Below are 72,089 nucleotides of genomic sequence, written 5' to 3' on the forward strand. Positions count from 1 at the left end.
GAGGTGTAAGTGATCTCAGGAGTGTCTTGACGATTTCATGCTTGGTGATCTCAGTAGTGTCGAGAGCTCGAAGCTCATTTGTGATGTCAGTGAGGCGGTCAAACGTGAGCTGGACATTCTCATTGTTGTTTCTCTTGAAGCGGTTGAAGAGGTTGCGAAGGACACTGATTCTTTGATCTCTCTGGGTTGAGACGCCTTCATTGACCTTGGAGAGCCAGTCCCAGACTTGCTTGGATGTTTCCAGAGCACTCACACGGCCATACTGTCCTTTGGTCAGATGACCACAGATGATGTTCTTGGCAGTGGAATCCAGTTGAACGAACTTCTTGACATCAGCAGCGGTGACACCTTCACCAGCCTTGGGAACGCCATTCTTGACGACATACCAGAGGTCGACATCAATGGCTTCAAGATGCATGCGCATCTTATTCTTCCAGTAGGGATATTCAGTTCCATCGAAGACGGGGCACGCAACGGAGACTTTAATTATCCTTGCAGTCGACATAGCTAAAACTCCAGGTGGTTAAACCGAATCACACAGAACAAGGGAGTACCTTGCTCTGATACCAATTGAAAGTGCTAGTGATCGACTAGGGGGGTGAATAGGCGATTTTTATGGAAGTCTTCAAAACATGGAAGTTTCGAAGACAAACGATAGAAATAAACCTATTACCATGCAGCGGAAGATAGACTACACTAAGCAAGCCATAGTCAAGTATTCAATGAAGTGAAAGCACAATGACTAATAGCAGCTAGGCAGTATAGATCAGGTAGGAAGATAGTGTGAAGCCAATCAAAACAATCAGTTACTCAGTGAAGACAAAAGATAATGCAATCATACAATGACTTCACTAGGGCCAACAGTAAGTAAAGGAATGGGAAGGACGAAACCAATGACTCGTTGAAGACAATGATTTGTTGGACCAGTTCCAGTTGCTGTGACAACTGTACGTCTGTTTAGGGAGGCTGAGATTCAACTCAGAAGACCGCGTCTTCACCTTATTCCCCTCGAGCTAAGGACACCCAGTCCTCGCCCAATCACTCTGGTAAGTCTTCAAGGTAGACTCCCAAACCTTCACAGACTTCGTTCACCGGCGATCCACAATGACTCTTGGATGCTCAGAACGCGACGCCTAACCGGCTGGAGGATTCACAGTCCTCAAGTGTAATAAGTCTTCAGATCACACAAATAGGAAGACTTCAGTGATGCCTGACACTCTTTGGCTCTGGGTGGTTAGGGCTTTATCCTCGCAAGGAATTCTCTCTCAAAGGTTTCGAGGTGGGTTGCTCTCAAACGACAAAAGTCGTACACTAACTCTGAGCAGCCAACCGTTTATGGTTGTAGGGGGTGGGCTATTTATAGCCACTAGGCAACCCGACCTGATTTGTCCGAAATGACCCTGGGTCAGTAAGGAACTGACACGTGTTCCAACGGTCAGATTTCAAACACACGCGGCAACTTTACTTGGGCTACAAGCAAAGTTGACTCATCCAGTTCTGGATAAGATTTGTTCTCATTGTCTTCGCTCGAAGACATAGGATTTTGGTTGAGCATCACTTCAGTCACTCTGACTTTGTTCACTTGGACCCCACTTAACAGTACGGTGGCTCCCATGACTCAACAAAGAATAAAAGGAAACAACGAAACAACTAAGTCTTCACGCCCCATAGTCTTCACACAATGTCTTCTCTTGTCATAGTCTTCAATGTGAATATCTTCACATACCACCATTGTCTTCAATGTCTTCATACATTTTTAGGGGTCATCTCCGGTAGATATACTGAATCAATGAGGGACTACTACCTGTTATCCTGTAATTCTCACAAACACATTAGTCCCTCAACCAGGTTTGTCGTCAATACTCCAAAACCAACTAGGGGTGGCACTAGATGCACTTACAACGAGGCTCGTTCCCATCCCCAATAAAGCAAGGTGACACCTAAGTGATGCATTAAATGCATCTTGTCCTGTAATACGAGCGATAAGCTCGTAGCACTGTACACCTTTCCACCTCCTGTATACCACTATGGCAGCCCCTTTCGACTATAAAAGGAGGCCCATGGCATACTAGAGAGGGATTCGGCTCTTTGGAACCACGCACCCACCATAGCTAGTTCGAGAGCTCAAGAACTCTGTGAAATACAGCCACCAAAGCAGGACTAGGGTCTTACGCATCCTCGCGGCCTGAACCTGGGTAAACGATCCTTGTGCTGATTACTAATCCTGCTCTTCTCGCAACCCTGCACCCCGGCAACCGTAGTAGGGATTCTTGTGATCCCATAGGTGTCGTTCCACACCGACATCTGAGACATTTTCTAGTTATACCAAGATTGCAGAGGTTGTTTCATGATGCTGAAACAAGAGAGGATGTACTGTGGCATTCTAGGAACCAGGAGTACAGAGATAAGAATGTAATGAGCCATCCATCTCATGGTAGTGACTGGAAAAGCTTCAATCAGAAACACAAAAAAGTTTTTTGCTGACCAGGGAAACATTAGACTTGGCTTAGCTTCAGATGGATTTAACCCATTTGGCCACCAGAGTGCCACATATAGCATGTGGCCAGTGCTTGTTATCTCTTACAACATGCCTCCAAATGTCTGCACCAAAGAATCAAACTACATGATGGCCTTGCTCATCCCAGGTCCAAAAATTCCTGGAAAGGATTTTGATTTATTCATGGAGCCTCTTGTGGAGGAACTTCAACAGCTATGGAGAGTGTTCTCAGTCGAGACCTATATAGCAGCCCACGAGCTGATTTCTTTCTGCATGATGTTATAATTTGGTGCATCTATGATTATCCGGCTTTGGGCACTATGTCAGGGCAAACGACTGAAAGTGCAACTAATCCCTGGGTGGTTTTGGTAATTCTTAACAACATATAGCTCATTTGAATAATATTCTTTCAAGATGATCATTTCAGAAAGTGAAATGATTGGCATGGCGTGGACTAGAGATGTGGACCCCTCAAAATGCTAAGGACACATATTGGCTCAAGCTCAAGACTCTACATTTTCATTTTAGTGATCCAAGATCATATTGAGTCCATAGGAAAAGCCAATACTATTAAAAGGGGATGAGGTGTTGCTTAATGGCTTGCTTGCTCAAAATGCTTAGTGATATGCTCCAAAAGCCCTCGACCACTTTCTCATATCCTCATATGTCCCAAACCTAAAGTCAAACTTGGCCCCACCGATTTGACCTATCCAGCGCCACCGAGTTCACTTGACATAGCCATAGCCAGAAACCCTAATCAGTTCGGTCTCACCGATAGGGATCTCGGTCTCTCCGAGATGGGATTGCAAACTCTCTGTTTCCCTTCGTAACGTTTCGGTCTAACCAGATGAGCGATCGGTCCCACCGAGTTCGCAATGCAAACTCTCCGTTTCCTTTTCGCAACGTTTCAGTCTCACCAAAATGAGCGAATCGGTCCCATCGAGTTTGCCTGACTAACTCTCTGTTTGCCTATTACAGATATCGGTCTCACCGAGTTCATGTGATCGGTCTCACCGAGATTACGTTATGCCCTAACCCTAATGAAATCGGTCCCACCGAGTTGACGCGTCGATCTCACCGAAAATCCTAACGTTTACATTTTGAACTAAATTGGTCTGACCGAGTTTCACTATTCGGTCCCATCAAGTTTGGTAAATTGTGTGTAACGGTTAGATTTTGTGTGGAGGCTATATATACCCCTCCAACCTTCCTCCATTCGAGGAGAGAGCCATCAGAATGTGCCTACACTTCCAGCATTCATTTTCTGAGAGAGAACCACCTACTCATGTGTTGAGACCAAGATATTCCAATCCAACCACAAGAATCTTGATCTCTAGCCTTCCCCAAGTTGCTTTCAACTCAAATCATCTTTCCACCAAATCCAAATCTGTGAGAGAGAGTTGAGTGTTGGGGAGACTGTCATTTGAAGCACAAGAGCAAGGAGTTCATCATCAACACACCATCTATTACCTTTTGGAGAGTGGTGTCTCCTAGATTGGTTAGGTGTCACTTGGGAGCCTCCGTCAAGGTTGTGGAGTTGAACCAAGGAGTTTGTAAGGGAAAGGAGATCGCCTACTTCGTGAAGATCTACCCTAGGGAGGCAAGTCCTTTGTGGGCGATGGCCATGGTGGGATAGACAAGGTTGCTTCTTCGTGGACCCTTCGTGGGTGGAGCCCTTTGTAGACTCGCGTAGCCGTTACCCTTCGTGGGTTGAACTCTCCATCAACATGGATGTACGATAGCACCACCTATCCACGCCAAAAATCTCCGTGTCTACATTGCATTTGCTCCCTCCAAACTCCTCCTCTTTACCTTCATATGCAATGATTTACATTCCGCTGCTATACTCTTAGATTTGCATGTGTAGGTTGATTGCTTGACTTGTGATAAGTTGCTAAAATCTTCCAAGACTTCAAATTGGGAAAAGGCTAGACTTTTATTTGGTCAAGTAGTCTAATCACCCCCCCTCTAGACACACTTTTGATCCTATAACGACACATGGTTACAATGCATGTGTTCGCTGTGATAGGAATCCGTTGCCATACGCAATACTTAGCAAGATCTGTTACATTGGACATTGTCATTTCCTTGCCAAGGACAAGCCGCGGCCTACAAAATACCGAAGACATGTGTCCAATGCAAAGCATGAAAACCGTGATGCACCAAAGAGGCTCACCACCGATGAGTTGCAAGTGGAATTAGAGAAGGTCAGGCATATTACACCAGGAAATCATCCTGGTGATGGTAGCAGGAAAAGGAAGCGTGGCAGGGCAGAAGAGAGATTATTGTTTACCCGCAGGTCCACTTTGTGGGACTTGGAGTATTGGAAAGATTTGGATCTGCGGCATAATCTTGATGTGATGCACATCGAGAAAAATATATGTGACAGCATTATCGACACACTTAATATTGAAGGCAAGACGAAAGATACCTTAAAATCTAGGATTGATTTGACACACCTGGGTATCAGAAAGGATTTGCATGTGGAAGATGAAGGTAAACCACGGGATATGGCACCAGCTGTGTACATCTTGGACAAGGTAAAAAGAAAAGAATTCTGCGAGGTCGTGTCACGTGTGAGATTCCCACATGGATTTGCTTCCAACCCTGAAAGGAGAGTTAGTGCAGATGGAAACAAGGTACAAGGGTTGAAAAATCATGACTGCCACGTGCTACTTCAAAGGGTTTTACCTGTTATCCTTAGAGGATTGGGCCGCCCTGACTTACACGGAGCAGTTGCAGAGTTGGGACAATTCTTCAGGGAACTCTGCAGTAGAAATATCAGCATAGATGCTTTGGAGCGTCTTAGAGACAAGATACCAACTATCCTATGCGACCTTGAGAAGATATATCCTCCGGCCTTCTTTGATGTGATGGTGCATTTGGCTTTTCATCTACCTGATGAGGCACTACTTAGAGGTCCAGTACAGTATGGCTGGATGTACCCTATTGAAAGGCGGCTAGGCACTTTCAAGGGCTATGTTAGGAATAGAGATAGACCTAAGGGTTCCATTGCATAGGCCTACATTGCTACAGAAGCATTGACATTCTGCTCAAAATACATTGAAACAGCTAATCAGCTTAGCAAAGAGGTGGGTGAAGACAATCCCGGGCTCAATGTTTTCGATTATTCTGTTTGAGTTACAGGGAATAGTCAACAAGAGGACAAACCTAAAGATTTGGACAAAATTGTTTGGTATGTGTTGAATAACTGTCCTGAGATACTACCTTATATCAAGTAAGTGCTAAGTACTGCAGCTTATACATCATAATCTACTAAACTTGCAGCACCTTCTTATATATTTAGATGTTTGACGCGATCACTATGTTGTGCAACATCTACAAAAAGGAGTTACTGCCGCCAAATCCAAGAAACATTGACAAATTGGTTATGGCAGGATTTGCGAGATGGTTCAAGAGCCATATAAGCTTTTGAATTGCATTGTCAGTTTTTTAAATATATTGAGTACATAAGATGATCAGCTTGTCTATTTTCTAACCATAGGTTAAGAAGATGCGGGAGGATGGGCAGGCAGTTGATGATGCCCTTTACGCACTAGCAATGGGTCATGATACTCGGGTAAGACATTATGAATCTTGCATTATTGGAGATGTGCGCTACAACGCCCTTGCACATGATAAAGGCAGGAAGACACAAAACAGTGCCATCATGAGCACGGATACGTACGACAGAGAGGCAACTGAAATGTATGCTAACATAACACACATTGTTCAGTTGCAGTATATCTCCAGTTTCGAGGATCATCGGTGTGTGGTTATGTTGTGTTGTAGTTGGTATAACCTGTTTTCCAGGATCGCAAAACCCAGAGCTGATGATTATTTCAAATCCATCAATGTCAAGGCGGCGTACTAGACCAATGAGCCTTTTATTTTGGCAAATCAAGCAACACAGATATTTTTCTTGGAAGTCACATTTGCACGTAGCGATGACTGGAGAGTATAGCAAAGGTTTGAACAAAGGAATTCGTTTAATGAAGGTGCACAACAATATTATGCTTACACTACCCCTGATGTACAAGATTCCATAGATATTCCTAATATCTTTGAGAACCATCACGTCAATGATGCAAGCAAAAAGATTGCCTGTCATGCTGTGGACATACAAGATTTGATCAAGAAAAAGCCAACATTCGAGGACATTGAGGATGAAGAAGAAGATGACACTATGGGGAATTACAATTCAGACTGATACACATGGCAAGATGTTGACACTGCTGCTGTGGATGATGATTAGATTGCTTTTGTCATATTTGCCTGTCACAAGACGTTTTTTATCTACTATGTGAAATTGTGTTTGCTATGACAACTGAAACCTGATGAACGTGTTGTTTAGTATTTTGCTGTGAGAACATCACTTGTTATGTATGTTGATTTGTGTTTGGTGATTGTATGAGGACTAAAACATGATGACATTATTGTTTAGTTGTACTCATATTTGGCTGTGAAACTTGAATTTGATGACATAGTTTGCTGTTGGATTGCAATTTGCTCGACGTCTTCGAATGGGAACAAAGCTGACTCGAGAGGGCCTCTGCTAATTTATTTATTTATTACCAAGAGGGCTTCTGCTATTTATTTATTTATGAGCAAAAGGGGATACCCCCGATTTCCGTTAATAGAAATCATTATATGTTCACAACACTACGCCCAACCTGCTACACAGGTTTCTTTCATTACTAGTTTCAGCAAAGTGCTCATGTCATAGCCAATGAATACATCACGAGTGCTACATACACTGCAAATAAAGATACAATCATCCTACAGAGCACATCAATTTTTCCCATTATCTTCACAAGCTCTTTCAACTCCTCATTGTTGTCAAGGTTGTTCAGCAGCTTTTGCTTGGCCATGATCAGAGGAACTGCATCTTTAACCTTCTGCTCTGCATCTTCCTCTTCTGTCGTTCCTTCAGTTACTTGTCCAACACCCCAACCTGCTGGTATTGGGATTCCTTGGCTAGCCAAATAATCAGCGTAGTTGCATTCCCCCACATAAGCAACTTCCCAGAAATACAAATCACACGAATCTTCCCTTTTCTGCACGAATCAAATTGGAAGATCGTCAACCAAACTATTAAAAAATCAGCAATTGAAAGCAGCAGAACAACACTTAAACATATTATTACCCCATGATTCGGGCATTTTTAGAAGACTCGGCCAGGGTTGAGGATTGTGGTTGAGACGCGACGGATGACTCTGCGTGATTTGCATCAGTGGCACCACACCAACGGCAGCGGGTTGCGATGAGCAACCGGCTGCGGTGCATGTGCCGGTGGGGGTATGATGAGACCCACAGGCGATGGTACGGGTGGTGACTTGGCGCATATCTAGTTGTTTCCTGCTAAAGAGCAGGTGGACGAGTAGCCAGCGGACATGGTTGCTGCGGCCAGAGCTTCAGATGCTTGGCAGAGTAAGTAGAGAAGAGGAGAAGCGAACGTTGGATATGTCAGTTTCATTACTTGCAGAGTAGCATAGCACCATATATAGTCATAGTCTAGGTTTGGATTCGAACCAGCTACAGGAGCACGTCTATCTTTTTTCTAAATCTCGGCAACGTCTCTTTACTGGTACACTAGCTTGTTCTGTACGCCTTCTCAAGTCTATGATTTTCTTTCTTTTTTTTGCGAGGAAGGAAGGAGGACAAAATTGAGAGTTCCTAGGACTTGAACCCAAGACCTCTCGGTTGAAAACCAAGGGTGCTACTCACTTATGTGGCAAACGTTCCCTGGGAGGAGGACGACAGACAAACGCATTTTCCTCGCAGTTTTAGTTGCGATGCAAGATCAAACGGTCGCAGTTTTGTGAATGTTATCAGGCGAAGGAGCCCAGTTTTTTTCTTCCTATATATAAAAAAGTATGCTACTTGGGCTTAGTCAACAAACGATTGTGCCAACCTTGACCATTCGATTGACATTCAACGTCTGTCGTGTTTCTTCGGTCTCTTCTGCCTCCAGCCGCCAAATCCAAACCAGCGGCGGCGGGACTGCTTGCTCTCGCCTCCCACGGCTGGCTGTGCTGCCGTGCATGCATCGTGGCCACATTGCACCCTAAAACTCTGCGCATCTTCCCCGGCTCCTGTTCATTTCCGTCTGAGGCCTCACCATCGTCCTCTGCCTTGGTTCCCTCGCCGCGGCGCCGCCCTCCGCTGTTGTCAACATGGTCAACAACCGAGAGGAATAAGGAGATGACTGTACATGGTGAGGATGAAGTAGGGACCTAGCAGCTCGCGCAGTAATTTTGTTTTTTCGGGACGGAGAAGGGTATCAACTGGGTTGTGCGGGATCTGTGGCCCGTCTAGCCCAGGCTTTTATTTCATATGTTTACCACATGACCAGCCCAGTTTGTTTTTTTCCTTTCTGAAAATGGCTAGCCTAGCTATTTTGTTTTTTGCAGAATAACCAACATAGGCCTACTTGCTTTTTTACACCCCGCTGGGCCAGAAATCTTTCGAGACAAGGAGGGATGCATTCGGGCTTGCCAAGAAAAGTTGCTATAAGTAATAAGAAATGGGTTATAAGTAATAATAAATGGGTTGTAAAATGAAAAAATACAACAAACAGGCAATTAGTTCTAAAATACTTTTTTCTTTCGGATTTTGATATTTTAAATTTCATTGTTTTTGTGCGGGTAAAATTTCATTGGATTTAAATTAAGGCATGTTTCATTTTTAAATTAATTTGAATCTGGCTAGAAAATTTGGGTTGTATGTTGTTTGGGACATATTTGGAGGCTGACTTGTGGGTCTACTAGGTTGACGTGTACGAATGGCTTTGTCAACTTAGTCCACAAACGATTCTAGCAGCAGTGACCATTGGATGTTAATCCAATGGCCGTGCTGCTTCTTCAATATCTGATCTTCTTGCTCCAGCCACCCAAACCAGCGCCGGTGGGACTTCCTGCTCCCGCCTCCCGTGGCTAGTTGTGCTGCCGCACAGGCCGCACCGCCCCACTCCACTCCATTGCTGGTCAGGCCATTCCTCTACTCACCCACACCTCCTGTTATTTTCCAGCAACAGCAGCCGAACCAGTAAACCCTCGTACTCCCCACCGCGTGGGCGACCACTACAGAGTCTTCCACGACTCCGTGTTGTTCCCTTCCTAGGCCTCACCATCGTCCACCTCCCTGGTGCTCTCGGCGCAGCATGGTCAACGTGCTCAACGAACGACATCCATCAGAAGTGGATTGTACGTGGAGAGGCTGACAGCTGGGTCCATGGCCGCACACAAGGAAATGCCTCCTTATTACACGCAAAATGATGATTCCTCCACCTGACAGCTGGGACCCATCGGAAGGGCCTCCGTATTTCGTGAAAAAAAAGTTCCCCCCACTGACAGCTCGGAACCACGAGGTATATCTTCGCACGCAAGGAGGTGCCTCCTTATTACGCACAAAAAATGAATACTCCCCCTGCTAGCTGGGACCCACCATAGTGGGAGGCTGACTTGTGGGCCTACTAAGTTGACGTGGATGGAGGCTTTGTCAACTTAGTCAATATGAACGATTCTAGCTCCAGTGAGCGTACGATGTCCATCCAACGGTCGTAGTGCTTCTTCAACCTCTGGTCTTCTTGCTCCAGCCGCCAAAACCAGCGCCGGTCGTGCCGCCTGCTCCTGCCTCCTGTGGCCGGCTGTGCTGCCGCGGAGGCCTCACCATCACCTGCTACTCCCACCATTGGCCAGGCCATCCCTCTACTCACCCACACCCCGTGTTATTCTGCGGCAACGGCAGCCCCACACCAAAGGCGAACCAGTGAACCCTCGTACTCCTCTCCACGTGGGCATCCACTATCGCGTCTTCCCCGGCTCTGTGTCGTCCCCTTCCTAGACATGTGGTTCACCGGAGTTTCTATCACTGAGACTGACACTGGACAAGATAAGTTGAACACAGTACTTGGACATGGATAATATGATTCAAGGATTTTTGACTCTGCAGAGTTTGTACTAAATATCCCACAGCCAACGGATTTCTGTAGTCACGAAGGACTAGTTCCGTTTACGGTATTTCGGAAGAAACACATCTAACCAGTACACACCCATCCCACCTCATGATGCCAGGAATCACCCTAGACCGCGTTCAAGAAAAACTTTGAGACGGGGAGATCACAATCTCGAATAGCATGGGATCAAATTTATATACGCGCGCTCTAAGGGGTGCCCCCTCTCGGTCCCAACCGGAAACACCCATGCTCCCTGACCGGATGACTGGATTTAATCCAGGGCCATGGAACCATCATCACAGCCTCTCGATTTGGTGTGTACCAGGAAAGCGGTTTGCAACTTACTAATCCATATCCCTTGCGGAAAACATGTGGTAGTACAGGAAGGGAAAACGGATGGGAACCGGACTGATTCATGTTGACACTGGAGTCAAATAGTCTAGCGTAAGACTGGCATGCTACAACACTGCCATCTTACCCATTCTCATGCCAACACATGGCCATGCAAACTCACATCCAACAACTTATGGATTTTCGAAACTCACTTGCCTCAACTTTGCATGCAATATGACATTCATCGAAATGCTCATAAACATGTCATGAAACTACTTAATGCAAACATGCCAATGACACTCATCAAATCAAAAGTTCAAACATGCTTGCCTGGTTCAGAGTAGTCGGAGCCTAGCTCGGTGAAGTTTGCGGTTCCGTCACCTCCTTTGGTATCTACGGTGTAAAGAAACATACGCGCTAACGTAAATACCGTGAGGTGCACAAAAAAATATTCCAAATATTTTTCAAATAAATCTGATAAAAAACTAGACAAAATTTTAAAGAGGACAGAGAAAGAATCAATCAAAAATCATTTTTTGTTTAAAAGTTATAAAGGTTTTAGTCCAGGGACTCATCTGTGATGAAACAGAAAGTTTCTAGGGGCCAACTTATAAAAACAGAAAACGCTTCGTTTGAGAATACGCCGGCCCAGAGGGGAGACGTACTTTGGCAGAAGGCGCCTTCAGAAAACGTTTCGTTTAAAAGAAAAGAGAGACTGGCGAGGGGGTCCCACCCGTCAGGTTTGAAATTTCAAACGGGGGGAGGAACAGAGCGCGTCGGCGCCCGAGAGCTGCGGTGGTCGCCGGCGGCGATCCACGCCGAGTTAGGAGGATCGGAGGGTACCTACGTGCTCAGTGTGTTCTTCCGCGTCGGTGGGTGGTGGTGGTGGTCGTCGGCGAGCACCGCGTCGACGGCGGTCCTTGCTCCGGCGGACGGCGGCTCGGGTGGAGTTGGATCTCGTCGGGGAGCGCTGCGGAGGTCAAATTGAAGCTTGGGTTAGATCACTTGGTGCTCGAGGAGGCTACTGACGAGGTTTGGGCGTCGGGGATGGCCTCACCGGAGTGGATCGAGTTGGTGGCCGGGGTGGAACGAGGCAGCCGGAGTTGGGGGAGGAGACCTCCTCGAGGTCCTCCTAGTGGCCTGGCGGGGTGTCTGTGGGGTGCAGTGGTGGTGCGTGTTCGAGGGCGAGGTCGGGGCCCCTTTTTATAGGCGATCCGAGGCGGTGGCCGTGAACGGGGATCTCCGGCGATGGTTACGGCGGCGCAGTGCTTGGTCTGGGGAGATTAGGGAGTTGGGCATCATCGTGGAGGTCTACTGGTCCCATTCAGACGCTAAACGGACTTGGATTAGGAGGTTGAGTGGGTTTCGACGGAACGGGGCGGTGCGGGCCCGTTGGCGGCAGAGAGCGTGCCCTGTGCTTGCCGGGCCACGGCGACGGTGCTGCGGAGTGCGCTGGCGTGCATGAGGCCACGCGGAGGGCAGGGGAGCGTTGGGCGGCGCCGAACGGCGTTGCGAGCTGGCGCTGTCTTCTGTTGGCCGCCACGGGTGGCGTTGCCACCGCAGAAGCTGCCAACTCCGGCGATGCTCGCCGCCACCGACGCCTGCACCCGTCCAAGAGGGCGTGCGGTGCTCTGGCCAGGGAGGAGAGGCCGAGCGCAACGCGCCAGGGCGCACAGTTTATCGATGACAAGGCTCTGACGAAGAAACGACACTGTAAAACTCTGAAACTCTGAATTTTACTGAAAGTGCACAGTAACAGTGCTGGCCAGGTGTTCGATGAAATGATTTTGGTATGTGGGAGGCTCTCCTTGAGCTGAATTTTGGTGGGGTGGCCTCTCAGTGCATCTGGGGGCTGCCTGAATTTTGGTGGAATTTTTGGAGAAGAGAAGATATGAATTTCATCAAATTTGACAAATCTGGTCCAAACTTGCAGAGGCTGAAATTTGAAAAATTCGAAAAGAAGAAGAGTGGATCTTGATGGTTCTAGGTGTGGGTGCTAAGGACTATCCAGAGGAGTTGGTTTGAGATCAAAACTCAAAGGCAATATGGTACTTGCTTTGAAAATCACCTAGGTTCAAAATAAATGACAGAATTGATTTGGGAGATAAAATAATTGAAATAAAATTCAAAAATGGTTTGGACTTGTTGGAACAGAAAGTTTTTGATTGCCCAAAATGGAGGGAGGGGTTTTGGGAAGGTTTTACCACCTGAGGCATGGTAAAACCATGTGTGGTCTCAAAATGAAAGAGGTCCCAAAACTCATAGGATTACTTTTTAAAGAAATAAATAAATTCCAATGATTTATTTGAGAAGGAAGTTTTCATAATTTAAACACCAGAGTTGAAGAAGATACGAAAAAAAGTAAAGTCCTTGCCAAGGAAAAAGTTTTTGAGAGAGAGGTTTTGGAAAGAAAATTTTTAAATGACCTTCTTCAAATCCAACAAAGTTTCTGCTGAAAACCAAATGAAAATTTTTGGAGTGTCACAACACCTACCCCCTTAGGAAAAATCTCGTCCCCGAGATTTCAGCTGATCCTCAAATAAGTCTAGATGTTCTATCCGAAGAAAATCCTCCCTTTCCCAAGTTGCTTCACTCTCGGTGTGATTGCTCCACTGAACTCTGAAAAACTTGATGGTTTTCTGTCGGGTCCTCCTTTCAGACTCCTCTAATATTTTTACTGGATGTTCCCGATAGGTGAGGTCTGGCTGTACATCAATGTTCTCGTGGGATACTTGCTTCTCTGGGTTGCTTACGCACTTCCTCAACTGCGAGACGTGGAACACGTCGTGGACATTGGATAATTCTTCGGGTAAGTCTAGCTGGTAGGCTACAGTGCCCCTTCGTGCCACTATACAGAATGGTCCGATGAATCTTGGTGCTAGCTTTCCCTTAATCTTGAATCGTTGCAGGCCCTCATAGGTGATACTCGTAGGTATACAAATTCACCGGGTTCGAATCTGACCTCACGGTGTTTCCGATCGTAATAACTCTTCTGTCGGCTTTGAGCGGTCTTGAGTCGGTCCCTGATTAGCTTGACCTTTTCCTCGGCTTCTTTGAGCATGTCTGGGCCGAATATACGGCTGTCTCCGGTTTCTGACCAATTTAGCGGGGTACGACATCTCCGTCCATATAGGGCTTCAAAAGGTGCCATTTGCAGGCTGGCCTGGTAACTGTTGTTGTATGCGAACTCGGCATATGGCAGGCTTTCTTCCCAACTGGTCCCATAGGTGAGGACACATGCTCTTAGCATGTCTTCTAGAATTTGGTTTACGTGTTCAGCCTGTCCATCAGTCTGGGGATGGTAGGCTGTACTGAAGGCCAGTTGAGTTCCCAGAGCCTGTTGTAAATGATCCCAGAATCTCGAGACGAACTGAGTGCCTCTGTCGGATATTATAGTCTTCGGGACTCCATGCAGACAAACTATACGGGAGAGATAAATCCTGGCAAGCCTCTGAGTAGTGTAGGTTGTCTTCACTGGAATGAAATGTGCCACCTTGGTTAATCTATCGGTGATGACCCATATGGCATCATTCCCGTGTCGTGACCGAGGTAGTCCGACAATGAAATCCATCCCTATTTCATCCCATTTCCACTCAGGTATTTTGTTTGGTTGCAGTAGTCCGGCTGGTCTTTGATGCTCAGCTTTTATGCGTTGACAAGAATCGCAACATGCAATGAAAGTGGCTATATCCCTCTTCATACCGTGCCACCAAAATCTTTCCTGGATATCCTTATACATTTTGGTTCCTTCAGGGTGGATCGAATATGGAGCGGTGTGGGCTTCATCTAGAATTTGCTACTTGAGGTCCTCTATATTTGGCACGCAGAGTCTGTCTCCGTACCATAATGTTCCCTCATCGTCTATGACGAATTCCGAGGCCTTGCCCATGCTCACCTTTCTTTTTATGCCTTTGATGCTGGGGTGCCCATGCTGAGTTTCTTTAATTCTTTCCACAAGGTTGGGTTGCACTTCCAAATTTGTTATGGTGCCTTCCGCGACCATCATTATGTTGAGTTTGGCAAATTCTTGTTGGAATTCAGGTCTCAAGCCTTGTAGACTGTTGTCGTCCGAGCTGGGGTTCCGACTAAGAGCATCTGCCACTACATTTGCTTTTCCTGGATGATAGTGGATACCCACATCATAATCTTTTACCAATTCCAACCACCGTCGTTGCCGTAAATTGAGTTCTGGCTGTGTGAAAATATACTTGAGACTTTTATGGTCCGTATATATTTCACAACGATTTCCAAGTAAGAAGTGCCTCCATTCCTTGAGTGCATGAATGACTGCTGCCAATTCTAAGTCATGAGTGGGATAATTTTCTTCATGCTTGTGAAGTTGCCTCGACGCGTATGCGACAACTTTGCCTTCCTGCATCAACACGCATCCGAGACCCCTTCGGGATGCATCACAATACACTTCAAAATTCTTGTGTATGTCTGGCACAATTAATACTGGTGCTGTCGTTAATTTCCCTTTTAGTTCTTGGAAACTTTTCTCGCAAGCTTCCATCCATTCAAACTTCTTGTCTTTCTTGAGTAACTGCGTCATTGGCTTAGCTATGGTGGAGAAACCTTCAATAAATCTTTGGTAGTATCCTGCCATTCCCAAGAAACTTCGTACATCTGTTACGTTGGCCGGTGGTTTCCAGCCAAGTACGGCCTTGACTTTTTTCGGCTCTACGGAAATACCTTCTTGGGTCAGTATGTGGCCCAGAAACCCTACTTGTCTTAGCCAAAATTCGCACTTGCTGAACTTGGCGTACAGTTGATGTTTCCTGAGTTCTCCCAGCACAATTCTGAGATGTTCCGCGTGCTCTTCTGGTGTCTTGGAGTATATCAGTATATCATTGATGAATACCACAACAAACTTGTCCATAAACTTCATAAATACTTTGTTCATGAGGTGAACAAAATATGCGGGGGCATTCGTTAGACCAAATGGCATTACTGTGAACTCATACAGTCCGTATCTGGAGGTGAAGGCTGTCTTGGGGATATCCTCTGTTCGTACTTTTAACTGATGGTATCCCGACCTTAAGTCAATCTTTGAGAATACCTTGGCCTGAGCGCGTTGACCAAATAAATCATTTATCCGGGGCATCGGGTATTTGTTCTTGATTGTGACCATGTTAAGTGCTCGATAGTCTATACACAATCTCAGTGTTCCATCCTTCTTTTTGGCAAATAAAATTGGTGAACCCCAAGGTGAGGAGCTAGCTCGAATATATCCTTTGTCCAGTAATTCTTTTATTTTCTTCTTCAATTCTACCAACTCGGATGGTGCCATTATGTATGGTTTCTTGTATATGGGGGTGGTTCCGGGTGCTAGCTCAATGTTGAATTCTATCTCTCGGTCTGGTGGCATGCCTGGTAGTTCTTCGGGAAATACGTCTGGAAATTCACACACTACTGGAACCTTTCTTAATTCAGAAACGTCCACCTTGTTCAATCTCGGTTGCCGGGATATTTTTCACTCTTTGGCTGAAACTCTTATTGTCTTCCTGTGGTGGTGGGTGAGAATTATGGTCCGGTTGAAACAGTCAATAAAACCTTTGTTGGTGGTTAACCAATCCATCCCTAGGATGACATCCAGTCCTTTATTTTCCAATACAATAAGATTGGCATGAAACTTCAATCCTTCAAACTCAATAACCACACCTTGGCAGTAACTCTGAGTAACTTGCTCAATCCCAGGGGACTTGATGATCATGGATTTTTCCAAGGGAAACGTCGAAAAATTATTTTGCAAAGCAAAACTTTTTGAAATGAATGAGTGAGAAGCTCCAGAATCAAACAAAACCATGGCAGGTATTGTGTTGACAGGAAACGTACAGAGTACGATATCCAGGGTGTTCTGTGCTTCTTCTTTGGTCACGTGGTTCAGATGACCCTTCCTGTGGTTGTTATTGGGGTTGAAATTGTTTCGCTTGGGTGCTGAATTATTGCCACCGTTGTTCGGCTTTGGGGTCGAGTTCTTGGCTTGGGGCACTGCTTGGCATAGTGCCCTTCTTCTCCACATGCGTAGCAAGTAACGTCTGGGCGATATGTGAACTCCTTGTCCCTTGCATGGAAATTCTTGATTGGCGGTGAGACGTTCGTCGTGGGTTTGTGTGTCCCACCTTTCTGAAAATCCGTCTTGCTTCGGTGGTTGCGAGCAAGAGTAGTCTGGTCTCTTTTTCGCTTGCGGAAATCCTCCAAGCTGTGTCTCTCATTTTCCAAGGTAATGGCCTTATCCACTAGCGTTTTAAAATCTGGGAAAGTGTGCACAACCAGCTGGCATTTAAGCGCGGGCGACAGACCGTCTAGGAATTTCCCCATCTTCTTGCTTTAAGTCATACACTCTTCATTGGCGTAGCGAGACAATAGAGTAAATTGACTGTTGTAGTCTGACACCGTCATGGTCCTTTGTTTGAGGTCATCAAACTCTCTCTTCTTGATTTTCATTATACTCTTAGGAATGTGTGCCCCACGAAAACCTTCTTTGAAGTCCTCCCAGGTTATATCATTTTCGTTGGGGTGCATGTGCAGGAAATTCTCCCACCATGATGCAGCTGCTCCTGTGAGATAGTGCGGAGCATATAGTACTTTCTCGAGGTCTGAACATTTTGCAATAATTAATTTTCTCTCCATGTCTCGGAGCCAATCCTCGGCCTCAAGAGGTTTGTCAGTATGAGAAAATGTTTGGGGACGCGTCTTCTGTAGCTCAGATAACTTGGATTGCTGCTGATACTGTCCATGGTGATTTCCCATATTGATGACTTGCTTCATCATTTCCTGGTGTTGTTGCTGACTTTGCTCATAAAGGTGGCACATTTGGGAAAATGCTGTTTCACTGTCCTGTTGACTCGACTGTCCTTGTGTGAAATTGTTGCCCGGTTGAGTGCCATAATTTTCCTCTGGCGGAGTTGGCATGGAGCGCGTCCAAGGACGAGACATTTTTCACTCTGGGGATATATTTTGTAAAACTCATAAGAAAGGGAAAAGAGTCACAAAAATCAATAAATGCACAAAGATGGGAAATAAATCAAATGCTCCAGGATTACTCAAGATAAAAGATCGATTGCGCACGGAGAAGGACTGCTCATTACATATCTTACACGCAGGCGGTAATTATACACTACATCACTTAGGATATGCGTACATATTCCTAACATGTTATTTAGGCTAGTGCACTTCTCCCAGTTCCTACATGATGCGCAAACAAGCTACTTCTCACAACTTATGTACACATAAACATATCGTACAAAGCGGTACATCGCATGGCGGCTAAGCGTACTTAGTCGGAGATGTTGACGATCTCCTTTGCCCTGCCGAGGGTGAGGCGCAGAGAGGCTGGGGACTCGACCTCCTCCTCACTAATAGGCTCCAAACGTGAAGTGCTGCGCCGAGTAGATGGAGCGGGCGCCAGAGGCGGAGCAACACGAACAGGAGTGGGTGCAAAGGGTGGTGCAGTGCGGGCTGGAATGGGCACAATGACTTGGTTGAATTTCTCGGTGGAAGGCAGGCGACGGGCAGTGGCGAGAGTGGTAGGTGCATAAGATGCTGAGGACGAGACGAAAGTCAGTGGCGGTGCGGTGTGCAGGAGCTCCCTCCTGTTGGTGGCACAGCCATGGACTGAGTCCATGCGGGCAGCCACGAAGTCGTCCACCAGGTTGTCGAAGGCTGCCTCCAGAGCCCGGAGGTACTCAATACGCATCTCAAAAGCCTCGTCTCGTTCTCCTCTGGGGCAAGAGAACGCGTAGTGACAGGTGTATGGCACATGGCATGGAAGGTAGCGGTAACGACGAGTCTTCATCGAGGGAAGGACATCCCTGAGACGGGCTATCGCCTCGCGGGCTGCCATTTGCATAGCATGGTTCTCCGTAGGCATGGCTCTTCCCAAGTACCGGAAGCGGCGTAACTCAACACGCCCTCCCTTGAATTGCACCACGGCCTGGTGCATGGTCAGACTGTCGTTGACCTTGTGCTGGTAGAGTGTGAAGACTGGGCGCATAGATGGCCCCATCGTAACCTGAATGATGAAGGAGAGGAGCTTGACGAACCCATCGGGCATGTTGGCGAACATCTGTGACTCGCAGCTGTTGTCCGCCATCTACAAAAGTAGGCAAAAATTCTGAATGGTCAGATCATAAATTTATGCTGACTGTCAGAAAATGACTACATTTGCAAAAATATGAATTAGCTCTTATGCTAATAACCGATTAGCGATCGCACCTAGTGGCTTCCTACAGTCAGCCTGGCTCTGATACCAAGCTTGTCACGACCGGTTTTCCAATAAAATGTTTATTGAGAAGCCGATCTTTTGAGTCCAGTATGAGGAAAAATCCTCCTTACTGGTAGACAAAATTCTTGATACAGTAAGCCAGTAGCATAAAATATATTACAAGGTCGAGCTAAGGCTGCTCAACAAATTATTACAAGCACGCCAATAATTATACATAATGGCGGATATGACACAATGGTGTGGTGGCATACTACTGACTCGAGATAAAAGTGGTGGTGGAATATCACAGTGGAGAGTGGATAATATGACTCCTAAACTGGCAGCTCATCGAGCATCGAGGTGAGGCTCGATGAATTTATTCGGGTAGCGGAAGCGGATATAATACAGTAACCAAATCCAGGATCACTCGAGACTGACTAGGACTCCTCTAGGCGTCGGACTCGCTATCGAACTCTTCATCCATGAGATCACCTTCGTCAACATCTGGCCAAATCAACAAGCCAGGTGAGTACTTTGAAAGTACCCGCAAGACAGTTCGGACATAAGATATAACAAATGCATGCATGAATGCGTCATTAGTAATTGGTGTTGCACATTCAAATTAATAATTATTGGAACAACATGGTAAGTAAAAAAAAGGAGTCAGGCGGTAGTCTTCCCGAAATCCCAACAAATTAATTGAAAAGCCGATCGGGTGTCTGGAGTGACGCCTCGAAGGGTGAACAAATAAATAATCATGCCGCAGTCGGGCGTCTAAGCGACACCACGAAAAGGGCTTATATTGAGAAGAAAAAGACATGCGTGCCACAGTCGGACGTCGGAGCGACATCGCAGAAAGGGCTTATATCGCAGGTAAATAACAAGCGTGCCACAGTCGGACGTCTGAGCGACATCACAGAAAGGGCTTATAATGAAAAGTAAATAACAGGCGTGCCACAGTCGGACGTCTGAGCGACATCACAGAAAGGGCTTATACTGAAAAGTAAATAACAAGCGTGCCACAGTCGGACGTCTGAGCGACATCACAGAAAGGGCTTATACTGAAAAGTAAATAACAAGCGTGCCACAGTCGGACGTCTGAGCGACATCACAGAAAGGGCTTATACTGAAAAGTAAATAACAAGCGTGCCACAGTCGGACGTCTGAGCGACATCACAAAAAGGGCTTATACTGAAAAGTAAATAACGAGCGTGCCACAGTCGGACGTCTGAGCAACATCATAGAAAGGGCTTATATCAAAAGTAAAGGACAATTGTGCCACAGTCGGACGTCTATGCGACATCGCAGAAAGGGCTTAAATTTCATTATTCATAACTGTTATGCTCACAACGATATAATACTCATAGGAAATATTCAACACATAATAATAAACGGGTTAGTCCATCCACAGGAATAAGCATTTAACCGGACTTAACACTCATGTGGTTCACCGGAGTTTCTATCACTGAGACTGACACTGGACAAGATAAGTTGAACACAGTACTTGGACATGGATAAGATGATTCAAGGATTTTTGACTCTGCAGAGTTTGTACTAAATTTTCCATAGCCAACGGATTTCCGTAGTCACGAAGGACTAGTTCCGTTTACGGTATTTCGGAAGAAACACATCTAACCAGTACACACCCATCCCACCTCACGATGCCAGGAATCACCCTAGACCGCGTTCAAGAAAAACTTTGAGACGGGGAGATCACAATCTCGAATAGCATGGGATCAAATTTATATACGCGCGCTCTAAGGGGTGCCCCCTCTCGGTCCCAACCGGAAACACCCATGCTCCCTGACCGGATGACTGGCTTTAATCCAGGGCCATGGAACCATCATCACGGTCTCTCGATTTGGTGTGTACCAGGAAAGCGGTTTGCAACTTACTAATCCATATCCCTTCCGGAAAACATGTGGTAGTACAGGAAGGGAAAATGGATGGGAACTGGACTGATTCATGTTGACACTGGAGTCAAATAGTCTGGCGTAAGACTGGCATGCTACAACACTGCCATCTTACCCATTCTCATGCCAACACATGGCCATGCAAACTCACATCCAACAACTTATGGATTTTTGAAACTCACTTGCCTCAACTTTGCATGCAATATGACATTCATCGAAATGCTCATAAACATGTCATGAAACTACTTAATGCAAACATGCCAATGACACTCATCAAATCAAAAGTTCAAACATGCTTGCCTGGTTCAGAGTAGTCGGAGCCTAGCTCGGTGAAGTTTGCGATTCCGTCACCTCCTTTGGTATCTACGGTGTAAAGAAACATACGCGCTAACGTAAATACCGTGAGGTGCACAAAAAAATATTCCAAATATTTTTCAAATAAATCTGATAAAAAACTAGACAAAATTTTAAAGAGGACAGAGAAAGAATCAATCAAAAATCATTTTTTGTTTAAAAGTTATAAAGGTTTTAGTCCAGGGACTCATCTGTGATGAAACAGAAAGTTTCCAGGGGCCAACTTATAAAAATAGAAAGCGCTTCGTTTGAGAATACGCCGGCCCAGAGGGGTGACGTACTTTGGCAGAAGGGGCCTTCAGAAAACGTTTCGTTTAAAAGAAAAGAGAGACTGACGAGGGGGTCCCACCCGTCAGGTTTGAAATTTCAAACGGGGGGAGGAACAGAGCGCGTCGGCGCCCGAGAGCTGCGGTGGTCGCCGGCGGCGATCCACAGCGAGTTAGGAGGATCGGAGGGTACCTACGTGCTCAGTGGGTTCTTCCGCGTCGGTGGGTGGTGGTGGTGGTCGTCGACGACGGTCCTTGCTTCGGCGGACGGCGGCTCGGGTGGAGTTGGATCTCGTCGGGGAGGGCTGCGGAGGTCAAATTGAAGCTTGGGTTAGATCACTGGGTGCTCGAGGAGGCTACTGACGAGGTTTGGGCATCGGGGATGGCCTCACCAGAGTGGATCGAGTTGGTGGCCGGGGCGGAACGAGGCGGCCGGAGTTGGGGGAGGAGACCTCCTCGAGGTCCTCCTAGTGGCCTGGCGGGGTGTCTGTGGGGTGCAGTGGTGGTGCGTGTTCGAGGGCGAGCTCGAGGCCCCTTTTTATTGGCGATCCGAGGCGGTGGCCGTGAACGGGGATCTCCGGCGATGGTTACGGTGGCGCAGTGCTTGGTCGGGGGAGATTAGGGAGTTGGGCATCATCGTGGAGGTCTACTGGTCCCATTCAGACGCTAAACGGACTTGGATAAGGAGCTTGAGTGGGTTTCGACGGAACGGGGCGGCGCTGGCCCGTCGGCGGTAGAGAGCATGCCCTGTGCTTGCCGGGCCACGGCGACGGTGCTGCGGGGTGCGCTGGCGTGCATGAGGCCACGCGGAGGGCAGGGGAGCATCGGGCGGCGCCGAACGGCGTTGTGAGCTGGCGCTGTCTTCTGTTGGCCGCCACGGGTGGCGTTGCCACCGCAGAAGCTGCCAACTCCGGCGATGCTCGCCGCCACCGACGCCTGCACCCGTCCAAGAGGGCGTGCGGTGCTTTGGCCAGGGAGGAGAGGCCGAGCGCAACGCGCCAGGGCGGACAGTTGATCGATGACAAGTCTTTGACGAAGAAACGACACTGTAAAACTCTGAAACTCTGAATTTTACTGAAAGTGCACAGTAACAGTGCTGGCCAGGTGTTCGATGAAATGATTTTGGTATGTGGGAGGCTCTCCTTGAGCTGAATTTTGGTGGGGTGGCCTCTCAGTGCATCTGGGGGCTGCCTGAATTTTGGTGGAATTTTTGGAGAAGAGAAGATATGAATTTCGTCAAATTTGACAAATCTGGTCCAAACTTGCGGAGGCTGAAATTTGAAAAATTCAAAAAGAAGAAGAGTGGATCTTGATGGTTCTAGGTTGTGGGTGCTAAGGACTATCCAGACGAGTTGGTTTGAGATCAAAACTCAAAGGCAATATGGTACTTGCTTTGAAAATCACTTAGGTTCAAAATAAATGACAGAATTGATTTGGGAGATATAATAATTGAAATAAAATTCAAAAATGGTTTGGACTTGTTGGAATAGAAAGTTTTTGATTGCCCAAAATGGAGGGAGGGGTTTTGGGAAGGTTTTACCACCTGAGGCATGGTAAAACCATGTGTGGTCTCAAAATGAAAGAGGTCCCAAAACTCATAGGATTACTTTTTAAAGAAATAAATAAATTCCAAGAATTTATTTGAGAAGGAAGTTTTCATAATTTAAACACCAGAGTTGAAGAAGATACAAAAAAAAGTAAAGTCCTTGCCAAGGAAAAAGTTTTTGAGAGAGAGGTTTTGGAAAGAAAAATTTTAAATGACCTTCTTCAAATCCAACAAAGTTTCTGCTGAAAACCAAATGAAAATTTTTGGAGTGTCACACCTGTTGATCGGGAGGGGTGTGGCGTACCACAAAATGGAGGAAACGGACTTGTGTTGGAGCGCTATGGTAGAATGGGGGTCCTGTTCATTGGGAGGGGTGTGGCGTATCGCAAAACGTGACTCCTTGGGATACTGTTCATCTCCACCGTCGACCTCCTCCAGCCTCCATGGGCTATTGTTCATCCACCGTCGACCTCCTCCAGCCTCCACCTGCGAATGTTCATCCACGGACTCATGTTCATCCAGCCTCCACCGCTCCTCCACCGGCTACTGTTCAACCAGCCCTCTCCACGGGGTCCTATTCAACCACCCCTCCACGGGCTACTATTCATCCAGCCCTCCACCGGCTACTGTTCAACCAGCCCTCCATGGGGTCCTGTTCATCCAACCCTCCACGGAGTCCTATTCATCCACCCCCAACCGGCTTGACCGGGGTCCTGTTCATCCAGCGGCAACGGCCTCTACTACCATAGGGTCCTGTTCAGCCACCCCCACCGGGAACTGTTCATCGAACCCCCCCCCCAACAACGCTCACTATTCATCAAGAGGCAGCATCCATCGGCTTCAGTTAGCAGCAGTAGTGAAGGAATCACTCAGGTTCAGTTAACAGCAAGGGATCGATCGGGGTTCAGTAGCGTAGCTAGTGCAATCACTCGGGTTCAGTTAGATCCCAACGCCTCGCTCGGGTTCAGTTAGAGCACAACGCCTCACACACACGCGCATACGTGTACGAGAGAAATGTGCAAACCTCTCTACATTGCTCGGCCCCGACCACCCACCGTAACCGGGAACACCCCGATATTTTCCTTGCCCTCGCTTCTACCACGATTTTTTCGTCATGGACGGCCTGAAGAATGTCATGCGGCTGTGTCTCCGGCCCGCCCAGGACGGAAAGTCCATTCTCTGTCATGATTTTTTTTCATAGAAGTAGGAGCCCACCACATCTATGATGATACCGGGTTTTGTCACAATTATCGTCATAGAAGTGTCATAAGCATGACAGGAAAAAAATTGTTTGGCCCAAAATGTCACGGATGTGTCTTTTTTGTAGTGTTTGGTGTGGTCGGCTCTTGTGTGGCCTCCTCCCGCTCACAATTGACATAAACAAACCATCTTTACAAATCAAGCATGCAAAAAATGATAAATTTTATTTTTTTCCATACAAATGAGATATCCCACTTAAACATACAAGTCATCAATCAAGCTTCACAAAAAAATTACACTCCATGAAACAAAGCATGAGCCAACTCATCACGGAAGTCATCACAATAGGGAGGGAGCCCGAAGCCCCTCACGCGCCCAGGGAGGAGTTCGTCATCGTCGCTCTGGAGGAAGGCTCTATAGAGCCCAAGCCCTGGGAACCCCTCCGATGTCGGTGCTTGTGAGTTGAGGTCGAGACCGGCATGGGTAGCAGGGCCGCTTGCTGACGACTGCGACCCGAATCTTTGGTCCTCTAGAAATAATGCAAGCCTGAAATTGAAATACCTAGAAAGGTGAACTGAATCTTTGGGCCTTTAGAAATAATGCAAGCCTAAAACTGAAATACCTAAAAACGTGAACTGAATCTATGGGCCTCTACAAATAATGCAAGCCTAAAACTGAAATACCTAGAAAGGTGAACTGAATATTTGGGCCTCTAGAAAGATTTATTACCTCCTCAAGCAGGATCAAACAATTCCATGCGTGAACCACAAATCTATACCAAGTTTAATCAGGATCTACTTTTCTAAATCAGAATTAGGCTAGAGTGAGCAAGATCAATGATATGTCTGTGAGACAGAGAAGGAACGAACATACTCACCCCTCTCGCGACCTCCCTGGTAGATGCGCCGCCGCCGCACGACAGAGGGAGAAAAACGGCCGGTCAAGGGGGAGCGGGGCGAGCTTCGGAGGGCATAGGGAGAGGGCGGACAGAGGAGTGTGTCGGAGGCTAGAGGGAGAGGGCGGCCGGAGGAGGGAAAGGGCAAGCGGCGGAGCGGCACTTGGGCGGGTGGCACAATGGGGAACAGAGATGAGTCGTGCGAGGGGGGGTCGGAGGGAGCGATATGGTGCGGGCAGGGGAGATTTTTTTAGTGCTCTTTTAGTGGGCTCGAGGAGAACTAACCCAATTAGAACCTCTCCACCGGGCTAGTTTTTTTAGCTGTGTTAGAGCAAACTAGCTCAAACTAACCCCTCCTATTTGGATACTTTGAGGCTATTTCAACCCAAACTAGCTCTAACTCAGGGATCCAAACAAAGAGGAGTAGTATTGTACATGCTATAGACCGGACTGTAGCACATTGTTTTTTATGGCCATATCTCCACATTGTTTTCTACTGCTGGTTCACTGGGCTGCCGTGGTTCGCACTGCTAGCTCACTCAGGGATCCAAACAAAGAGGAGTATGGCCTATCGCCTGCTGGTTCACTGCGCTGCCGTGGTTTGCACTCCTCCGACGTGAGTAGTAGTACTATACACTATATACACCGCATGATTCTTTGCTCCTTCTTACGTACTTCGCCGACATGTGGGAGAGCCAGCATCCGGGTCGACGTGTCATGCACCATATTAGAGTGGGAATGGAAGGGGGCATCACCCCGGTTGTAGCGCTAGTAATTCATGACTATATTGAGTAGTCATATCACAAGTCTTTCCAGCAGTAACGCGTCGTCAAATCGTACAGCCCGACCTTTCCAGCAGTAAGTAAGTTGAATCTGCTACTCCCTCACCCTCCTCGCCTCTCTGTCAAACCGCCTATGCGAAAACTGCCGCGTGTACTGCCCGGGAAAAGCCCAGCCCTCAACCTTTAACTACGCAAAAATAGTTCAAGCTTGTTCGTCCTATATAAATACTAGTAGTAATGTATGTTTATTCACCCGTGGGGTTGTTCAATGAATGGAGGGCCGGGCAGCACAAGTGAACAATACTACTACTAGTAAGTAGGAGTCGTACAGTTAGTCACGTTAAATAGAGAGTTTCTTTTCTTTAATGCCACGTACACAAATTGAAACGCTTGTTGTGGAGTGATACGTCTCCAACGTATCTATAATTTTTGATTGCTCCATGCTATATTATCTATTGTTTTGGACTATATTGGGCTTTATTTTCCAATTTTATATTATTTTTGGGACTAACCTATTAACCGGAGGCCCAGCCCAGAATTGTTGTTTTTTGCCTATTTTAGTGTTTCAAAGAAACGGAATATCAAACGGAGTCCAAACGGAATAATCCTTTCTGGAATGTGATTTTCTTCCCGAATATGACCCAGGAGACTTGGACCCTACGCCAAGGAAGCTTCGAGGTGGGCACGAGGTAGGGGGCGCGCCCTACACCCCCAGGCACGCTCCCCACCCTCGTGGGCCCACCGAAGCTCCACCGACATACTTCTTCCTCCTATATATACCCACGTACCCCCAAATGAACAGATATGGAGCCAAAAACCTAATTTCACCGCCACAAATTTCTGTATCCACGAGATCCCATCTTGGGGCCTATTCCGAAGCTCCGCCGGAGAGGGCCGTCATCACGGAGGGCTTCTACATCATCATAGCCTCTCCGATGAAGTGTGAGTAGTTTACCACATACCTTCGGGTCCATAGTTATTAGCTAGATGGCTTCTTCTCTCTTTTTGGATCTCAATACAATGTTCTCCCCCTCTCTTGTGGAGATCTATTCGATGTAATCTTCTTCTTTTAGCGGTGTGTTTGTTGAGACCGATGAATTGTGGGTTTATGATCAAGTCTATCTATGAATAATATTTGAATCTTTTCTAAATTCTTTTATGTATGATTGGTTATCTTTGCAAGTCTCTTCGAATTATCCGTTTGGTTTGGCCAACTAGATTGGTAGTTCTTGCCATGGGAGAAGTGCTTAGCTTTGGGTTCGATCTTACGGTGTCATTTCCCAGTGACAGAAGGGGCAGCAAGGCACGTATTGTATCGTTGCCATCGAGGATAACAATATGGGGTTTATTTCATATTGCATGAATTTATCTCTCTACATCATGTCATCTTGCTTAAAGCATTACTCTGTTTTTAACTTAATACTCTAGATGCATGCTGGATAGCGGTCGATGAGTGGAGTAGTAGTAGTAGATGCAGAATCGTTTCGATCTACTTGTCACGGACGTGATGCCTATATACATGATCATGCCTAGATATTCTCATAACTATGCTCAATTCTGTTAATTGCTCAACAGTAATTTGTTCACCCACCGTAGAATATTTATGCTCTTGAGAGAAGCTACTAGTGAAACCTATGGCCCCCGGGTCTATTCTCATCATATCAATCTCCATCACTTTAATCTTGCTTTGCTTTTTACTTTGCCTTTTACTTTTTACTTTGCATCTCTATACCAAAAATATTATCTCTATCAGATCTCACTCTCGTAAGTGACCGTGAAGGGATTGACAACTCCTAATCGCGTTGGTTGCAAGTAGCTATCGTTTTGTGCATGTACGAGGGACTTGAGCGTGGCCTCCTACTGGATTGATACCTTGGTTCTCAAAAACTGAGGGAAATAGTTACGCTACTCTGCTGCATCATCCTCTCCTCTTCGGGGAAAACCTACGCAAGCTCAAGAGGTAGCAAGAAGAATTTCTGGCGCCGTTGCCGGGGAGTGTACGCAAAAAGTCAACATACCAAGTACCCATCACAATCCCTATCTCTCACATTACATTAGTTGCCATTTGCCTCTCGTTTTCCTCTCCCCCACTTCACCCTTGCCGTTTTATTCGCCCTCTCCTTCTCCTTCTCCTTCTCCTTCTCCTTCTCCTTCTCCTTCTCCTTCTCCTTCTCCGTTTGCCTTTTTCTCGCTTGATTTTTTTTGCTCGTGTGTTGGATTGCTTGTTTGTCGCGATGGCTCAAGATACTACCAAATTGTGTGACTTCACCAATACCAACAATAATGATTTCCTTAGCACCCCGATTGCTCCTCTTGCCAATACTGAATCTTGTGAAATCAATACTGCTTTGTTGAATCTTGTTATGAAAGATCAATTCTCCGGCCTTCCTAGTGAAGATGCCACTACTCATCTGAATAGCTTCATTGATTTATGTGATATGCAAAAGAAAAAAAATGTCGATAATGATGTCATTAAATTGAAGCTATTTCCTTTTTCGCTTAGAGATCGTGCTAAAGCTTGGTTTTCGTCTTTGCCTAAAGATAGTATTGATTCTTGGAACAAGTGCAAAGATGCTTTTATCTCTAAGTATTTTCCTCTCGCTAAGATCATCTCTCTTAGAAACGATATTATGAATTTTAAGCAACTTGATCATGAACATGTTGCACAAGCTTGGGAGAGAATGAAATTAATGATACGTAATTGCCCTACTAATGGTTTGAATTTGTGGATGATTATACAAAAATTTTATGCCGGATTGAATTTTGCTTCTAGAAATCTTTTAGATTCGGCCGCGGGAGGCACTTTTATGGAAATCACTTTAGGAGATGCTACTAAACTCCTAGATAATATTATGGTTAATTATTCTCAGTGGCATACTGAAAGATCTTCTAATAAAAAAGTGCATGCGATAGAAGAAATCAATGTTTTGAGTGGAAAGATGGATGAACTTATGAAATTATTTGCTACTAAGAGTGTTTCTTATGATCCTAATGATATGCCTTTGTCTACTTTGATTGAGAAACAACAATGAATCTATGGATGTGAATTTTGTTGGTAGGAATAATTTTGGTAACAACGCGTATAGAGGGAATTTTAATCCTAGGCCATATCCTAGTAATCCTTCTAATAATTATGGAAATTCCTACAACAACTCTTATGGAAATTATAATAAGATGCCCTCTGAATTTGAGAATAGTGTTAAAGAGTTTATGAATTCACAAAAGAATTTTAATGCTTTGCTTGAAGAGAAGTTGCTTAAAGTTGATGATTTGGCTAGGAACGTTGATAGAATTTCTCTTGAAGTTGATTCTTTAAAGCTTAGATCTATTCCTCCTAAGCATGATATCAATGAGTCTCTCAAAGCTATGAGAATTTCCATTGATGAGTGCAAGGAAAGAACCGCTAGGATGCATGCTTCCAAAGATGCCTTTATTAAAGCGTGTTCTTCCAATTCCTATGAAAATCAAGATGAAGATCTAAAAGTTATTGATGTATCCCCTATCAAATCTTTGTTTTGCAATATGAATCTTGATGAAACTGAATATGACCTTCCTTTACCTAGAAGGCGTTCTAAAAATTCGGAGTATTTAGATCTTTATGATGAAATTGATGAAAGTGGGATTGAAAGAAATAAAAATCTAGATGTTGCTAAACCCACTATATTGGATTTCAAGGAATTTAATTATGAAAGTTGCTCTTTGATTGATTGTATTTCCTTGTTGCAATCCATGCTAAATTCTCCACATGCTTATAGTAAAAAGAAAGCCTTCACCGAACATATTGCTGATGCCTTGATGCAATCTTATGAAGAAAAACTTGAGTTGAAAGTTTCTATCCCTAGAAAACTCTATGATGAGTGGGAACCAACTATTAAAATTAAAATTAAAGATCATGAGTTTTATGCTTTGTGTGATTTGGGTGCTAGTGTCTCCACTATCCCCAAAACTTTGTGTGATTTGCTAGATTTCCGCGATCTTGATGATTGCTCTTTAAACTTACATCTCGCGGATTCTACTATTAAGAAACCTATGGGAAGGATTGATGATGTTATTATTGTTGCAAATAGGAATTATGTGCCCGTAGATTTCATTGTTCTTAATATAGATTGCAATCCTTCTTGCCCTATTATTCTTGGTAGACCTTTCCTTAGAACGGTTGGTGCGATTATTGATATGAAGGAAGGGAATATTAGATTCCAATTTCCATTAAAAAAGGGCATGGAACACTTTCCAAGAAAGAAAATAAAATTGCCATATGAAACTATCATGATAGCCACTTATGGATTGCCTTCCAAAGATGGCAATACCTAGATCTATCCTCGCTTTTATGCCGAGCTAGGGGCGTTAAACGATAGCGCTTGTTGGGAGGCAACCCAGTTTTATTTTTAGTTTTTTTTGTGTTTTTCTTCTGTTAGGGAATAAATAACCCATCTACCTTCTGTTTGGATGAGGTTTTGTGTTTTAATTAGTGTTTGTGCCAAGTTAGACCTATTGGATCTTCCTGGATGATAGTTATTTGATCTTGCTGTAATTTCCAGAAACTTTGCGTTCAGTGCCCGAATTATTAAAAATCACCAGAACGTGATAAAATACTGATTCAAATTGCTTATGATTAATAAATAAATTTTATAGGTCTTCCAATTTTTGTAGATTTGTTTGGGTTCCAGAAGTTTGCGTTAGTTACAGATTACTACAGACTGTTCTGTTTTTGACAGATTCTGTTTTCCGTGTGTTGTTTGCTTATTTGATGAATCTATGGTTAGTAAAATAGTTTATAATCCATAGAGAAGTTGGAATACAGTAGGTTTAACACCAATATAAATAAATAATGAGTTCATTACAGTACTTTTAAGTGGTCTTTTGTTTTCTTTCTCTAACGGAGCTCACGAGATTTCTATTGAGTTTTGTGTTGTGAAGTTTTCAAGTTTTGGGTGAATTCTTTTGATGGATTATGGAACAAGGAGTGGCAAGAGACTAAGCTTGGGGATGCCCATGGAACCCCCAATATAATCCAAGGACACCAAAAAGTCAAAGCTTAGGGATGCCCCAGAAGGCATCCCCTCTTTCGTCCACTTCCATCGGTAATTTACTTGGAGCTATATTTTTATTCACCAACATGATATGTGTTTTGCTTGGAGCGTCTTGTATTATTTGTGTATTTGTGTCTTAGTATGCCAAAATCATCCTTGCTGTACACACCTTTTGAGAGAGCCATACATGAATTAAAATTTGATAGAATACTCTATGTGATTCACTTATATCTTTTTGAGCTAAGTAGTTTTGCTCTATGTGCTTCACTTATATCTTTTGAGCTGGATAATTTTGCTCTATGTGCTTCACTTATATCTTTTGAGCGTTATAATTTTGCTCTATGTGCTTCACTTAGATCTTTTAGAGCACGATGGTGGATTTGTTTTAAACAAACTATTGATCTCTCATGCTTCACTTAAATTATTTTGAGTCTCTTAATAGCATGGTAATTTGCTTAATAATAATATGCTTGGTACTCAAGATTTGTGAAACTTTCTTTTGAGTGTGTTGAATACTAAGAAAATATTGAAGCATGATAATTTTTTTGAGATATGTAGGTGATAATATTAAAGTCATGCTAGTTGAGTAGTTGTGAATTTAAAGAATACTTGTGTTAAAGTTTGTGATTCCCGTAGCATGCACGTATGGTGAACCGTTATGTGATGAAGTTGGAGCATGATTTATTTATTGATTGTCTTCCTTATGAGTGGCGGTCGGGGACGAGCGATGGTCTTTTCCTATCAATCTATCCCCCTAGGAGCATGCGCGTAATACTTTTCTTTGATAACTTCTAGATTTTTGCAATAAGTATATGAGTTCTTTATGACTAATGTTGAGTCCATGGATTATATGCACTCTCACCCTTCCACCTTTGCTAGCCTCTCTAATACCGCGCACCTTTCGCTGATATCATACACCTACCATATGCATTCCTCAAAACAGCCACCATACCTACCTATTATGGCATTTCCATAGCCTACAATCATCCTTGCTGTACACACCTTTTGAGAGAGCCATACATGAATTGGAATTTGATAGAATACTCTATGTGCTTCACTTATATCTTTTGAGCTATGTAGTTTTGCTCTATGTGCTTCACTTATATCTTTTGAGCATTATAATTTTGCTCTATGTGCTTCACTTAGATCTTTTAGAGCACGGTGGTGGTTTGTTTTAAAGAAATTATTGATCTCTCATGCTTCACTTAAATTATTTTGGGAGTCTTAATAGCATGGTAATTTGCTTAATAATAATATGCTTGGTATTCAAGGTTTGTGAAACTTTCTTTTGAGTGCGTTGAATACTAAGAGAAGATAGAAGCATGATAATTGTTTTGAGATATGGAGGTGATAATATTAGAGTCATGCTAGTTTAGTAGTTGTGAATTTAAAGAATACTTGTGTTAAAGTTTGTGATTCCCGTAGCATGCACGTATGGTGAACCGTTATGAAGTCGGAGCATGATTTATTTACTGATTGTCTTCCTTATGAGTGGCGGTCGGGGACGAGCGATGGTATTTTCCTATCAATCTATCCCCCTAGGAGCATGCGTGTAATACTTTGCTTTGATAACTTCTACATTTTTGCAATAAGTATATGAGTTCTTTATGACTAATGTTGAGTCCATGGATTATACGCACTTTTTCCCATACTTCCACCATTGCTAGCCTCTCTAATACCGCGCACCTTTTGCCGGTATCGTACACCCACCATATACCTTCCTCAAAACAGCCACCATACCTACCTATCATGGCATTTCCATAGCCATTCCGAGATATATTGCCATGCAAATTTCCACCGTTCCGTTATCATGACACGCTCCATTATTGTCATATTGCTAGCATGATCATGTAGTTGACATCGTATTTGTGGCAAAGCCACCGTTCATAATTATTTCATACATGTCACTTTTGATTCATTGCATATCCCGGTACACCGCCGGAGGCATTCATATAGAGTCATATTTGTTCTAAGTATCGAGTTGTAAGAAAAATAAAAGTGTGATGATCATCATTTTTTAGAGCATTGTCCCAAGTGAGGAAAGAATGATGGAGACTATGATTCCCACATAAGTCGGGATGAGACTCCGGACGAAAAATAAAAAAAGAAAGAGGCCATGAAAAAAAAGGGAAAAGGCCCAAATAAAAACAAATGAGAGAAAAAGAGAGAAGGGACAATGTTACTATCCTTTTACCACACTTGTGCTTCAAAGTAGCACCATGATCTTCATGATAGAGAGTCTCTCGTTATGTCACTTTCATATACTAGTGGGAATTTTTCATTATAGAACTTGGCTTGTATATTCCAATGATGGGCTTCCTCAAAATTGCCCTAGGTCTTCATGAGCAAGCAAGTTGGATGCACACCCACTTAGTTTCTTTTGATGAGCTTTCATATACTTATAGCTCTAGTGCATCCGTTGCATGGCAATCCCTACTCACTCACATTGGTATCTATTGATGGGCATCTCCATAGCTCGTTGATACGCCTAGTTGATGTGAGACTATCTTCCCCTCTTTTTGGTCTTCTCCACAACCACCATTCTATTCCACCTATAGTGCTATATCCATGGCTCACGCTCATGTATTGCGTGAAGATTGAAAAAGTTTTGAAAAAGTTAGAGTATGAAACAATTGTTTGGCTTGTCATCGGGGTTGTGCATGATTTAAATACTTTGTGTGGTGAAGATAGAGCATAGCCAGACTAAATGATTTTGTAGGGATAACTTTCTTTGGCCATGTTATTTTGAGAAGACATAATTGCTTTATTAGTATGCTTGAAGTATTATTATTCTTTATGTCAATATGAACTTTTGTCTTGAATCTTTCTAATCAGAATATTCACACCACAATTAAGAAATTTTGCATTGAAATTATGCCAAGTAGCACTCCGCATCAAAAATTCTCTTTTTATCATTTACCTACTCGAGGACGAGCAGGAATTAAGCTTGGGGATGCCTGATACGTCTCCAACGTATCTATAATTTTTGATTGCTCCATGCTATATTATCTACTGTTTTGGACTATATTAGGCTTTATTTTCCACCTTTATATTATTTTTGGGACTAACCTATTAACCGGAGGCCCAGCCCAGAATTGCTGTTTTTTTGCCTATTTCAGTGTTTCGAAGAAACGGAATAACAAACGGAGTCCAAACGGAATAATCCTTTCTGGAACGTGATTTTCTTCCCGAATATGACCCAGGAGACTTGGACCCTACGCCAAGGAAGCTTCGAGGTGGGCACGAGGTAGGGGGCGCGCCCTACACCCCCAGGCGCGCCCCCCACCCTCGTGGGCCCACCGAAGCTCCACCGACGTACTTCTTCCTCCTATATATACCCACGTACCCCCCAAACGAACAGATACGGAGCCAAAAACCTAATTTCACCGCCGCAACTTTCTGTTTCCATGAGATCCCATCTTGGGGCCTGTTCCAGAGCTCCGCCGGAGAGGGCCGTCATCACGGAGGGCTTCTACATCATCATAGCCTCTCCGATGAAGTGTGAGTAGTTTACCTCAGACCTTCAGGTCCATACTTACTAGCTAGATGGCTTCTTCTCTCTTCTTGGGTCTCAATACAATGTTCTCCCCCTCTCTTGTGGAGATCTATTCGATGTAATCTTCTTATTTTTGCGGTGTGTTTGTTGAGATCGATGAATTGTGGGTTTATGATCAAGTCAATCTATGAATAACATTTGAATCTTTTCTGAATTCTTTTATGTATGATTGGTTATCTTTGCAAGTCTCTTCGAATTATCCATTTGGTTTGGCCAACTAGATTGGTAGTTCTTGCCATGGGAGAAGTGCTTAGCTTTGGGTTCGATCTTGCGGTGTCCTTTCCCAGTGACAGTAGGGGAAGCAAGGCACGTATTGTATCGTTGCCATCGAGGATAACAAGATGGGGTTTATTTCATATTGCATGAATTTATCTCTCTACATCATGTCATCTTGCTTAAAGCGTTACTCTATTTTTAACTTAATACTCTAGATGCATGCTGGATAGCGGTCGATGAGTGGAGTAATAGTAGTAGATGCAGAATTGTTTCAATCTACTTGTCACGGACGTAATGACTATATACATGATCATGCCTAGATATTCTCATAACTATGCTCAATTCTGTCAATTGCTCAACAGTAATTTGTTCACCCACCGTAGAATATTTATGCTCTTGAGAGAAGCCACTAGTGAAACCTATGGCCCCCGGGTCTATTCTCATCATATCAATCTCCATCACTTTAATATTGCTTTGCTTTTTTACTTTGACTTTTACTTTTACTTTGCATCTCTATACCAAAAATACCAAAAATATTATCTCTATCAGATCTCACTCTCGTAAGTGACCGTGAAGGGATTGACAACCCCTAATCGCGTTGGTTGCGAGTAGCTATCATTTTGTGCAGGTACGAGGGACTTGAGCGTGGCCTCCTACTGGATTGATACCTTGGTTCTCAAAAACTGAGGGAAATACTTACGCTACTCTGCTGCATCATCCTCTCCTCTTCGGGGAAAACCAACGCAAGCTCAAGAGGTAGCATGGAGAGAAAAAGATAGTCACTCCACTATATATGTAGGCAGGGGCCTGAGTGCTTACTTTACTAGGGTTGCTCTCCTCATTCTCTCATCCTCTCCAGATCTAAACAAGACAGCGGTAGCGACATTTTCTCTCTGCTCACCGCTGGTCATAGATCCGGTCGGATCCCTTCGGCTAGTGTGTGTAGAGGACTAGGTGCATCGTTCACGCGGTCATCGCCGGCGAGGCAGGAAACCCACAGCTGCTGGCAGGGCCCGTGCCGGTCTCTACGACACAGCGCCGGCTCGGGAGGTCCTCCGACCCTTCTTTCTCCCTGCAGTATTGTGCGCAGATCCGACCTGCCGCCACCGACTTCCCAACGACCCTCGAGTATAAGCTCTTTGAAAGCAGCCTTGCTCTACTGCCCCAGATCCCCACGTGTCTGCATGTGCATCCTTTTCTACTTCCATCAGCTCTTCCAAAGCCACCTAATTTTTTAGTATTATTAGAGGTAAATCTACTTCATGCATTCGAATCTAGGACTTGGTTCAAACAACAAAGAAAAGGGGGGAAAGTCGTAGCATGAATCTAGGACTTGATTCAAAGAGGAAATAACAAGGGGAAAGTAGTAGAGACCGGATACCCAACCGGTCTCTTGGTTGAAAAGGGAAATAATGGGAAAGCACAGTACAAACTGGATATGGAACAAATCTATTATTGGTTGAAAATGTCGGATTTCGGGTTCCGCAGACCCTTGAGAGGTTCGAACTCTGGGGTGCGTGCGAAGACTCGACCTCCCCACTCTGCCTACTCACCAATCTCACAGCCTAGCTCGTTGCTCTCAAGGGAAAGGGGAAACAGCAGTTTACCCAGGTTCGGGCCACCTTGCGGTGTAAAATCCTACTCCTGCTTTGTGGTGGATTAGCCTCGAGGGGCTAAGGATGAACTAGTATAGTGGGAGAACAACCTCAGGAGGAGAGGTGTTCTTGGGCTTAGGTGAGCTGGTGAGCTGGTCAGGGTGGAATCGATCCTCTCCCCTATGGTGGTGCTAGGTCCTATTTATAGTGGCCTTGGTCCTCTTCCCAAATGAAGGCGGGAAGGGATCCCACAATGGCCAAATTTGAAGGGAGACAACTAGTACATCTTATCCTGACAAAAGTGGTCTTCGCCTACAAAAGCCTCTGGTCATGACACCGCGGTGGGCTCGGTGATGACCTCCGTCCTGCCATCCTGGCGGTCTTGGTCTTGTTGCACGGTAATGGAAACCTTTGGCTGATTCCTCGGGACTCCACGCCTGCGCTTTCTTCTTTAGCACCGAAGAGGAAATTGGTACACTGCGCCCGTTGGCGCCCGCCTGGCCTTGGTCGTCATGGCTCGCGTCATCTGAGCCTCATGAGGTGAACCTCGCATAGAGATCTCCGCTCCTTGGGAGCCAGCCTGAGGAGGCTGCCCCTCGCGGAGGTCTTGGTGTCGTCCGCCTCGCGAGGCCTGGCCCCTCGCGAGGGTCTTGAGGTGCCGATGTTGAAACTAGGCCTTACCAGGACGTCGATGGGGCCACACCATGGGCCGCAGGCAGGCAAGCCTGGGTACACCCATTCCCAGGACGCCGACAACAGCCCCCGGGCCCAAGGCGTGCTCGGACTTGGCTTCGATGCGAAGCCAAAGGGCAAGTGCAGAGCACCGCGGACCCTAACCGCCTGCAGCTTTGGGCGACGCATGGCGATTGATTGGACGTGGGGGTCTCCGCTTCCCCACGCTGCCTCGACCACCGTTCGACTTCACGAGTCCCTACTGCATGTATAGAAAAACCATCATTGCGTGGGATCGTGGAGGCCGGCGGTTGGTCTTCCTCCGGCTATAAATGAGGGGAGGGGCAGAGCCCCGTTGCTCATCTCCATCTTCTCGCTGCCTGTTCCCTCTTCTTCTTTATCTCGTCGTCTTGCCATAGAGTCCATGGCACCGACGAGGAGGTTCTCCGCCGCCGAGAAGGGGAAGGCCCCCAACGAGGGGCCGGTTTCGCCGCCGCCCCAGAGAGGCCGCGGCCGTCCCCGCAAGCATGCTGCGACCCCAGCGACAGCTCCTCAGGGGCGCGGACGCTCCCCTCCGGGGGCCAGCGTCGCTTTGGGAAGCCGCGGTGGCGCTTCTTCTCGTGGTGGGAGCCGCCGAGGACGGGGCAGCCCCTGCGATGAGGGGAGGCGCACTGTGGTTGCTCGGCCTCCTCGCCCGCGCTTCCACTCAGCATATGCACTCCCGGAGTTCATCGTGTGGTCAGAGAGGCCCGCCGGCACCTGGCGCCAGCTTCCGTGCTTTTTCGCCGGCGAGCTGCCGGCTGCGGGGCTTGACGGCCTCTGGCTGCAGGCTGATGATTGCTGCAGCAGGGCTTCATGGGCCGGGATTGAGGTCACCACCACACGCAATGTGGCCTTGACCCGCGGTTGGCAGGCGTTTGCCCGCGCACGAGGCCTGAGCGGAAGGTGCACTCTCCACTTCAAGTACGACGGCCTCGCGACCCTCTACGTGAGGATGTTCAGGGTGGACGGCCGCTGCGCAGGCTGCTGCCTAGAAGACGGCGGTGGCGACGATGAGCTTGGCCTTGACGATGGCCGCGACGGCGATGCAGGTGAGCTTGCCCTTGGCGACGGCCATGCTTCCTCCAGCAGCAGCGGCTCCTGCTTAGGCGAGAGCACCAGTAGCAGCGGCTATGACCAAACACCCCGTCGCCGAGATCGTATTGGGGGAGGCGACGGGTCGTCTCGTCGCTGTGCTCCGGTGAAGCGGGAGGGCTTGCACTAAGCTCGTGCTGCGGGAACCTGGCTTCAGGGGCTGCCGCAGCCACGCAGGCTACTTTTGTTTAACCTTTCCTTTCTCTTGTATTTGAGAAAAGTAGATGGCCCCACTGGGGTGTGTAATGAACTATGGCACTTATGCCACCACGCTATGCTTATTATCTTGATGTTATGTCGTGATATCTGTGTTCCGAGTAGGAACGGTTAGGGTAACTTAGCTCGATATGCTTGCGACAGCTTCCCACCTTGCGAGGGCGTGACCTTCGGTATCTGACGGAGCCTCCCTCCTAGAAACTCAGAAGTCATCGGCCTTATGAGACGCTATAGAGCTGCAGAGTTGTTAGAAATCTTGACGAGGCACCTTGTTCTTCCTTACGCGAGCCCCGAGGCATGGGTCAGTTGTGGTTCAGTGCACCGTGTCGTGTTGTCCGGGGGGCGGACTTAAGAGGGTGCGCACGCCCACGAGCTCATTCGAGAGCGCCTCGTGAGGATTAAAGAAGCCGAGGCTTCGGCGAGGTGTGTTCGCGGTGCGGGCGAACCCAGACGCACACACCTGCCTAGCCCCCACGCACGAGGTGCGCGAGGAGGAGCGACGGGCAACTGCCGCTCTTCCTGGGTCAAGACTGAGAGGCGAGCGAAGTAAGAGGAGAAAAAAATCCAACTTGGCAAACGAAAAATGTTAAAGCTCCAAGTTCCAATAAGAATTTGCAAACCAGCTACAGAAAGCAAGCAAAAGAAAAGTCGCATCTGGCACCTAGACTAGTCTTCTCACCAGCGCGGAGCTAAGTGCTGCCACTAGGACGTGGGAGGGAGCCCCCGTGAGGCCCGTGGGAGACACTCAGGAGACTCCGAGGCATGTACAGCCCCACTCAATATTACGTGAGAGTGTCACGAGCGGAGACCTTCACAAGCACGGGGCCTTTCTTCATGGGTAGAACTTCCGTAGGTGCTGGATGTTCCAGGCGTTCTGGATGGGGATCCCGTCCTGCGTCTCTAGGCGTGCAGCGCCAGGCGTGGAGACATGGGCGATGCTGAACGGGCCCTCCCACATGGGTCAGAGCTTATGCAGCCCCTCCCTGGAGAGCACCCGCCTCAAGACGAGATCACCCACCTTGAGCGTCCTCGAGCGGACATTGCTGGTACCTCGCAGCTCGGAGCGAGGCTTGGCGGCGGCGTTCCTCCCCCAGCACGAGGTCCATCCCCCGCGAGGCGTCCTAGCGCTCCTCGTCAAACACAAAGACCCGCGCGGAGCGATGCCTGACCTTGTGAGGGAGAACCGCTTCAGCTCTGTAGACGAGGAAGAAAGGTGTCTCGCCAGTCGGCTTGGTCACGATAGAGCGGATGGACCACAGCACGGACTGGAGCTCGTCGAGCCAGCCCCTGCTGCATGCCTCGAGCTTCTTCTTGAATGTTCTTGCCTTGAGGCCCCTCAAGACCTCTGAGTTGGTGCGCTTGGCCTGGCCGTTGCTCCTGGGGTGTGCCACCGAAGCATAGCATATCTGCGTTCCAAGGTTAGCATAGTATGTTTTGAAAAGGTTGCTAGTGAATTGCGAGCCGTTATCGGTGATGATGTGATTGGGGACCCCAAACCGGATCACCAGGCCCTTGATGAACTTGACTGTCGAACTGGCTGGGATAGTGCGGGCGGCTTCCACCTCCGCCCACTTGGTGAACTTGTCGATGGCGACGTAGAGGTAGCGGTAGCCCCCGGGCGCTCGAGGGAACGGGCCCAGGATGTCCAGCCTCCAGACCGCGAACGGCCATGAGAGTGGGATGGTCTGGAGGCCCTGAGCGGTCTGGTGGATCTGCTTGGCGTGGAATTGGCAGGCTTCACGGAATTTCACCAGCTTGGTGGCATCGTTGAGCGTCATGGGCCAGTAGAACCCACTACAGAACACCTTGCCCACGAGGGTGCTGATGAAGAGTGATGCCCGCAGTCCTCGCCATGTATGTCAGCAAGCAGCTCGTGTCCCTGCTCCCTGGAGATGCACCGTAGAGATACGTCGTTTGGCTGCTTCTGATAAAGCTCACCGTCCTAGATGCAGTATGCAATGTCCTGGCGACCCACGCGCTCTGTGTCTTCCTCCTCCAGCAGGGTCCCCTGAAGCAAGTACGCCTTGAACTACTCAGTACAGCACCCCTCCTGAGGCTCGAGGGCGAGGAGCAGGCGAGCTCCCAAGGCCGGGCCGCAAGCTGGGGTGCCCGTTGTGGGGGCTCGGGGGAGGTCCTCCTGAGGTGGTGCTGATTCCGCGGCGGGACGGGCTATTAACGGATTGAAGAGCCATTCCTCGAAGACGCCTGGCTCCTGAGGCATTCGTCTTGACGCCCTCTTGGTGATGTCGTCCGCCTCCTTGTTGGTGCCTCGTGGCACATGCTGCAATTCGAAACCCATGAATCGTTTTTCCATTTTGCGTACCTCCTCCAGGTATGCTTCCATGTGCTCGTCCTTCGGTGTGTACTCTTTGTTAGAGAAGTTGATGAGGAGCTGGGAGTCGCCCTTGATGGTGACGCACTTCACTCCCAAGGCTGCCACAGCCTTGAGCCCGGCGATCAGTCCTTCATACTCTGCAATGTTGTTGGAGACCTTCTCGCCTTGCTGGAAGCAGAGCTGTACGACGTAGTAGAGCTTGTCCTGGGTGGGCGAGATGAGGACGGCTCCAACCCCCGCGCCCTGACATGCGAATCCGCCGTCGAAGTACATGACCCAGCTGTCTGGTGTCTCGTCTCCGGGTAGGAGAGAATGGTCCTTGCATAACTCACAGCCTGGGACGTCGGCCCATTCTGCCATGAAATCTGCGAGGGCCACTGCCTTGATGACCCTGGTGGTGCTGAACTCCAGCTGGAATGCCTACAGCTCGATGTTCCACTCTGCGACACTTCCTGCAGCGTTGGGGCTCCAGAGCACCCTCTCCAGCAGGTAAGCCGAGACAACCTTGATGGGGTGGCCTTGGAAGTAGTGATGCAGCTTCCGGGATGCCACGAGGAGCGAAAGCAAGAGCTTTTGCGGCATGGGGTAGCGTGGCCGCGCGTCACGCGGCACCGTGCTAACGAAGTACACCGGGTGCTCAATGAGAGCGGAGGTGTTGGTGGCGCCTTTTACCTCCTGAGGCAATTTAGCCTCGGGAGCTGAGTCATTTGTCGGGCCAGCCGGGGCCTCAGGAGCACCGCCCTGAGGAGCTTGGTCATCTGCTGGGGTAGACAGAGCCTCAGGAGCACCGTCCTGAAGCCGTTGCGCTTCAACCAGTTGTTGAGTGCTGCTCCACGTGCCCTTGGCCGGGTGCTCTTCCCGGACCGCCACTAGTGATGCACTGGCAGAGTGGGGTGTGGCAGCCAGGTAGAGCACTAGGGGCTCGAGGGGGCGTGGCGCTACCATCACCGGCGGGCTGGTGAGGTACTTCTTGACGTCTTGGAATGACGCGTCGGCCTCCGGAGTCCACTCGAATGGTCCTTTCTTTTTCATCAGCTTGAAAATGGGAGGGCGTGTTCTCCCAACTTGGAGATGAAGCACCCTAGCGAGGTCACACAGCCCACCAGCTTTTGCATCTCCTTGAGGGTTTGTGGCGAGCTCATCCTTTCTATGGCCTTGACTTTCTCTGGGTTGGCCTCGATCCCACTGTGCGATACGAGGAAACCCAGCAGCTTGCCGAAGGGGACGCCAAACATGCATTTCTCCGGGTTAAGCCGTAGATCCATCTTGCGCAGACTGGCAAATGTCTCCTCCAAGTCTTCAATGAGGGTCCTTGCCTCCTGAGACTTCAGCACTATGTCATCAACATAAGCCTTGGCGTTCCTCCCAAGCTGCTGGCCCAGAGCGATGTGCATCAGCCGCTGAAAGGTTGCTCCAGCATTATGCAGCCCAAACGGCATGCAGGTGTAGCAGTACACCCCGCATGGAGTCAGGAAATTTGTCTTCTCCACATCTTGCACAACCATCTTGATTTGGTGGTAGCCCGAGAAGGCGTCGAGAAAGCATAGCAAGTCGCACTCGGCGGTGGAGTCGATGATTTGACCGATGCGCGGGAGCGGGAACGGGTCTTGAGGGCAAGCCTTGTTGAGGTTGGTGAAATCAACGCACATGCACTCTTTCCCGACTTTCTTGGTGACAACAACTACGTTTGCCAGCCATTCCGGGTACCGTACCTCCCGGATGACACCAGCATTCTGTAGCTTGTGAGTCTCTTGGACAATGAATGCTTGCTTCTCCCTGGACTGCCGTCGCACCTTCTGCTTCACTGGGCGCACATTGTGGCACACCCTCAGGTGATACTCGATTATTCCCCTCGGGATCCCGACCAGATCCTTGGGCTCCCACGTGGACACTTCCTTGTTGGCGCGTAAGAAGCTGACCAGAGCCTTTTCTTGATCTCATAGGAGGCCGGTGCCTATGGTGAATGTGGCGCCCGATGCTCCGTCTTTACCAACCAGCACTTGCTTCTTCTCGGCATGATCTTGGGAGAACAACTGTTTCTTCTTGGCTGGTGCAGCCTCTGGGGCTCCTTCCTCACTCGACTGTGCAGCCGCCACGGCCCTGAAGATGAGCTTGAGGGCCAACAATGCTTCCTTGGTGTCACCCACCATAGTGAGGACGCTGCTGCTCCCTAGCATCTTCATGAGGTTGTAGGCAGGGTGAGTTGTTGCCATGAACTTGGCCAAGGCCGGGTACCCCGAGGATGGCGTTGTACGAGAGGCTGATGCAGGTGCTGTCGAAGTCGATAAGCTCGGTACGGTAGTTGTCGCGGGTGCCGAAGGTCACGGGGAGGCGGATCTGCCGCAGGGGGCAGGTGGAGCCGTCGACGACTCTAGAGAAAGGCTTGGTGGGGCAGATCCGGCCATGGGGCACATGAAGCAAGCCGAATGCCTCCATAGAGAGCACATTGAGGCCAGCTCCACCATCGATGAGGGTCTTGGTGACCGCCAGGTTACAGATGGTGGGGGTGTAGAGCATCGGGAGCGTGCTGGCACCCGCGGTGGTCATAGGGTGATCCCCTGAGTCGAAGGTGAGGTCAGCTTTAGGCGTCGCCCAGCCTGGGGGAGTTCCCTGCTGTACGCGGGCGGCGCCCACCTGGCGGAGGAACTGCTTGACATGGCGGTCTGAGCGCGGTGCTTGTGAACCACCTAGGAGGGCGGCGATGGCGTGGGGTACTGGCGCCGCGAAGCGCGCGAAGAAGAGGCCGCGCAGCTCCTCCCTGGAGGCCACTGAAGACCCTGGCAAGTTGAGCAGGCAGGCACGCGGCGCGCCTGCGAGGGCCATAGGGAGCTAGTTGGCCATGACCTTGTCGTCACCGCCGGCCGCCCAAACTGCCTCCTCATATGCTTGGAGGAAACCTGTCGGATCTGCCACCCCGTTGTAACGGGGCAGCAACTCCGGCCTAAACTTGGGCGGCCACTGCACCCGCCGCAGGGCAGGGATGAAAGCTTAGAGGCCCTCGGTCCCTCCGAAGGCGCGTGCTGATCCGGTCAGTCGAGGAGCGCCCGCCATGAGAGGCCACAGCAGAGCACAGCGGACGGAGTGGCAGATCTTCGACGCACCCCTACCTGGCGCGCCAAATGTGGGATTTTGGGTTCCGTAGACCCTTGAGAGGTTTGAACTCTGGGGTGCGTGCGAAGAACTCGACCTCCCCAGTCTGCCTACTCGCCAATCTCACATCCTAACTCGTCGCGCTCAAGGGAAAGGGGACACAGCAGTTTACCCAGGTTCTGCCACCTTGCGGTGTAAAACCCTACTCCTGCTTTGTGGTGGATTAGCCTCAAGGGGCTAAGGATGAACTAGTACAGTGGGAGAACAACCTCAGGAGGAGAGGTGTTCTTGGGCTCAAGTGAGCTGGTGAGCTGGTCAGGGTGGAATCGATCCTCTGCCCTATGGTGGTGGCTAGGTCCTATTTATAGTGGCCTTGGTCCTCTTCCCAAATGAAGGCAGGAAGGGATCCCACATTGGCCAAATTTTAAGGGAGACAACTAGTACATCTTATCCTGACAAAAGTAGTCTTCAGCTGCAAAAGCCTCTGGTCGTGACGCTGCGGTGGGCTCGGTGATGACCTCCGTCTTGTCGTCCTAGCGATCTTGGTCTTGTTGCATGAGAATGGAAACCTTTGGTTGATTACTCGGGACTCCGCGCCTGCACTTGCTTCTTTAGCACCGAAGAGGAAAGTAGTACACTGCGCCCGCTGGCGCTCGCCTGGCCTTGGTCGTCATGGCTCGCGTCATCCGAGCCTCACGAGGTGAGCCTTGCATAGAGATCTCCACTCCTTGGGAGCCATCCTGAGGAGGTTGCCCCTTGTGGAGGTCTTGGTGTCGTCTGCCTCGCGAGGCCTAGCCCCTCGCGAGGGTCTTGAGTTGTCGATGTTGAAACTAGGCCGTACCAGGCCGTTGATGGGACCACGCCATGGGCAGCAGGCAGGAAAGCCTGGGCACCCCCATTCCCAGGACACCGACAGAAAAAAGGATAGAAATTGGCGGCTGGTGGACAAGTCAACAGAGTATATCCAGGATTAGATTTGCTGCCCTCACATAGTAAAACATCTCCAGGATTAGATTTGCTGCCCTCACATAGTAAAAGGTCTGCAGGATTAGATTTTCTGCCCTCACAGAGCACGAACAAACTGGGCATCACCACTTTATGCCTCCTTTTAGGTACATTGTGCGGATGCGTCCACTATCGCATGTCCTTATACCAACTTTTTGCTGTTGTTAATGTAAGGGCGCATGTAAAATGAAGCGATCACACTGTTACCTTAAGGACATTTCTAACCAGTGTTATTGTTAATCTAATGCCTCCAATGATATGATGCAATTAAACTGTGTTACAAATGGTACTCCTGCTGTTTTCCCCAGTATGATAAGTAAGTTGCTTCTTTACGCTGTTGAGTGTTCTGGTGTCCCCGTGGTCCCATGCCCTTAAACCAACTCTTTAGCTGATGTTGATTTACTGTATCTAGTAAACAAGCAATGCCACCATTAAAGTAATCCCATATTTGACGAATATCATTGTTTATCGTAATGCTTCCAGTAACATGAAGCATTGATGACATTTTAAAATTTCTACTGTCCTTGCGTGATTGCCATGAACATAATTAAGATGCTTCTTTTCATTTCATGTACGTTTCGTATCTTCTTATTGACGAGCAACTGTTTACTTTCTATCTTTTTGTGCAGATAGGGATATCCATTTCACCTTGTTGCTATTGTGACCTTTTGGTGAACTGCACAAAACACTTTTTTGGAATGAGTGTCTTGTGCAGTTCAACTAAAATGTCACGTGGGCAACATCTCTCAATTTTGGTGGAACTGAACAAAATGGTGATTAGAGTTTCCAAAATCTCCGTCAAATTTTGTTGGTAATCTCGTGCAACATTTTATTAGCCTTTGCAAGATGAGCCGTCACTGTCACCACAATGGCACTTTATTTTAGTGGAACTGCACAAAAGCATAAGCAAATTATAGTTGCACCTTACATGAGCAGGACAACCAACTTTAATGTTGCTCAATTTTTGTGCAACTACTAAAGAAAAACATGTCAGCTCACGAGAGTAAGTACTTCTTGCTAGCTGAATGATGCAATCTTTGCTTCATTTCAGGTGAACTGCAGAAAAAGTGGCATGAATTGAATCATCGAGTGGAGCTGCAGGTTGACTTCCACTAGTGCCACTATTATAGTAATCATGCTCTTTATTATTTGTGTTGTGCAAACAGGAATACTCAACTACAGATGTTGTGATGGTCAAGAGCATTCGCCAAGTTCTTGGGTTGTATGACACGGCTAGCCAAGATGGATTTAATCCCAATATTCACTTTATCAAAGGCTCTAATGGGTTGGTTCTGAATCTTGCAAGCTGGGAATCAATGAGATGTGTAGGCATCTTTGTTACTTATTATTTGAATCTTATTTGTTGGTTCTTAATCTTGCAAGCTGGGAATCAATGGGATGTGTAGGCATCTTTGTTGTACTTATTATTTGAATCTTATTTGTTAGTTCTGAATCTTGCAAGCTGGGAAACATGGCATGATGATGCAGAGGACAGCAACAATAACAAACAGTTCAAACTTGGTAGTATTATCTGTGTGAAAGTGCGACAAATGTGCTGATCTTGTGCGTCCTGAGAATAATATTTCTAATTGTTGTGCATGTTGATCCTGTGGCACTGATAGAACAAGCCAATGCATTGCTTGTTTTGAGAATAAATTTCTATTAAAGCTAATTAAATTTAAGTAAAGTGACCACTAACACTTGTTATTACAGTACCAATATAGACCCACTCGTGAACCGACGTGTGGCTGGAATAGGTTTCTTAATGGAGGCGTTTGAATGCATCGAGGGTGCATGTTCTACCGGGCATGCAGCAGGTGAGGGAGGGGTAGTAACTATTGTCGCCTGTACACACTCAGTTTACTATTGAATCCAGTTCCCCAAGAGCTGAAAAACGAACTACTGTCGCCGCCTACCCACTCGTTCACTTGAAGAGACTCCAATGGCGATCCGAGGGGTGAGCCTGCTAGATATGGACTTCGGCAAGGAGTTCACCTTTGAGTTCACTGTTCAGTCCCATGGTTGCACCAAGTTGAATGTGATGTAAACCAATGATCCGGACTCGGTGAAGCTCTGCCTCGCCGAGTTCAAGCAGTACCTACAGGACGAGAAAGCACAAGGTCGCAGGACTAGACCTTGTGCCCATCCATTCGTCTCCAGACAGGGACCAGAGGATCACCGTCGCCCAGGTATGCGTGCGGGATGAGGTTCTCGTCTACCACTGTTGTAGGGCCATCAGAGGTTCTGGAGCATTCCCCCGTTTCATCGGCAGCGCCGACTGCACCTTCGCTGCGGTGAAGAGAAGGAAGAACGCAACGATTCGGCCATCTGGTGCAACAAGCTTGTCGACATCCAGAAGCAATACAAGATCATCAGCAACGGGCAGGAGAAGGACTCTGTGGTTGACCTCACCGAGACCATCATCGACCCCTGCTGCGCCAACATGAAAGAAGACAACGATACCAAGGACATGAACACGTGGTAGGTACCTCTGAACCTAGCCTACATAACCTACGCGGCCAAGTACGCAGACGCATGCTATGACATGTACAGGCGGATCTTGGACATGAGGGTGTGTCTGCTTCCCGTAACCAACGAGTACACGGGCAGCCGCAGTGTCATGATCAAGCGTGCCAGGAAAGTCTAGATGTTGTACTTTATCTGTTTAAGCACCTTTATCATCTGAGTGTTTCATGCATTAGCCTATGTGAAAGTGCAACTATCCCTGGGTGGTTTTGGTAATTCCTAACAACATAAAGCTCATTGAGCTAATGCTATTTCAAGATAAACATTTCAGGAAAGCTCAATGATTGGCATGGCATGGATGAGAAAAGTGGACCCCTCAAAATACTAAGGACAAAGGATTGGCTCAAGCTCAAAGCACAAGACTCTACATTTTTCATTTTAAGTGATCCAAGATCACATTGAGTCCATAGGAAAAGCCAATACTATCAAGAGGGGGTGAGGTGTTGCTTAATGAGTTTCTTGCTCAAAGTGCTTAGTGATATGCTCCAAAAACCCTCAACTACTTTCTCACATCCACATATGTCCCAAACCAAAAGTCAAACTCTGCCCCACCGAAACTGTCTATCCGGCGCCACCAAGTTCAATTGACATAGCCACTGCCAGAAACCCTAATCAATCAGTCTCACTGATAGGGATCTCGGTCTCGCCGAGATGGGATTGTAATCTCTTTGTTTCCCTTCATAACGTTTTGGTCAAACCGAGATGAGCGATCGGTCCCACCCGAGATTGCAATGCAAACACTCTGTTTCCTTTTCGTAATGTTTCGGTCTAACCGAGATGAGCGAATCGGTCCCATCGAGTTTGCCTGAAAAACTCTTTGTTTGTCTATTACCAAAATCGGTCTCACCGAGTTTGTGTAATCGGTCTCACCGAGATTACGTTATGCCCTAACCCTAACGAAATCGGTCTCACCGAGTTGACGTGTCGGTCCCACAGAAAACCCTAACGGTCACCTTATGAACTAAATTGGTCTGACCGAGTTTAACAATTCGGTCCCACCGAGTTTGATAAATTGTGTGTAACGGTTAGATTTTGTGTGGAGGCTATATATACCCCTCCACCCACTCTTCATTCATGGAGAGAGCCATCAGAACATGCCTACACTTCCAACATACATTTTCTGAGAGAGAACCACCTACACTTGTGTTGAGGTCAAGATATTCCATTCCAACCACATAAATCTTGATCTCTAGCCTTCCCCAAGTTGCTTTCCACTCAAATCATCTTTCCACCAAATCCAAATCCTGTGAGAGAGAGTTGAGTGTTGGGGAGACTATCATTTGAAGCACAAGGCAAGGAGTTCATCATCATCACACCATTTATTACTTCTTGGAGAGTGGTGTCTCCTAGATTGGATAGGTGTCACTTGGCAGCCTCCGTCAAGATTGTGGAGTTGAATCAAGGAGTTTGTAAGGGCAAGTAGATCGCCTACTTTGTGAAGATCTACCCGAGTGAGGCAAGTCCTTCGTGGGCGACAGCCATGGTGGGATAGACAAGGTTGCTTCTTCGTGGACCCTTCATGGGTGGTGCCCTCCGTGGACTCGCGCAACCGTTACCCTTCGTGGGTTGAAGTCTCCATCAACGTGGATGTACGATAGCACCACCTATCGGAACCATGGATAAAAAATCTCCGTTTCAACATTGCGTTTGCTCCCTCAAACTCCTCCCTTTACCTTCATATGAAATTGTTTTACATTCCGCTACTATACTCTTAGAATTGCATGTGTAGGTTGAATGCTGGACGTGTGCTAAGTTGCTAAAATCTGCCAAGAACTAAAATTGGGAAAAGGCTAGATTTTTAATTGGTCATGTAGTCTAATCACCCCCCCCCCTCTATACATACTTTCAATCCTACAAGTGGTATCAGAGCTTTGGTCTCCATTTGCTTTGATTTCCATAGCTTTTGGTGGTCATAGCCTTGGTTTCACAACCTAGGAGAGTATGGCGTCTAGCGAGGGAAATTACCACCGTAGAGGTCGTTACTTTGATGGTACAAATTTTGCTAGTTGGAAGCATAAAATGAAAATGCATATTCTTGGGCATAACCCCGCCGTTTAGGCTATTGTGTGTATTGGCTTGCAAGGTGAATTCTTCGATGGGAGAGAATAAAACTGTGAAGCTACTGCGGAAGAGTTGAAGATGCTACAATACAATGCTCAAGCTTGTGATATTCTTTTCAACAGATTGTGCCCCGAAGAATTCAACAAAATCAGCCGTCTTGAGAATGCAAAGGAAATTTGGGATACTTTGATTGATATGCACAAAGGTACTGACTTCGTCAAGGAATCCAAATTGGATGTGCTCCAAAGTCAACTTGACAAGTTCAAAATGAAGGATGGTGCAGGTGTCGCTGAAATGTACTCTAGGCTTGCTCTCATCACAAATGAGATTGCCGGCTTAGGAAGTGAAGAAATGACCGATAGATTCATCATCAAGAAGATCCTAATAGCCTTGGATGGAAAATATGATACCGTGTGCACATTGATCCAAATGATGCCCAATTACAAAGATCTCAAGCCAACGGAAGTCATTGGAAGAATTGTTGCTCATGAGATGTCGCTCAAGGATAAGGAAGAGCTTCACAACAAGTCAAGTGGTGCTTACAAAGCCTCGTGTGATGCTCCCACATCATCAAGCGAGAAACAAACCTTCAATGAAGAATTGAGTCTAATGGTGAAGAACTTCAACAAGTTCTACAAGAGTAGAAGCAAGGAAAGAAGTTCCAAGTCAAGGTTCTACAATGACAAAAGATCTTCTAGTCGTGAGCGTAATTGCTACAATTGTGGAAGACCCGGACACTATTCCAATGAGTGTACGGCTCCCTACAAAAGAAGAGAAGATTCTCCCAAAAGAAGGAGTAGAAGAGAAGAGTCAGCATCAAGAGAACGAAGGAGTAGAGATGATCGCTATGAACGAAGACCCTCTCGAAGAATCAAGGATTCGGAAAGGAAGGACAAGTCATCAAGGAGCTACACAAAAATAAGACATCAAGCTCATGTTGGTGAATGGGTATCTGGCTCCGACTTCGACAATCACTCGGAAAGAAGTTATCACTCCAACTCCGAATATAGTCAAGACGAAGGTGTTGCCGGACTAGCACTTGTGACAACCAACTCCTACGACATATTTGAATCACCAAATGAAGGAATTGGGAGATGCTCCATGGCTAAAGGTCCAAAGGTAACACACCCCGAGTATGTTGATTTCAATAGTGATGAAGATGATTTGCTAGGAGATGATGATTTACTTGTTGACAACTCTAGTTACGAAAACTATGATGAGCTTGCTATTAATCATGCTAATCAAGATAAAACCAATGATGATGATAAGAAGGAGATTGAGTGTCTAACTAAAGAACTGAACACTCTTAAGTTAGCTCATGAAACTACCTTGGAAGATCATCGAGAACTTTTAAAGACTCATGATAAGCTACGCTTTGAAAAGCTCAACCTTGAGCAAGAACATGAGTTTTTAAAGGAAATCAATGATGATCTTCGCAAGAAAAGTTCTTCTTACATTGCCAAGCGTTTACTCTTGTCTACTTACATGCCACAAGTTAAATCTAACAACAAGAACAAGAAAGATTCTTCATCTAGTAGTAACAACAATCATGCTAAATCCAATGTTGTTGCTTCTAGTAGTTATCTTGATTCCACTAATGATTCGCTTAGCCAAGTTACACTTGAGCAAGAAAATAGCTTATTGAAGGGAATTATAGAGAAAGGTGTTTACAAGAGACTTGCTGGAAGTAAGCAATTTGAGGAGATTGTATGCAAGCAAGGAAGACACCAGAAGAATCAAGGTGTTGGTTTTGAACGAAAGTTCAATGCCAGTGGAGTTGAGTGGGAAGAAGATCAATACCCCAAGACGGAGTTTGTTCCTCAACAAGAGAAGTATGATCCTACTTCCTTCAAAGGAACACAAGCTCAAGTTGATCTTCCACCACAAGACCACAAGCAAAAAGGCAAGGACAAGCTTCAAGAGGAAATTGATGCATTTGAAGAAGCACCTAAGGCCTTAGTCAAGTGGGTTCCCAAGACTACATCAAGTTCTACTTCATGAAGTACGACTACAACTCCAAGGATTCCCATCAAGATGGTGTGGATCCCGAAGAAGAAGAACTAGAGAGTTCTTGAGGGTGACTCCGCTAACATACTTCACTCTTATCATTTTGGCAATGACAAGTGCAAACAACTTCCATATCTTGCACTAGTTCAAGGAGTCACAAACCCTCTTGTTGGTAAGACATGGGACAAGGTAACCTAATGCTTTTATGGACAACATCTTATGTATACGTCACTTTATGTCTATGGATATCCTTGCTTGTTCCTTGTGGGACTAACCCGTGTAGGTATTGAAAGTGCAATTCACTCCAAAGGATTGCTCCGAATGATCTACATCAACCTTGAGCATCCACATCTTCAACACCTACATGAAGTCATCATTGACAAAACCCAAGGTTAGTTCATCCCTCTTAGGGGGGATATCACATCTAGGGGGAGCTTTACTCTAAAAAAATTGAGCTAAAGCAACTCTAATGGTGTGAGCACAATAATGCTTTATGTAAAAGTGGTAACCCCACTTGTGCTTAAACGATGAGTATGACCTATGATCAAATGTTCTCATTTGACTCCTAAGTCAATATACTCATATATAGATAACCTAGTCATCGCCAATTGCCTCATAGATGCTAGAGTGTTTGTGCATGCTTTGTCACATATTTCATTTGCCATTTTAATTGTGTGAACATGTTGAATGCATATTTTTCTCATTCGAGGACATCCATTTGTTGCTTTGATTGTTTGGCTTTCTCTCTTTTGCCAAATGGATGGACAAGAATGCCTAAGAACTCCCTCTAGCTATCTATGCTCTTCTCGTCTCAAACTCTATTCATGCTACATCACAAAGTTTGATCAAGTCAGATTCGAACCACTCTGTGTGAGGAGCACTCGGAGTTCCTGATTCGTAATAGACTTAAACTTCCAAAACCTCTTTGTGCATTTTGGTCTGACCGATTCATCCTTTTCGGTCCTACCGAGATCACTAAGTTGATCTAGGTTTTCAACCTTGGTGCAACTGATTAGAACCTTTCGGTCACACCGAGTTGCAGTAACTGTCTACAGTTTTGCATCTCGGTGCCACCGAGTTGTTCCACTCGGTCACACCGACAGTGTCAGGTTATACATACCGATGGGTCAAATTTTGGAAATTTTTCCGAAACCTTTCGCCCGCGCATAACCTGCTCTGCCTTCTCGGGTCTCCGGGTCGTCCTCTCGCCGCCAGCGACCTCCCGCCGCTAGTCTCCGCTGCCGTCAACGGCAATCTGCCCCGCCGTTGCCGCCGTAGCAAGTTCACTACCGAGATAGGGTATGAACTTGATCTTTGTGCTATTCATTAACTTTGATTCCTAGCACATTGCTTTGCCATGTCTCTTACCACGCATGAAATCATCCTATCCAATGAAAACATCCTGTAGATTAGATTTGATTTGAAAATTTAGGGTTAGGTTTCTGCCAAACTCATCTCAGACCGACTGAATTGTAGAAATCGGTCTCACCGATTTGGCTTAGGCCATTGCACATGTGATTTTCGGTTTGACCGAGAACTGCAAATCGGTGTGACCGAGTTCGATTCTTTGTGAAACCCTAGCAGTCTCGGTGCCACCAAACTGTGACTCGGTGTGACCGAGTTCACTAGTTTAGGCTCCAAGTGTTGCTTCGGTATCACTGAGTTTACAAATCGGTAGCTCCGAAATGATTTCTGTGGAGAACTAAAACTAAGTTTTTTGAGTCATATGTTTTGCAAAACTCCTAACTTTGTGATGCTCATCTACTCTACCTCATCTATAATCTATTCACAGGGTCTGCTGACAGTTTGCCTCCAAGATGTCTGACCAAAGTGATAGCCAGAACAAGTCTGAAGAGCAGGTTCAGTTGAGTGAGGGCACTAGTCCCTCAGGGAGCTATGATGAGGGCAGCAGGAGCACACCTAGTAACTTGCCAAAGGCAGCTACCGGGACAAGGAAGAAGAAAACTTCTGATTCAGAGGATGAAGATTATGTGGCTGTTGAGGATGAGGCCACTTCAAGGAAAAAGGTGTTGAAAAAGGAGTATGCCACAGCTGCTGCAACAAAGCCTGGACTGAAAACAAAGGCTCCAGCAAGAAGAGTTCCAATGTCAAAAGCCAGAGCCTCAACTGTTGAAGCTTCCAAGCCAAAGAAAGTGGCCACAGGTGAAACTATGAAGTTCACCATTGAATCAGATGATGGTGAAGCAGCAGGAGATGGTAAGAAGAAGAAGAGGGCAAGAACCACTACTGCCAGAGTTCTTGGCAAGCCCTCAATGAAGAAAGATTTTGAAGGAGAAGAGGAAGAGGATGTTGCACCAACACCCAAAGCTCAAAAGCTCATGGGAGATGCAAATAGATCAGGGGCTGCTCCATCTAAGCCCAAAGCTGCTCCCAAGGCTGCTGGTCCAGCTCCAAAGCCTAAACCCAAGAGAAGCACCAGGAACATTCCTGCTGAGGAGAAAAACAAGGCCCCAGTGCCTGAAGCTGTTGAAGAAGAAGAAGATGACTCGGTTGTGTTGAGGAAGCTGAAGCCAAAGATCCCTGACCACAATGATGCACACCCTGTGGCAAAAAACATGAAAATCAGGAAGGATGCAGGACTGAGGTTATGGAGACAGTTTGATCCATATGCTGTAAGGAGGAGGACTGCTGTGGACTACAAGTTTCACACCAAAGAATAGCAAGACTTTTATGAAACAATCATGCTTGACAAGAAGCTCATTGTGTGTGACATGAGATGGGTTGACTAGGAGTACATCAAGGAGAATGAAGATCACTATCCAGGTGTATATGACAGCTTCAAGGCATGTGGAGTTGACACCTTTGTCGCCCAGAAGCTCACCAAGTGGAATGATGAGCTCATCATGCAGTTTTACTCCACTGCCCACTTCTACCCAGATGGGAAGATCATTTGGATGTCTGAAGGTACAAGGTACCAATCCACTATTGAAGAATGGACTCAGTTGATCAATGCCCCAGAGGAGAATGAGGATGACTTGGATATTTATGCTGAGAAGAAGAAAGACCACAACACAATGGCCAACATGTACAGAGAGATCCCAGATGATGCTTTGGGTACTCATAAGTTTGGATCTATCCACTTTTTGTTGTCTGGTCTGCCTACCATAAATTGGATCCTCAGGCACACATTGGTACCCAAGTCAGGTGATCACAAGATGATCAGAGGGCATGCTATCAACTTGCTACATTTGTTTGATGTGCCTCAAAAATTCAAAGTCATGAGTCTTATTGTGGAGAGAATCAAGAGGACAACAGCTGATCAGAAGAGAAGTTGTGGGTATGCCCCCACAAATTCAGGAGCTCATCAACTCCAAGATGGGCAAAGGCAAATTTCTACTGGACAAGGAGCACCTGCCCATCCACCCTGAATTTGAAGACAACAATGTTGTCATGAATGAGAATGAACCATCTTTAGCTCAAGCACATGAGAAGAGAGAGAAGGCAAGGGTAGAGAAAGCTACAAAGATGCCAACTGTTGAAGAGGCATCTCAAGTGTTCTTGAAATCCAAACAAGATCAACTTGGATATCTGATCCAATCCACTTTGAGGATTGAGAAGGGCTTGGCCACCCTGACTCAAAACCAGGAGAGTTTGGAGAGGATCATTGAGCAGAAGTTCTATGATCTTGATGTGAAGGTAACTGAGATCCAAACTGCAGTTGAGCAGCTACAGGAGGAAGGAGAGGAGAAGAAGGGAAAGTCTACTACAGATGCTTTTGCTGGAGTGCCCAGAGGACAAAGATCTGCTGCAGTGCCCGTGACAAATACTAGAGCAACAGCATCAGCACCAGCAGCTACAGCTTCGGTGCCACCTCCAGCAGCCACTCCATCAACTCCAGCTACATCATCTGAAGCCTTCGTCCTTGGAGTTCTCTCGACACCACCTCATGAATACCAAGCCTGAGAGACGTTTAGCACTATGCATTTTTGAACTTTTTGGTAACTTGTTGCCAAAGGGGGAGAAAAATGTATAGATCATAGGCTTCGAGAGAGAGTGTTGCTTCTTTTATCTCTCTTGCTATTTTGGTTGAACTTTTTTATTGTGTGCTTGTGAGATACTTGTTTGATCATGTGTTTGATCATATGCTACCCTTAATGCTTGTTGGATGATATTATCTCTTATATCCTTATATGATCATTCACTTGCTTGGTGATGAGTGCATGCTTTTAACTTCCATCATTTTGAGTGCTCCACCAAGATGTATGTGACATGGAAGAGTAACCCATGATCCTAATCGATTGTGCATTTTCATTCAAAAGCAAATTTTCAATAATGCACAAATTTAGGGGGAGCTCTTGCTTATCACATACTTCTCAAAGCGGCGATGTTTTTTAAATATTATAATCATTTGTTGAAGCTTTGATCTATATGTTGTCATCAATTACCAAAAAGGGGGAGATTGAAAGTGCAACTATCCCTGGGTGGTTTTGGTAATTCCTAACAACATATAGCTCATTGTGCTAATGCTATTTCAAGATAAACATTTCAGGAAAGCTCAATGATTGGCATGGCATGGATGAGAAAAGTGGACCCCTCAAAATACTAAGGACAAAGGATTGGCTCAAACTCAAAGCACAAGACTCTACATTTTTCATTTTAAGTGATCCAAGATCACATTGAGTCCATAGGAAAAGCCAATACTATCAAGAGGTGGTGAGGTGTTGCTTAACGAGTTTCTTGCTCAAAGTGCTTAGTGATATGCTCCAAAAACCCTCAACTACTTCTCACATCCACATATGTCCCAAACCAAAAGTCAAGCTCGGCCACACCGAAACTGTCTATCCGGCGCCACCAAGTTCAATTGACATAGCCACTGCCAGAAACCCTAATCAATCGGTCTCACCGATAGGGATCTCGGTCTCACCGAGATGGGATTGTAATCTCTTTGTTTCCCTTCATAACGTTTCGGTCAAACCGAGATGAGCGATCGGTCCCACCGAGATTGCAATGCAAACACTCTGTTTCCCTTTCGTAACATTTCGGTCTAACCGCGATGAGCGAATCGGTCCCACCGAGTTTGCCTTACCAACTCTCTGTTTGTCTATTACCAAAATCGGTCTCACCGAGTTTGTGTAATCGGTCTCACCGAGACTACGTTATGCCCTAACCCTAACGAAATCGGTCTCACCGAGTTGACGTGTCGGTCCCACCAAAAACCCTAACGGTCACATTATGAACTAAATCAGTCTGACCGAGTTTAACAATTCGGTCCCACCGAGTTTGATAAATTGTGTGTAACGGTTAGATTTTGTGTGGAGGCTATATATACCCCTCCACCCACTCTTCATTCATGGAGAGAGCCATCAGAACATGCCTACACTTCCAACATACATTTTCTGAGAGAGAACCACCTACACTTGTGTTGAGGTCAAGATATTCCATTCCAACCACATAAATCTTGATCTCTAGCCTTCCCCAAGTTGCTTTCCACTCAAATCATCTTTCCACCAAATCCAAATCCTGTGAGAGAGAGTTGAGTGTTGGGGAGACTATCATTTGAAGCACAAGAGCAAGGAGTTCATCATCATCACACCATTTATTACTTCTTGGAGAGTGGTGTCTCCTAGATTGGTAGGTGTCACTTGGGATCCTCCGTCAAGATTGTGGAGTTGAACCAAGGAGTTTGTAAGGGCAAGGAGATCGCCTACTTCGTGAAGATCAACCCGAGTGTGGCAAGTCCTTCGTGGGCGATGACCATGATGGGATACACAAGGTTGCTTCTTCGTGGACCCTTCGTGGGTGGAGCCCTCCGTGGACTCGCGCAACCGTTACCCTTCGTGGGTTGAAGTCTCCATCAACGTGGATGTACGATAGCACCACCTATCAGAACCATGGATAAAAAATCTTCGTGTCAACATTGCGTTTTCTCCCTCAAACTCCTCCCTTTACCTTCATATGCAATTGTTTTACATTTTGCTGCTATACTCTTAGAATTGCATGTGTAGGTTGATTGCTTGACGTGTGCTAAGTTGCTAAAATCTGCCAAGAACTAAAATTGGGAAAAGGCTGCATTTTTAATTGGTCAAGTAGTCTAATCACCCCCCTCTAGACATACTTTCGATCCTACACTATGTGTCGTAATTATTTGTTTTGTCTAAAATATTTCTTCTAAAATCCCATTAACCTGTTTGCTTTTTTTTGGCTATTTTCTTATGTGTGTAACTAGTTTTCTCGGTTGTCGTGCTTTGAATCTCCTTCCTCCTAACATATTCCCCTTCTCAGGTGGGCCCAGCAGGTCTCGTACACAGACATATGGGACCAACCACCTATCCATTTGTATTTCTTTATTTTGTTCAACCTTTCATCCTCTTCCTATACAGCAGTTGGCGGCGCTGCCGCGCACGCCTCGGTGACCCATCATAGCCTATGGTGTTGGCCAGGACATCCCTCTACTCCCACACATTGTCCGGCGGCGGCAGCTCCACCGGCCCACTCTGCACCCGAACAAGTCAACCCTCGTACTCCCCTCCGCCTGCGTCTTCCCCCGCTCTAGTTCATTCGGTCCGAGGTCTCAACGTCGTCCTCCGCCTTGGTGCTCTCACCGCGGCACTATCGTTCCCAACATGGTCAGCAAAACAAGAGGAATCAGGAGGCAACTGTTCGTCGAGAGGCCGACAGTCCCGGGCCCACCAGGTCCATGGCCTAGGTTTTGTTGTTTAACATGGGCAGCCCACGACATGTTTCAACTTTTTTTGGATCCAGTAGGTATCAAGCGGCCTCTGGGCCTCCCAGCCTAGCTTATTTATAACATCAGCAACCCAAGTTATGTTTGTTTTTTCAAGACGACGCACAACTCAATTCTATTTTTCTATAAGAATGCAAAAATGAACCTATGTTTTCCCTTCTATAATAGTATATATATGTATATATATATATGTCTTATTTTATTACATATATATAATACAAACAACATAAGGTTCCATTAAACCCGTCGTTCGTCCAACCATTTTATAGACCTTCCCACTTCCTTTATTTTTCATTTTCATTAATCCTATATCTGAATTTTCTCCCACTTTCTTTTTCGATGTAATCTGAGTTTTCTCCCAGTACTTTTCCCTATAACCAACTCAACTGTCCCAGGTCTAGCCTAAAAAATAGTAATACCCCACGTCCTATTAACTCATCAAATTAAAATGATATTTTATTTCATAAATCGAAAGTTCTTACAAAATAATAATAATAATTGTTTATATAACTTGCCAAGTTTACTCCTAGTGATTGCGTACATAAGCTTGCAAAGATTTTACTGACTAATGCAGTAATAGACGTGCAATCATGTGTTTATGTTTTTATAACATTTCTCCGTCCAGCCCAACATGATATTTTCACCCAGCCCAGCAAGTTTGCGGATTTCGAGAAAAATGCAAATGGGCTTTAAATTCTACCATAATATATAAACGGGCTGCATAGATGCTACATCATTGTTTCACACAGCCCACCAAATGGACTAAAAAACAAATGGACTGGCTGACATGTGGGCCAGTAGGTCGAAGCCTAAGCACTTTCGCAAAAAAGTAAAAATACAAAGGTCGAAGCCTAATCAAGGCGTTGGATTTACATACAACAGCCGGCATTCTTCTTCAATATCTCGTCTTCTTCCCCCAGCGCTGTCGGGACCGCCTGCTCCAGCCTCCGGCGTCTAGTAGCGCTGTTTTGCGCGCCTCGCAGCGAAATGCTACCCCGCTGACGGCCAGGCCATCCCTCCACTCCTCCACACCTCTTGTTATTCTCTGCCGAGTGTAGGCCCACCCCGCACCCGAACCAGCCAAGTTTCCCACTCCTCTCCGTTTGGGACTCCACTGCCACATCTTCCCCATCTCCGGGGTGTTCCAGCCTGGGGCCTCGCCATCATCCACCGGCTTGGTGCAGGGTGTGGTCAACATGGCCAACAAACGAGAGTCATCGGAAGATGACTGTACGTGGAGAGGCTGACAGTGGGGACGTACCACGCCCATGGATGCATGCATGCAACTGCATCCTTTTTACACTAAAAATAATGTTTTCTCCCCCTGGCAGCTGGGACCGACCAGCTACATCTTTGCAATCAAGGAAATGCGTCCTTATTACGGGCAAAAAAATGATTCTCCCCCTAACAGCTGGGACCCACCAGCTATATCTTCGCACACAAGGAAGTGCATCCTTATCCTCCCTGACAGCTGGGACCCACCCGATCGAAGCATGTACATACCGGTCGATCGGTCTGTCTGCCATGATGAATCATGGCCTAGTAAGGAGCAGTAGCAGTTCAGCAGTCCAGTCCAAACCGTGTACATGTATGTACAGCCAGATGCCAAAAAATACGGCCACATGCGTACATACGGGTGGGGTCTCGAACGCTGTTTGGGATATGACTATTGGATATGACCCGCCCAGGAGGGGCCGGGTTATCCCAATGACAGCTCATCTAAACAAAGCCCATGAACATATCGAGATGGCGGTTCATGATGTAGACATATTAAAGGGCCCAAAACCCAAAGGCGGTTTAAGGCTCGTAAGTGTAAACCGCCATGTTTATATGACTTGTGTTGTAAGGCATGTAAGATAAGTCATTGGGTCGGACACATTTGTATGAGCCGACCGGGACTCTGTAAGCCGCGGGGTGTCAACCCGTGCATATAAGGGGACGACCCGGCGGCGGCTTAGGGAAAGAAACAACAGATCGAAAGCCAGGCTAAGCGTATTCGCTCCCTGGTAATCGAAACCCTAGCAATACCACCTCAAACTGGATTAGGCTTTTACCTTCACCGTAAGGGGCCGAACCAGTATAAACTCCTCGTGTCATTTGTCCCGTTTAACCCCTTTAAGCTAACTACGTCGCAATGGCTCCACAACTAAGTCCTTCCACTAGGACATCTGCCGTGACAATTCCACGACAGTTGGCGCCCACCATGGGGCCAGTGCACGGTGTTTTCGAGTTCTTAAAGGGAAGCTTTGAAGGGATCAAGGGATACATTGTGGGACGGATGACCAAGATTCGTCGCGGCAAGCTCTACATCGACGATGCAGGCTTGGGCCCCGAGGCCGGCTCAATTGAGTATGGATACCGGGTCCCTTTCGGCGGAATCCATGTTTTCATTAGCAAGATAGGCGAACCGGGCCCTGAGCCAGACATCTGCACAGACATCATCGAGACGGCTCAGCGTATACGACCCGCCCGGGTTCAACCCGCAGCGAAGCGTGCTTTTGTTGGATTTATCCCTAGGGCTGAATTGGAAGGCTCTGTGTCTGGCGGTGAGACGGCCATCTACTCTGATGGTGAATCGTCCATGGGCAAGACCAACTCAATGTATCAACTACAAGACGGATGCTTGGGGGCTATTCCGATGGTGACAGTATTCCAGACCCCTATGAGCCGCCAAACAGGGTGGCGATCTTCATGTCTGGCACCCAGCCGGTTTTTGGTTCGACAGCCGCCGCGGCTATGACTTCCAGCACAGCGGCGGTAACGGCATTGGGCACTAGCGAACCAGCACTCCCGCCGGCTCAAGTTTTAACTGATTTGTTGGAGTCTCTGGTAACTCTGATGGGGGTAGAGGTAACCCCGGACAACCAGGAACAGCATAAGGTGGATGTGGCTAAGTTGCGTGATGAGATAGCACAAGCCAAGGGAGAGCTGGCGGCGGAAAACGCTAGGATGACCGCGAAGCGAGCCATTTTAAACACCCAAGCACAGCGGATTCATAATAGCTCACGTTGAATCAGAATGCTTCAAACGAAGTCTTGAGGAGAAAACACCAGAGTCGTCTGCCTTTGGTTTATGAGTCGAGGAATCTCTTCAACACACCTGGAGCGGGGGCCAGTAACCCGCCGATGATGAATCAGATAGCGCCAGGAGGTGGAGCCCCGGTTCAGCCGCACGTAACAGGTTCTCCGTATCTGAATAACACCCCGCCTCAGCATGTGGTGACGCCGCCAGGTCATTATTCCAACCCTTTGGACAATATGATTGCTGCAGCTACGTGTAACACCCTCGATGCGACTATATCTCCCACGTGTCGAGGCACGACTTAGAGGCATAATCGCATTGAAGGCATATGTCGCAAGTTAGGCAATCTTCACAACATCCCATGTAATATAGATAATAAAAGGGGAGATAACATAGTTGGCTTACACTCGCCACGTCAATCAAGTACATAAATAACATTACATCATCCAAACACTCATGGCCCGACTACGGCACCAAAATAAAAGATAACCCAACATGCGACACGGTCCCGATCACCCCCAACTGGGCACCACTACTGATCATCAGGAAAGGATACATAGTATCGTTGAGAGTCTTCGTCGAACTCCCACTTGAGCTCAAGCGCGTCACCTGGAGCGGAATCATCAGGCCCTGCATCTGGTGTAATAGTAATCTGTGAGCCACAGGGACTCAGCAATCTCGCACCCTCGCGATCAAGACTATTTAAGCTTATAGGTAAGGCAAGGTAAAAATATATGTGGAGCTGCAGCAAGCGACTAGCAAAAATATGGTGGCTAGCTTATTCACAAAAGAGAGCGAGAAGAGGAGGCAAGGCGCGAGCGAGAAACTAGAGAGCAACCTGCGAAAACATTACTCCAACACCGTGTCCACTTCCCGGACTCCGCCGAGAAGAGGCCGTCATGGTAACACACTCAGTTGATTCATTTTAATTAAGTTAAGGTTCAAGTTATCTACAACCAGACATTAACAAATTCCCATCTGCCCATAACCGCGGGCACGGCTTTCGAAAGTTCAAATCCCTGCAGGGGAGTCCCAACTTAGCCCATGACAAGCTCTCACGGTCAATGAAGGAATAGACCTCCTCCCAAGACGTTCCGATCAGACTCGGTACCTCGGTTCTTCAAGACACTTCGACAGGTTAAAACAAGACTAGCAACACCGCCCGAATGTGCCGACAAATCCCGATAGGAGCTGCATATATCTCTTTCTCAAGGCACACTCAGATGAACACTACGTACAACTAAAACCAACCCTGAAGTTGCCTCGAGGTGGCGCTGCAAGTGGCTCTATTTGGACCAACACTCAGAGGAGCACTGGCCCGGGGGGGGGGGGGGTTAAATAAGATGACCCTCGGGCTCCGGAAACCCAAGGGAAAAAGAGGCTAGGTGGCAAATGGTAAAACCAAGGTTGGGCATTGCTGGAAAAGCTTTAATCAAGGTGAACTATCAAGGGGTTCCCATTATAACCCAACCGCGTAAGGAACGCAAAAACCGGGAACATAACACCGATATGACGGAAACTAAGGCGGCAAGAGTGGAACAAAACACTAGGCGAGAGGCCGAGCCTTCCACCCTTTACCAAGTATATAGATGCATTATGATAACATGGCAATATAATGATATCCCAACAAGTAAATAAATATTCCAACAAGGAACGGCCTCCAATCTTCACCTGCAACTAGCAACGCTATAAGAGGGGCTGAGCAAAGCGGTAACATGGCCAATCAACGGTTTGCTGGGACAAGGTGGGTTAGAGGTTTGACATGGAAATTTGGGAGGCTTGCAAGCAAATGGTAGGCATCATAGCATTGTCATAGCAAAAGAGCGAGCAATCTAGCATGGCAAAGATAGTGGTGATTTCGAGGGTATGATCCTCTTGCCTGCAAAGTTGTCAGAGTTGACTGGATCCTCGAAAGCAAACTCAACGGGCTCCTCGTTAGCGAACTCGTCTTCCGGCTCTACCCAAACAAGACAAACAAGCAAACGGAACACAATCAACCACGTGCAATGGTCAAACAATACGATGCAAAGATGGTATGCTATGCGGGATGCATATGCAAGATGTGACAAGGGGTGCATGAACCTGGCCTCAACTTGGGAATCCAAGTGTGCCACTGGAAAGATGAGATGAAATCGCTTGAAAACGATATAAAGAACGCCGGAATCGGAGTTACGGTTTGGAAATGGCAAGCGATTCAAATATGACACCGGTCTGCGATTTACAGCAAGTAGCCATCTAAATGCAACGAGATCAACATGCTACAGCACCCAAACATGGCATAAAAATACATGGAAGGGATGCATTCATGATGCTTAACAAAAGTCTAGCACTGAGCTACGGCCAATTCATCCATTAACAGGTTCAAACAAGCATGGCAAAAATGCATATGGCAAACAGATTTCAGACTTAGTGAAATTAACACTTGTTTGGAAATTTCAGATCAGGTAGCACACTTCGGAGCAACAAAACTATATGCTACAGGAACTGAACATGGCAAAGTAAAGCATGGCATGGAGCTACTCAAAGAGCTTAACAAAAGTCCCTTAGTTACCTTGAGCCAAAAGGGATCAGAAAATACATTTGCAAGCATGTGAACATGGCAAAAACATAATCAGTTTTCAGACTTAGTGAAAAACTGGCACATGCTGAAACATATCTCAAGTAGGCATGTTTACGAGCTCGATGCACTCACTACGGTGCAAGTCATGACAAGCTAAGAATACATCCATCAAGAATACACAAAATTCAAGCTAGACATGGCAAGAACAATAGCATAGAATGCACGGATCATCTAGAACATCATCGGCAAAATCGCTAACAAGTAGACAATCTGCCCAGATTCACAAAGTAGCAAAAAATAGAGCTCGATTGACTCAAGCTAGGGTGCTCCATAATTGCAAACAAAGACATGGATGGATAGATCACTACAAGATTAACAAAACATCCTTACTGATCATCCTCAAAAGAGGCACGGATCACTAGGAAACAACATGAACATATGGCCATATGAGATAAATAGCTCAAGGACTTAGTGGAAATGCTAAGTCCCTGAAATCAGCATTACCAAGTGCACCACTTTCAAGCTCGTGCTAGTCACCACACACATCACAAAAATACATGGGTCGCACCTCTGGAAAGATGGCAAAACCCTTAACAAAACATATGTAGAGCTCATGGGCATATCATGCACACATTAATCATGGCAAAAATGACAAATATCTAAATGGAGTAGCAGATCTGACAGTTAACTCAAGTAGCCCCTTCTAACAGCATTTCGGGCATCAAGATGAACTCAAATGAAAATGATGCAATGGAATGAAATGATGTACTCTCTGAGATGAACATTTTGATATGCTATACGCCAAAAACAGAGCTACGGATGCAAAGTTATAGCATGATGAACATAGGAACTTGAAACTGGAAAAAAAAAATCAGGGACTTGGAAGAATTTCGACCTCCGGATCTAGGGTTTGACCCAGGCACGCAAAACGAGGCGGTGGCGCGCTCGCCGGAGATGAAGAAGACGGTGGCCGGCAAGGTCGGCGGCGGCGGATCCGGCTCTCCCGCGGCCGGATCTGGCCGGAGACGAGGTCGGGGAGGCGGCGGCCGGTCGGAGGCGACGCGCGGCGTCGGGGTGCGGCGGTGGCCGCGGCGGCCCGGTGCGGCCCCGGCGAGATGGCGCGGCGGCGCGGCGAACCGCTCCGGCCGGCTCGGGCGGCGGCGCAGAGGAAGCGGCGGAGGTGGGCGCGCGGGCGAGGACGCGGGCCGGGAGGGCCGCGGGCTCGGGCGGGCCTCGGGCGGCGGCGGCGATGTGGGGCTCTCCCGGGCCACGTTGCGGTGGCTAGTTGGTCGGCGGCGGCGGAGGACGTGTCCGGCCCGATTCGGACACGTCCGGCGGCGAGGGGATCTATTTTTTTTAGGGTTTCGGGGAGGGGATCCAAGATTTGGAATGGGGGTTCTATTTATAGGCATAGAGGGAGCTAGGAGAGTCCAAATGAGGTGAGGTTTTCGGCCACGCGATCGTGATCGAATGCTCTAGATGATGGAGAGGGTTTAGGTGGGTTTTGGGCCAAATTGGAGGGGTGTTGGGCTAGAACACACATGAGGCCTTTTTGGTCCCTCGGTTAACCGTTGGAGTATCAAACGAAGTCCAAGTGATATGAAACTTGACAGGCGGTCTACCGGTAGTAAACCAAGGCCGCTTGGCAAGTCTCGGTCCAGTCCGGAAATGTTTAATCCCCACACATGAAAGAAAGCTAGGAATGACCACCGGAGGAGAACGAAGCGCCGGAATGCAAAACGGACAACGGGGAAAAAGCTCGAATGCAAGAGATGAACACGTATGCAAATGCAATGCACATGATGACATGATATGAGATGCATGACAACGATAACCACACGGAGACAAAGACCCGAACCTGAGAAAATAAAATGACTTAACGCCGGAAACGGCAAGAGTTGGAGTACAAATTGGGAAAGTTACATCCGGGGTGTTACACTACACCATTGGCAGCTATACCAGTTGAGGGCGAGACTCCGACGGCGGTTGAAAGTCAACGGGCCAGGGAACTTCTTCAAATGGCGCTAGTATAGCAGCAGGCTTATTCTTATAGTCGTGATCGGATTCATTCAACCCCTCGTCCAAGCCGGAGCTACAGCAGGCACATTGACTCGCCAGTAGTTTCAAGTACTAAGCAGCACTGTAACCAACCTCGTGGGCATGACCCGGTGCACAATGGTGCCAATGCAAAGAACTTGGTGGATCAGGGCAGAGCGCGTTGGGAGGCCGAGCTGGCGGCTCAGTTGGCGGCTCATCAGCACGCGCCGGTTTACCCGACGGCTTCTATGGAGGCAGGTGTGACTTCTAGAGCTTGGGTGTGCCGTGTTTAACGGCGGCTCTGTGAAACGAGAGTTTGCCCAAGGACTTCAAGGGCCCTCGTAAGGTGCCTAATTACACAGTAGATCAGCCCCCTGAGGCTTGGATGGAGAGTTATGAGATGGCTATGGAGATGCTGGATGTTAGTGAGGTTGCATATGCTATGTATTTCACCATGATGCTGGAAGGGACGGCCCGTACTTGGTTGAAAGGGCTACCTGCCAACTCCATTGGGTCTTGGGCAGAGCTGAAGGCCCGGTTTATCCAAAATTTCAAAGATACATGCAAGCAGCCTATGTCAATCGTGGATTTGGTTTCTTGTGTTCAAGCCGAGGGAGAATCAATGACCAGCTGGGTGCGCCGGGTCTCGTCTATCATACATTCTTCAGATAATATCAATGTCGGCTCAGCGGTTTTAATGTTGGAGAAAAATTGCCGTTTCCTTCCACTCAAACAGAAGCTTGGGCGGCTTAAACGTCATTGAAGTGACATGGGTGAGCTCATGGCGGCTCTTGTCAAGTATGCCGATTCTGATAGTTCCAAGGACCCAGACTCTAAGGATGAACGATCGGGGAAGGGAAAGAAGAGTAGCAGTATGAGGGGATAGCAGCATAACCCGACCAATCAGGGCGGTAACGGTAAGCGCAAAGCTGATGATTTTGTGGCTAACACCGGTGCACGGAATTATAACCAGCATCGTAAGGGGAGGCCGGCTCAAGGAACAAAATTTGACCTTGAAGTGACAATGAATCAGCCATGTCCGAAGAACGGAACACAGGAGAAGTCGTCTACCCATCTGTGGAAGGATTGCAGCATTATGAGACAATTCAGGGAGTCTTTCCAACACAACCATGGTCCGAATGGTGGTTCAGGGTCCAGCCCTCATGGTCCGAGTCATGGAGGCGGCGGTTCAAATTCCGGGTTTCATGGCCAAGGCAATCAAGGTGGTTACAACCAGCAGAATAATCAGGGGAATCAGCAGCAACAACAGTCTGGTTATCAGAGCAACCCGAAGCAATTGAATAGTGGACAGTACCACGTCTTCACCACTAGCTTGTGTAAGAGGGATCAGAAGCTTCATAAGAGGGCGGTGAATGCTATTGAGCTGGCGGTGTCGTGTTACTTGCGATGGTCGGAGCAGCCTATTGTATGGAGTCGTGAGGATCACCCACCCTGGGTTGACAATCCGGGTCACCTGGCTCTAGTGGTGGCACCTCAGGTTGGGGGCTATAAATTTACTAAGGTGCTCATGGATGGAGGAAGCAGCATTAATATACTTTACTATGAAACCTTCCATTGCATGGGACAGACCGACAAAAAACTTAAGCCGTCAAACACCGTTTTTCATGGTGTGGTGCCGGGTAAGTCAGCATATCCAGTGGGTAAGATATCTTTGGAGGTTGCTTTTGGAGATGAGTATGATTCCAGAGCTGAGATCCTAACCTTTGAAGTGGTTAAAATCAAGATCCTTTATCATGCTTTGTTCGGGCGGCCAGCTTATGCTAAATTCATGGCGAGGCCTTGTTATGTTTACTTGCAGCTTAAGATGCCAGGTTACAAGGGTACCATCACGGTGCATGGGAGTCGCAAGGTGGCCTTGGAGTGTGAAGAAGGTGACGCTGCTTATGCTGAGTCTGTTTGTGCAACGGAGGAGCTGAAGTTTTACAAGGATAATGTTGACCCGGTGGACATGACCTCTTTGAAAAAGCCAACCACAGAACATGATCCTTTGCTAAAGTTTAAATCGGCAGATGACACTAAAATGGTTGATTTTGTTCCTAGCGACTCATCTAAGCAGTTCAGCATCAGTGCTAATCTGGATCCGAAATAGGAAAGCGCGCTCATCGAGTTCATCCGTGAGAACCAGGACATCTTTGAATGGAAGCCTTCAGACATGCCGGGTGTACCGAGGGAACTCGCTGAGCACACTCTTAATATTGATCCGAAGTTTAAGCCGGTCAAGAAATTCCTTCGTCGTTTTAACAAGGAGAGATGGAAGGCCATTGGTGAAGAAGTGGCCCGGCTTTTGGCACGGGTTTATCATTGAAGTTTTTCATCCTAAATGGTTGGCTAACCCAGTGCTGGTGCTTAAGAAGAATGGCACTTGGCGAATGTGTGTGGACTACACAGACTTAAACAAGGCTTGTCCGGCTGATCCGTTTGTTCTCCCTCGTATTGATCAAATCATTGATGCTACGGAGGGTTGTGAGCATTTGAGTTTTTTGGATGCTTATTCTGGTTATCATCAGATCAAGATGGCAGTTAAGGACCAGGAGAAGACAGCTTTCATTACTCCATTTGGAGCCTTTTGCTATGTGTCTATGCCTTTCGGGCTCAAGATCGCCTTCACAATCAGCGGTGTGTGCAAAATTGCCTTCACAATCAGATCGGGCGTGATGTTCATGCTTATGTAGATGACATTGTGGTGAAATATAGGAAGAAGGAGACCATGATTGATGATTTGAAGGAGACGATTGACAATCTCCGAGTTTATAAAATGATGCTTAACCCGGCCAAATGTGTTTTTGGTGTACCAGCAGGCAAGCTTTTGGGTTTTCTGGTTTTAGAACGAGGTATCGAAGCTAACCCGGAGAAGATCAAAGCTATTACTTCCCTGGCCAAGCCAAAGTGTGTTAATGACGTCCAACACTTGGCAGGTCGGATAGAAGCTTTGAGCTGGTTCATAAGCCGCCTAGGAGAGAAGGCTATCCCTCTGTATCAGATGATGAAGAAGACAGATGATTTCGTCTGGAGTGATGTTGCTAGTGAGGCATTTGAGGCGCTTAAGAAACAACTGGCTGAGCCGCCGGTTCTTGCTGCTCCTATTGATAAGGAGCCTTTGTTGTTATATGTGGCTGCCAATGGCTGAGCAGTCAATGTGGCCATCGTGGTGGAAAGGAAAGAGGCAAGCAAGGAGTATCCAGTTCAGCGGCCGGTTTACTACATCAGTGAGGTGCTTATTGAGTCCAAGCAGAGGTATCCGCATTGGCAGAAGCTTGTATATGGGGTCTTCATGGCAAGTCAAAAGCTGAAGCAATATTTTCTGGGTCATCCCATTACTGTGGTTAGTTCTGCTCCTTTAGGGGATATCATCCAAAATAGAGAAGCCACAGGTCGGGTAGCCAAGTGGGCTATTGAGCTTGGGCCCCATGGTTTAAAGTATGTGCCTCGTACGGCCATCAATTCACAAGCACTCATGGATTTTATCAATGATTGGACAGAGTTACAGACACCTGAGGAAAAGCTAGATAACACATATTGGACTATTCACTTTGATGGATCCAGGTAGTTGGAAGGCTCGGGGGGCTGGAGTTGTCTTGACTTCCCCACGAGGTGATAAATTTTCTTATGTTCTCCGGTTAATGCTCCCTTGTACTAACAATGCAGCTGAGTACGAGGCCTTGCTCCATGGTCTTCGGATGACTAAGGAGATGAACTTAAGCCGGGTGAGGTGCTTCGGTGACTCAGATCTGGTAGCTCAGCAAGTTTCTGGCACTTGGGATTCTAAGGATCCACTCATGGCGGCTTATCATCAGGAGGTTGATGCTATTGCGGGCCACTTCAAGGGTTACCAAGTTGAGCATATTGATCGCAGGAAGAATGAGGCGGATGACACTTTAAGCCAGTTAGGGTCTCAGAGTAAGCTGGTGCCACCTAACACGTTCCTGGATATTCTGCTTAACCCTTCTGTCAAATTACCTACAGAGGAAGATCTTGTTGTTCCTGACCCGGAGGCACAATTGGTGGCGGCTCTTCATGCCATTACTGATTGGACAGTTCCGTATTTGGCTTACATGACCTGGGGCGAATTGCCTGAGGATGAGGTTTTGGCCAGGCAGATAACCCGGCAGTCCTGAAGAAGGAGGATGAGATTCTGTGAGAGATTCATGAAGGAGATTGTGGTCATCATGCTGGTTCTAAATCTCTTGTAGCTAAGGCCTTTCGTCATGGGTTTTATTAGTTGATGGCTCATGCTGATGTGAAGGATTTAGTTAGCAAGTGTGACGGTTGTCAAAAGTTTTCACAACTAGCTCATGTGTCGGCTCAAGAGTTGAGAGTGATTCCAAGTACTTGGCCGTTTGCAACTTGGGGGCTTGATATGGTTGGACCTTTCAAGAGGTCCAAAGATAAGAAGACCCACCTTTTGGTGGTGGTTGACAAGTTTACTAAGTGGGTTGAAGCAAAACCGGTTAGCAAGTGTGATGCAGCAACAGCGGTTCAATTCATCAAGAAGGTGATCTTCCATTTTGGCTTTCCCCACAACATCATAACAGATAATGGAACTAATCTATCTAAGGGTGTTATGAAAGAGTTTTGTCAACGAGAGCATATTCGACTTGATGTTTCCTCCGTAACTCACCCCCGGTCAAGCGGAATGAGCTAATCAAGAGATTCTGCGAGGCATCAAGCCCCGGCTTATGGTTCCTTTGCAAAGAACGTCAGGTTGTTGGGTGGAGGAGTTACCCTCAGTGTTATGGAGTATCAATACAACCCCCAACATATCTATGGGTTACACACCTTTCTTCATGGTTTATGGAGCAGAGGCGGTTCTCCCTAGTGACATCCGTCACGATTCGCCTCGTGTGGCAGCTCATGTTGAAGTAGATAGTGAAAGGGCACGTCAGGATGCACTTGACCTGTTGGATGAGGAGCGTGACCTCGCGGCGGCTCATTCAATGGTTTATCAACAAGATCTACGTCGTTGTCACAGCCGCCGGGTTAAAACCAGAACCTTTCAAGAAGGCGACTTGGTGGTCCGGCTTATCCAGGACCAAACTGATATGCATAAACTATCACTGCCTTGGGAAGGACCTTTTATGGTCAGCAAGAATCTACATAATGGGTCATACTATCTTATCGACGTTCGAGACCACAAGGACTCACGCAAATCGGAGGAGGAGACCCGTCGGCTGTGGAATATTGCTCATCTTCGGCCCTACTATACTTGAGCCACCGTCTCTCATGATGTACATAGTTTGATGATGTATATATTATAAACAATATAATAAAGCCGGCATCCCTCATAATTCAGGGCCTCTGTCGTTTTCACTTCTTCAAAGCTGAATCTTATCATCGTCTTACATGTTCATTTAAGAGGCTTGACACCCAAATTATAGGGGCCAAAGAGACTTGGCTACACAGCACAGCTCAAACATAGGTCCCTGACGAGCATAACTCATAAACATGTCACTTGGGGGCTTCCTGTTCAAACATAGGTGTATTCACCAAAGAGAACATAGCATTACTACCCTCTTGACCAGGTTATCTTGTTCAAACATAGGTGTATTCACCAAAGAGGACATAACCTTTCCGGGTCATCCTACCTGTATACCAGCTGCTTCTTCATCAGGTAATCCTGATTGACCCGCCGAACTCTTAACAATCAATCTTTTACAGTGTATTCACCAAAGATCTTGAGCTTGTTAAGGTTAAAATGCCAGTTTGTCCTGTGAGAGCACGGCTTACAGATAGTCAGGATAGATCCAGGCTTATAAGTCGGCTTCTTTGAAACTTGGATAAATCGGCCTGTGATGTACGATGCTACTCCGACCTCGCGTACTCCTGATAAGTCTATCTTTAAATAAGACCTGAATTTATCTAGGTTCAAATGTTGATTGGGTCCTGTGAGAGCCAGCTCATGGAAAGCGCATACCTTCCAGTGGCCATCAGGCTAGTTTTATTGAAGAAGAAACTTTGGCTTGGCGGCCTGCAAAAGCCTTGGATTTTTTGATTTTTTGCTTATATCATCTCTTTTTTCTTGCCATATGGTTTTTACAAACCGGGCCAAGCTGCTCAATTTATGTCCATATTTGAAGCATCTTTGGGTCTTTGCAACCCGTGAGGATGGCAGACTCTATGTTGCCAGAGAATAATAATTTTATGTATAGAGTTATAGCTCTAAAAATTCTAACTGCATGGAGCTGATAAGCCGGCAGTCTAAGCACACACCACAAGTAAGATTCTTTATTTAACAATTGTGTCTACATTGTGGTTACACCGGCCCTGGTTATGAACTATCCGTTCCCAGTGGTTTCAATTGGGTATCATGACCCGCCCGGTGGTAAACCGCCAGGGCACTTGTGATCTGTTTGTG

This window comes from Triticum urartu, chromosome 1 (genome assembly GCF_003073215.2).
Source record: "Triticum urartu cultivar G1812 chromosome 1, Tu2.1, whole genome shotgun sequence".
Taxonomy (NCBI): Eukaryota; Viridiplantae; Streptophyta; class Magnoliopsida; order Poales; family Poaceae; genus Triticum; species Triticum urartu.